The sequence below is a fragment of the Lepidochelys kempii genome, chromosome 1 (assembly GCF_965140285.1).
Source record: "Lepidochelys kempii isolate rLepKem1 chromosome 1, rLepKem1.hap1, whole genome shotgun sequence".
Taxonomy (NCBI): domain Eukaryota; kingdom Metazoa; phylum Chordata; order Testudines; family Cheloniidae; genus Lepidochelys; species Lepidochelys kempii.
In genome coordinates this window covers 105,785,965-105,858,053 of record NC_136380.1, presented here as the reverse complement: position 1 = coordinate 105,858,053, position 72,089 = coordinate 105,785,965, and positions in this window count along the sequence as shown.

Genomic DNA, 72,089 nt, shown 5'->3' with positions numbered 1-72,089 from the left:
TCTTATCCTATTTTTACTATGTGTTCCCCTGTGGCCTTAGCAACATAGTTGCTATGGATTACACAGTGGGAGTTGTAAGGGTCAGCAAAGATCAGAGCCCTGTCATTCTTCATTCAAAGGCAATTGTCCCTGAAAAATGTGACTTACTTCAATATTTAAGACCTGGGCACTGATATTAAGCCAGAATGATACTTCTGTTAAAAACCCATAATTAACCTTGTCTTCAACTCTAGGTCACACACTAATGGCAATTTCATAAAGTGGACATTCTTCTGTCTTTCATTCTTGAAGGCCTAGATAGGTTTTAAATAATACATCTCCTGGAAAAGTACATGGGTAATGGTTACAATTTATTTTGTGTCATTATCTAAGCCCTTGAGAGCTCACATTCCCATCTCCTCTCCCGGAGGTAATTGCATACATCTTGGGAATGTGTGAAATGATGTTAATATTCAGTGCACCATGTCTTTTCAAAGGATCCGCAGCCTACAATGGTGCACTGTCTTGATGGCTTTCTGCAGAACGTATTTGCAGGCAAGTGCAGGATAATTCTTTGGAAGCAACTTTTCACTAGACTAGATTATAGGATGTTTAATGTTTTCCTCCCTGTGATTGGGCAAAGTGTAAAATAGCTGCAGTTTAAGAATGTACATTTTGTAATTTGCTGATGCAAATAAAGCCAACTGATAAATTGTATTAGATTTCTTTCTACCTTCTCTAAACAGTTTTAGCAAAGCAATTTCTATCTTAAAACATTTCTTTTGTCTAATAACTCTTTAAAAATACTGGATCCCAGTCTGGAAAATGGGAGTTTTGTCTGTGGAAGGACTGAGTGAACATTTCAGGATCAAGACCATTAGGATATAATGGGTCTAATTCTTCACTGCCTTGTACTGTGTACAGTCAGTCATTTTTAATTCTGCAAATTGGATGTAAGAAAACCTACCCAAACATCAGGGGAAACAATGAACAATCAGGTGTGATGTGATGTGATGTGTTTAAAAGTTAGTAAAAAGAAAAGGAGGACTTGTGGCACCTTAGAGACTAACAAATTTATTTGAGCATAAGCTTTCGTGAGCTACAGCTCACTTCATCGGATGCATTCAGTGGAAAAACTAATGCATCCGATGAAGTGAGCTGTAGCTCATGAAAGCTTATGCTCAGATAAATTTGTTAGTCTCAAAGGTGCCACAAGTACTCCTTTTCTTTTTGCGGATACAGACTAACACGGCTGCTACTCTGAAACTTAAAAACTAGTGTAATTCATTTCCGGTAAGTACAAGTTAACCTAATAAATAATCACTAATTTCTTGTTTATTCTGCAATGTTACAAAACATTTTTACCAAAAATTGAAAATGTAAAACAAATACTATTTTCTGTAAAGTAACTGTTATTGTAGCTCCTTCATTAGGATCCCTCATTACCAATACATTTCCTCCTTTTTAAACTATAATAGTTACTCAGAACAACTAGCCCTCCATCCAGTATACTCAAAGTGCTGTGCAAATATTGATGCATGTAGCCTCACAACAATCCTGTGAGGTAGGCAAGTATTAGGTAGTTCCATTTTATAGACAGGAAAACTGAGACACTGGGTTTGGCTTGACTAGGATAAAAAGATGCTTTTTAAAAACCATGTTGCCTAGCACATTCTGACTCTGTACCATAGGTAAGGAAAATTGTATTTTAGAACAAGCTAGCTGTTCAAGTTGAAGCCTGTAGAGTTTTAGAAAAACACCTTTTTTATCCTTGTCAAGACAAGTCCACATAGGTAAAGTGAATCTTCCAGTCTTTGCCTAAACCCAGAACAGAACCTCAACTTCTCAGCCTGGGGTTCCACCACTGGACCACACTTCCTCTAAGAATCAACAGAAGGCACTTCACTAATGGTAAAATTCATCCTGGGCCATACCAGGCTCTGACCACCACTTAATTCCCACATACTCCTTACCAAAAGCCTTGCGAGTTTTATCCAGTCTGCATTTAGGGCCTTATCCACAAAGCCCATAGACTGAAGTCAGTTGGAGTCTTTCCATTGCTTTCAGTGAGTTTTGGAGCAAACTCATCAAGCCTGCTCCTGCTTCCATTGAAAGTCAATGCAAAACTCACTTTGACTTACTGTTTTAGCTATCTGAAATTTAAAAATAATACACATTATTATTACATCAATTTTATATTTATTTCTGAAATGGACAACACTGGCTTTACTAAAGAGAGTGTAAACCTTAAAAGCATAAGATGACCATCTTCTATAAATCTTACATGAGTCTGCACTGACTTTAATGGCATTACTCATAAGAGAAAGGCTAGAAAAATTCAGCCTGCAGTAACTTCAAGGAAACACATTTGTTTTTGTTAGATGATATTAACTATGTAGATGACAACATGAAAAATAATTACTTCCCCTAGCTACCATTTTTACCCTAACTCAATTTAAAAGGAATAAGATGTTAGTAATATGACATATTTAATTCAGAAATCATATGAAGAATATAACTGATGATGGAAAATATAATGATGCAACACTTATTCACTTATTAGAAACATTGATTCCTAAACAGTCAATTACTTTCTTGGAAAAAGAAAAGGAGTACTTGTGGCACCTTCGAGACTAACCAATTTATTTGAGCATGAGCTTTCGTGAGCTACAGCTCACTTCATATTCCATACTCAGAAATTAATATGCAATTTTGAAAAACTTTGATTATTTAAACAATACATAGAGAAAGTTGATGTAGCTGAGGAACTTGTTAATATCATAGCATCACATGGGCTAATGCACATGGAAAAACAAATTATTACAAATTTTCTTTAATTCTGAACTTGGATTCAAACTTCAGCAGTACTTCAACTCAGCTTTTCCAATTAACAACCATGTATGGAATGACTTGCCTTTTTCATGTAATCACTTTAATGAACCTTCTGATCGAATACCCTGATTGTCCTTTATGGAAAACTCAGAACAGTTAAAACTGCTTTCAATTCGTTTTGGCTTTATAGGAATGAAAGAATTTGTGATCCTAAAGGAAATATGAATATTTACTTCATAAAATTCTTAAGAGCCTTCATAAACACATTCAAGTAGGATTATTGCTTGGCTGATAGAGACCTGAATATAAATAATACTCTTTATCTTTAGTTTTTAATTGTTGGAGGTCATTTTTTTTAAAACTATGCATATAGATATAACAGCTGTGTTCTAACTGTTCAAACCACTCACATCCAATAATGCATCTCATTTAGAAAGGTATAGCATAAGAAATCAGAGGTCAAAAGGTCCCCCTTTTCTAAAATTTGGCACCATATTTCTTTTTCTCTCAATTCTCTTGCTCTTCCCCCCTCCTCCCTTTGCTTTTTAACTTTGTTTTACAGGTACCACTTGAAGTAAATATTTATTTTTCCATTTGGTAAGGATTACTGACAACATCACATAGAATACACTGGAGTAGTGAAATTAAAAAAAAAAAATCCATCTGAAGATAGGGTGACCAGATGTCTCGATTTTATAGGGACAGTCCCGATTTTTGGGTCTTTTTCTTATATCGCTCCTATTATCTCCCACCCCATGTCCTGACTTTTCACACTTGTTGTCTGGTCACCCTATCTGACGAAGGCTTTTACCAATTTATATCAATAAAATAACAGATTGCTGTTACAGTCAAGTTAGCTCTTCTGACACCCTTGCATATTCTGAAGATCAGAATATGGCCCTTACTATGAACTGTGTGTGGTAAAGCACTAATGTGAATCTAATTTTCCCTCCCCGCCTTTTGTAATTATTGCTGTTTAATTTTTAAAAGATCAATCCATATCTTTTCTTTTGCTATCCAGATAACTTACTACCACTTTCTCCCTTACTATTTCTAGGGCAGTGAAGTGGTATTTCTTGAATAACTTGTCTATAGAACCCTAAAAGTACAGTTTAACAAAGAGATCCAGGGATACCATAAGGACAAGATAAATTTTTTTCTGAAGCTTCACTAATTGCACAGACACACTCTTTCCACCACCTCATTACCAATTTAAAGCCAGTTAGGCCACAAAGCAGGTGCACTGTTTATTGCCTTAACAAAGCCTGGGTCCTTGTCCTCTGCCAGCTCACTGCTGAGTGAGATAAGCAGAACTCCTACTGCTGAATTATGATCTTGCTTTCAGGCATATGCCCCCAGGATCTATGGCAATCCTTCCAACAGCTTGAAAAATTGAAGTGTTTTCAAAGAAGAGCTTGCCGGGGCTGTGACTGACTGAAACCTTGTTGTTGTTCAGATTTAGAGCAAGGGCCATCCGTTCAGTTTCACCTAGCCTTTTCATTGAATTATTGCACAAGCAGTTATTTAAGTGACAATAATAATTTTAAAATTGCAGACTTATATACAGGGAAAAGTTAATTATCTCATAGGTATAGCATTTTACATTAGAAGGGAGCCACGTCAAAAGTACTAAATTATGGAACTTTCAAATATTTAAGTTATTTTAATTCATAGATGTGATTTTGTTTACAGGGTGAGAGCTTAGCATGGTAGACTTCAAATGGTGGACTTGAAATTAAAATGTTCATTAATCATAGACTTTAGAGGTTAGAAGGGACCTCAGGAGGTCATCTAGTCCAACCCCCTGCTCAAAGCAGGACCAATCTCCAATTTTGCCCCAGATCCCCAAATGGACCCCTCAAGGATTGAACTCACAACGCTGGGTTTCTGATGAACTCAGATACCAAACTAAATTAAATTTACTTATCTCTACCAATAAGAGCTATTAGATCAGATTCTTAGCTAGTGTAAGTCAGCATCGCTTCATTGCCTTCACTGGAGCTACGCTGATTTACACCAGCTAAGGTTCTGACACATATATGTTATATTTATATGTTTATAACACATTTATGTTATATTCTGCTACATATATGTTATATTTATTAATTATTAATTATTATTAGTATTATTTATTTATTACAAATTTAGGTGACAATCCTGCAATCTGTATGCAGACAATACTCCCATTGACTTCTTATACACTCCTAAACCTACAATCCTTCAGTGGGAGTTTTGCCTGTGTAAGGATTGTAGCACTGATCCCCAATTTTGTGCAGAGATAGACAACCATGAACATATTCAGCTGCAGCTTCTGACTAAGGCCTCATGGGGAAAACATCCCAATAATTTTTCATACAGTTTTCTAGATCACTACTACAATAGCTATCTGTTTTTCAATACAGTAAATATTTATAAGGAAAACTGCCTAACTAAAATGATTTAACAGCTGTCTGCTCTAGCAAACCCCTTGCGATTCCCTTATTACTGTACTGCTGTTCCAGTCAATCACTCCCATTCTTCGAATCAGCAAAAGTCTTCAAAGGGCCTCATTCATACAGCAGGAAATGTAAGGACCTGTTGAGTGTTCTGTTCCTGGTGATCTTAAAAATAAACAAAAACCAAAACAAAAAACCAAAACAACTGAACTCTAAAGATGTTTAAAAATGCTAGCAAAACTGGAAACTCAAACTGATACAAGCGCTATACATTCAAATTCATGGACACACAAATGGGAGAAGTGCAAAAAGGAGCCTTCCTGTCTCTTGTGCTCCCATGTAGGGTTCAGGTGCCATTGGAGGCCTTGAGCTCTCCTGATTGCCGGGACTGATCCCAGATAGTGTCTCCTGGCAGGGAGAGAAAGAAGTACAGCTATTGTTCTGACCTGCCTCTGCTCTGGCCAGCTGCAAAGGGGAAAAGCATGTTGCCTCCTCCTAAGGGAGGGTGCAGTGGGCATGGCCTCCATGCATGGCAGAGAACTCTGGGAGATGTTGTGCCTTCCAGTGCTCCCCTTGGCGCAGTGCACCGCTGCACCATCCCCCACTCAGGCCCATGGCATTTATTAATAATTATTATTATTATCGGCTTCTATGTATTTGTATTACAATAGCATCTAGGAGTCCCAGACATAGACCAGGAGGACCCCATTGTGCTAGATGCTGTACAAACACAGCACAAAAGGAGAGTATCTGCCCCAAAGACCTTACAGTTTAAGTGGCGACATAACTTGGCCTCACATAAGAATGAATAGTGCGGAGCAAGACTGAACATTACAACTTTTGTTTTATTAGAGAGAGATAGTCTTTTGATATAGAGAAGTCCTGTTTATGAAAGTTTTCCTTCTTTTCTAAATGAATGTGGTGTGTAACATCAACTGCAATGAAATCAAATAAAGATGCTCAAAAAGCCTGGAAATCTAGTATATCTGCCACAATGGTGTTTAAAGTGACCAGGACGGCTGCAGAGTTATTACTGAAGCTACACAACTTTGTATTCCGGTCTATTTGGGTTCTTATGGCACCCTCATCACCCAGGTGTCAGTTCCAGTGGTGCATTAAACAATGTGACTAGTGTCTGTCACACGTGGTTTGTTCTTTTTCTCCTTTGGGTGCTGGGGGAAAAATGATGTGTGTAGTGGAGTGTTTTGTTTTATGTCTAAATGATATGAACTCTGTGCTATGGGTTTATGTTAGTGAAGGCCACGCAGGTGGGAGCTCCTGAAGGTTAATGAACAAAGGGGAGACAATGGTAGTCTCTTTACCATCACTGGCTTCCTCCCCTTACTCCTGCACATACCATCAGCACTGATTGGCCATGCTCATGCTTGGGGAAAGGAATAAGTATCACCAGTAAGCCATCTTTTTGCTGCGTGAATCCTGGGGCTGCTTGGCAGCAGAAAAGCCCTTAATATAACTTAAAGCAGCCAAAGTGATGTGCACTCTGGCCTTGGCCCCTTGTGCCTCTGGCTTGACCACACTTTCGTTCTCCCACACCTCCTACAGCGTGTGTGTGGTGGGAGAGGGGAGGATCAGAGATCCTAGCAACAGCCCCCTCCCAGCCACCCACTAGGACTGCTGAAAGGAAACCAATCTCCTCTGTGCTGTGGATTCCCTGGGGTGTGTTAAGCCTCAGGCTGCAGCATTGGTTCCTCTCTGGTGTATTTCCTGGGCACTGACTCTCAGTTTGCTACCCCTTCTTGGAAACTCGGCTCCTCAGTCCAGCTGCTCAAGGCCCCTGGGGACCAGTGCTGACCTCTGAGGTACTTAGTTACTTAAACACCCCCCCCCCCGCCCCCCCCCCCCCCGACCTCCTTTCCCTAAACTCCACCCTGAAGATGTAAAGCTTCTGGTTTACAGTTTAACCCTACCAGGGACATGGAGCAGCTGTGTAGGAGATAACATCCACTCACACACTGTGCACAGAGTCTCACACATTTTGCTCTTTTACTTAATCACATGAAGCACAGGAGAATACAGCTCATACAAATCACTAAACATCTCTACTGCAATTACATCCCTCACCAGCACACCCTTCCCTTGGGAGTCCTTAGGGATCATCGGTGCCCAGGAAGGCAAGCAGGCAGGGTATCCTTTGCTTCATGCAGAGTGTCACATGGTGAGTGGTCTCTCCCTCATGGACTAGAGAAAATGTCCCATTCCCTCCCCCTGACACAACAGCTTCTGCCCTTTTAAAAATACCCTTGCCAGCTTCCCCACATGAGCACCGTCAAGAGCATTGCCTCTGTGGGTTACAACTGAGAATATAAAATTCAGAACAAACTGCTGAGAAATAGGGCAGACACACCCCAAAACTGGTGGTTATTCTCCCATATGATATACCAGACCAGCAACGAAAGTAAACTTCTGTCTCACCGCACTGGCTAACAAGAAGTCAGAAATGCAGCCTCTTTAGGTATTCCAATCCTAGATTCAACACCCAGACATGAGACTTAATGATGAGTGGTTGTTTAAAACTAACTTCATCAACCAAAGGATTCTTCTGATCCCAGAGGACCAGCCATATGCCCAGATCAATATACAACTCAAATCTTGCCCAATGATCATGCAGTTGCCAATCCTTTAGGGTCTAATATCTAAAGGTGTATTTATAAAAAGAAAGAAAGGTGAGAGTTAAAATTGGTTAAAAGAATCAGATACATACAGTAATTGCAAAGTCCTTGGATCAGGCTTGTAGATGTGATGGAATAAACTATTGACTTGTTAAGGCTCTGGTTGCTTCCAAATCATAGGAAGGTCCTCAGTCCCTTGGCTAGAATGCTCCCATTAGTAAAAGTTCATAGTCCAGAAGTTTGATCAGGAAAGAAGTGAAATGGAGATGCTTCCAGGAACTTTTATAGCTTCTGCCCTGTGGAGGGAACCCATTGTTTCAAAGAAAGCCATTCAGCTTGAATAGTCCCCTCATGATCTGCAGGCTAAATACCTTGTGGGTGTTATCATATGAGCAAACACATTTGAAATACACAGGTACATAGTTAATATTCATAACTTCAGATATCAAAATGATATGTGCATACAAATAGGATAATCATATTAAGCAAATCATAACTTTTCCATTGAAACCCTAGTTGACACACTTTGTACAAGATTTGTTGCGATTATGTAAGTGTCGTAGCAACAATGATCTACGTGGTCGTATTTTAATCAGATACTGTAATGTCACAAGCATATAGCCCTGCCAGGTGACTTTGTCGCCAAAGTCCGATGAAGTGAGCTGTAGCTCACGAAAGCTTATGCGCAAATAAATTGGTTAGTCTCTAAGGTGCCACAAGTCCTCCTTTTCTCTTTGTTGCCAAGGTGACTTCTTCCCTGTGTTGCGGGAAGGGATTCTGGGACGGGACCAATCTTTTGTCTACAATGAATCGATTCAACTGCCCTCCCACAGAATTCATAAAGTATACAGCCATATTCAGAGATCATGACTGGAGTTAAGAAGGAATAGAATGAATTTTGCGGTGATGATTTTCATGTGCTAAGGATTCCCTGGATGCAGCAGAAATCGCATCTGACTTTCTGAGCTGTTTTAAGGACTCTTTGTGTTGTGCTGGTAGCACAGTGGTACCTCAGCAGGCCTGAGAATCTGCTCCTTTATCTACAGTATGTACCTATAGCCAGTGCAACATTTTACTGGATTATAACCTACATATATGCAATCGCTATGATCAGTTCCTGCATATCTGTATATAGTGACATCTGACCACTCATCTCTTGGCCAGATCTAATGGCAAAATGCAGGGAGTACAGTTTGAAAGTGATGTCACTTGTAACAATTATATGTATTCTCTTGGGATGGTTATATATATAATACTGCAGTAGGGCTATATTTGCATGGGACAATTCCAAGAAAATGTCTCAATCAATATTCTAATAAATTTTTGCACTACTTAGAGGTATATACCCAATGTTGTCTTTGCTTGGAATTAAGAAGTCAAGCATAAAGAGTTTTACAAGTCTTTCAATAGCTTCCCCTGATCCATTAAACTTAAAACAGATTAATCTCCAGGGAGAGTCAGCTTCCCGGACACTGCAATTACAGTGAAAGATGGCAAGCCAAAGACATCCATTTAATGGAAACCTACAGACCAATACAGCTAACTGCATAACTCTAGTTTTCATCCTACCCACATCAAGGCCTCCATCATGTGCTGCCAAAGCATTCAATACCAACACCTCTACCCAGAAGACAGAAGAAAATGCATCTCAGAACACTAGAGTATGTGTAGACTGCAATGAGGAAAATCTAAGATCATTGTTCATTTAAAGCATCCTTTGGCTCACCTGGGAGATAGCTAATGCAACACTAAGAAATGGTATCATAGTGTTTGTATGGTGACACTCATCTGTATATTAATAAAACTGCTATTTATAATACCAAAGAGTTAATGGAACAACTTTAATAGGAAAACATGCAGAGCTAAAAATTTATATGCAGAGCGTGTATTCTCTGTACAGCCTTTTAAGCAGTGGGATTAATAGGATAAAGCACAAGAAAGCTCCAAATATAAGCAATTTCAGAAGAGAAACATAATGTTCAAAAATACTGAACCCAAACCGCACGATGACTATCGCTTGCAGCCATGTCATGTTGTATTATGCTCCTCTTTGTTCTCACAAACAAAGCAGGGACTGGCTAGGTTAATACACGGATGGGAGATTGTAAAGGAATGAATATTCAGTATAAATAGTGCAGCAATTAGCACTTGATTCTGCGGGGTATTCTGCCCTTCGGGTCAGTAGTGATGCTAGGGAGGGATGTGTTGCTGTAAGCTCTGCAATTTTGAGAAGATGTAGAACCAAGGTCCTGATGGCACAAATAAGCCATAAAGTTGGCATAACTAGCCACCTGACAATTCACCCAACATAGAAGGGAATCCTCAGGTAGGTAAGATCTGCTGTTCTTTGGCAATCACTGGCAGTTAAAATGGCCCATTGGGGCCATACGCACCTGAATGCAAGAATAGACCTGAGGTTGCTTTAAATTATGAGGGGGCCCAAACCATCCCCAGGATCAGAGAATAGCAAAAGTGTCATAAAGATACCTTTGTTATTCCCACTCTAGTCCTGTGCCTGTAGAGCTTGGCTAACCTGAAGTATCCATCCTATATTATCAAAAAGAAAAGAAAAAAGAAAAGGAGTACTTGTGGCACCTTAGAGACTAACCAATTTATTTGAGCATAAGCTTTCGTGAGCTACAGCTCACTTCATCTACTCCTTTTCTTTTTTCTTTTCTTTTTGCGAATACAGACTAACACGGCTGTTACTCTGAAACCATCCTATATTATGAAGGTGCTCAAGTAGTGACTCCACGGTTGGGTTCTAAAATGGCTTAAATGGGGGGCAGTATTGGTTTTGTTCTTTTCATAAAAGTGTGAAATTGAGTTCTGTATGGGAATTATTCCTGGGCAGATTATCCATTGCTGAAAATTGCTAAAATCTCTCAAAAAATCTTGTGCATCTACACAAAACTTGTTAGAGAGATGTATACTGTATAGATTTGTTACAAGTGGTAATTTAAAAAAATATTTGGATTTCATATAATTCTTGGTAATTCTTATTATTCAGAATAAGAAAAAAATAAAGGCACAAAATATTGCATATGGAGAAACTTTTTGCATGTTAACTTTACTATGTGAAGCTTCTGATTATGGGACAGTAGGGTTTTTTACGTACATTTTTTGGAACAGAAGTGTTAATGCACAGCAGCTGCAGGTGCATAAAGTCTTCTATGTAAGCAGCTGGGTTTATGCCTATTCCACAGATTAGCCCACACCTCTTCTATCTCTCACACTATCATGCAGTGCTAAACCCCTAACTAAGCAATTAAAAAAACTCCTAGGAAATTAATATACAAAAAACTTAATTGTGAAGCAGTTAGGGTTGCTCCACACATGTCATATCTGACTCAAACCTTCAAAAGCAAACAAACGGAAAGTTAAACCACCTAATAGTATCTCTCGTCTTTTCCTTCACTCATCTTACCTTTGCCACAACTACTGTACACCACAGATCATGCACCTCAGCCTTAATTCAGTTTCTCGCAACCTTCCCTTGTCCGCATAACCCATGACCAAATTATCCCCTCTCGGCACAAAACCCAGCTGCACCAAACGTTCACAAATAATAGTCTTAAAGGAGAAGGGAAGGTGTGTGTGTGTGTTTGTGGGGGAGGAGGGAAAGTTAAGGTTGCTGTGCCTGGCCTGCAGTGTCAATAGCTGTGATTGTGGTATGGTGTGAAGGAGAAGAGAGTATGTAATGTTAGGTGGATCAACTTCTCATTTCCTTGCTGTTGTAGTTTTGAGTCAGGTATGCTATAGGGGTAACACCTTGTAGTGAAGCAGAATATTCCTTTTTCCATGAAGTCAGGAGGGGAGCTGTATGCAGAGGGTCACCTCCACCTGCAGTCCCATTTGGGATTATTTGAATGACAGAAATATTTTCTTGCTGCTATATTTTTGTTTATTTGTTATAATGTTGAACTTAGGTATAAGCACACATATGTATATGTGTGTGCAGTGTATGAGTATGTATGTGATTTTACATACATGGGGCATATAGGATGTGTCTGTGTGTGATATATATACACACGGGGGCATATAGGATGTGTCTGTGTGTGTAAACACCTAGATAAAGCATTATATGAACGTATAAAGAGGAGAATATTTTAGTCATTCCAGTAACTGAGTTATTGTGTCAGGCAATGTTTAAATTCAACATTCAAGTGATTGATGTTTGAACCTCAACAATTTTTTTATTTGCTCTTAAAAGTAAATTTTAAATAAAAGGTTTAAAGCTTTCCATTACTACTGGGTCGCTGTACTCTACCAAGTATTCATTTAATGGGAAATTTGTAATAAAACATAGCACAGTCCATTGTGTATTTTATATTTAACATATTTTCTTTTTTTTCTCAGCACCACTTAATATCTTTTCTAAATCTTCCCAACCTATTTCCTTTCCCAGCCTATATCTTATCCATCTTTGATCCATAATAGTTTTCTCACACCTCTGTTGCTTAATCAGAATCTGTCTGGATGAGGCAGTAAGCGTTGCTTGAAAGCTCTTTAATCATTGTATTGAATTAATGCAATTACATGGCTGATGCATTAGAATTCTCACCTCTGGTCTGTATATTTAGAGCTCCTTTTGAGTCCTTTGTAACCTTTTTTCACCATCCTGAAGGCAGGATCTCCATCCTCTATGAGCGTATCTGTTAGTGTTATTAAACAGAGCAGCACACATGAAGATATTTGTAATAGAAAGAAGAATAAATAGCACACTAGCAAATAAAATAAGCGTTTTATTTTCTTAACTAAAACGAGTTACTTTCAGTTTTCTGAAATAGGTTATGTATTCAAGCAGGAACTTTTACCATTCCAATACTGTACCCTTGAGGCTTGAAATCCAAGTGTTTAGTTATACATGTAAATTGCATAAGGTTATTGTTTCTTGCATAATGAAACACTGAGAATTTTCTTTGTCCTGTGTATCTCAAGGGGTAAAACTCAAGGGGAGATGAAGGTAATTCACAGAGAAGCATTTAGAAGATCAGAGTATAATTTAATATAAAATTTCAAAGAAATAACTTCCCATTGTGAGCTAAATGGATTCTGACTAGGACAGGCATAGTAGACTCTCTGCCAGTAGTTCATGTTGCTACGTTTCAGAATATGAATCTTGGGCCAGCTCCTCAACTGTTGTGAATCCACATAACTCTAATGACTTCAATGGAGCTATGCCAATTTACACTGGTTGAGGATCTGATCACTTATGTTTAATGGACTGTCTGTTTGATTTAGTCTTGAGTTCACACTGGGTGGATTGGTTAATGAGTGGGAATTGTTCCCAAACAGAATTTCAGCACTCAGTTCTGATCCATGTTTGCTTATTAACCTGATATATCCAGTATGTTGCCAGCCGTGACAAATGTCCCTAAAAAAATAATGTTTTGTCTCTGCAACTCACTGAACAGTACTGAAGAAATGAGTGGGAGGCACGAATTAGAAATCCAAAACTAACCCAACCCAGATGCAGAATTATGTAGCCACTCCATAGTCAATGTTGAAGCTAGCTTCCCTTTATAAGCTTGATTGCTAACTCCTGCCCAAACTTCTTCCAAAAAGAAACTGATTTTCCTAGAATTTTCAGGCCACAGCTCATCCTACAGTACATTTTTTACTGGGAAGTCTGGTGAAAATCCAGTTAAGTTTATTAACACTCTGATATTCTGAAAATTTGGCTGTGGTTTAGTTTGATTTAAAGAGTTCTTATTTTTTCTTGCTCATTACATCTCTAAAATTATCAGAAATTTCACATTTGTTTTGTTTTATTGGCTTTGATCAGGAGACATGCCCTTTAGTATTTTCAGGATAGATTACTCAGGGAAAGATAAAAAGATCTAATGAGTAGTTTTTAAGTGCATCAAGGACAGCTTTTACAGTATAAAGGTTTTTAAATATACACTGACCTTCTGACTCCAGCTGACAGGCTGAGTCAGAGGTGTGGGGGAAAGGGATTGAGAAAATGTAGAGGAAATGTGAGGAGGGCAGAGTCTGAGATGGGGTATAGAGTAGGGAGAAGGAGAAGGGGCTAGGGGACCAAAAGGACATGGGCTATACGTATGGGGCTGGGGCACACAGAGAGGTGGGGAGAAGCTGTGCTTCCCAATATCAGACTGGACTGGGGCACCAAGAGACATTGGAAAAAGGGTACATGCAGTGGGACAGGACACTAGTGGTGCAGGGGTGCCTGGGATTATAGTGCTAGAGGTGACATGGGATGGGGAGAGAGGGTGTGGAAGCTGAATGCAGTGAATTGGGGAGGCATGTAGGATGTTTTTTGCGGGGGGGGGGGGGACTTGCAGTGACATAGGAGGGGACAGAGAAGGGGAAAGTTTTCTCTTCCATTCCCCGCCCCCATCTAGTACTTCTGTATCCCATACAGGCATAACTCCCCCCCATTACACATTCTCCTATGGACTTGCTAATGTCTGCAGCAGAGAGAGAATGGCTTTGGTCAGCTTCATAAAATCTGTTGGAGCATGGCTCCCCTCCTGCAGGCTTTAGGTCTAAACCAGTTTAAAGTGATGATTGTTTAAAAAAAAGAAAAAAAAGAGAGAGGGAAATTCCTGAACAGAAACCTCTGCTAGTAGGGAGTTAATGTTGAAAGTATATTTCAGTGGAGATTGGCCAACACACTTCCCACCAAAATTACCCCTTTCTTTACAAAAATCTGCACCTTTAAAAAATGCCAAATATTAGAAAGGCTGGCAATGAATGGTACCAGAGACACAGCCTGTTCCTTACTGTGATATAATCCTTCATCACTCCTGGCCACCTCACTCGGCATATGCCGCCCACCCCAAGTTAAACTGCTTCAAAATAAAACTTGCAAAAAAAAAGTATGAAAAGGTCAAAATAGCAAATTTCTATTAAACAAACTCCACTGTGGGAATCAAGTGTGGCAGGTGAACCGTGTTAACTAACAAAGACTGTACTGTACAGGCACTACTGCTTCTGCCCTCTCCCTGCCCCCCATGGCCTCGTAATGCCCTAACTCAGTAAGAGTTTTTAATAATGTTCTGTTTTATTAATAACCAAACTATTATTCTAGTTTTAATAGATTCTACTATAAAATAGGATTGGGCTTTTCTCATTGTTTACGTATATAGATCTTTAAATTGTTCCATATTTAAAAAAATCTGCAACAAACTCTCTCTCCCTCCCCCCCCCCCCCGCCCCTCATTTAGCCCACTATAATAGTGGGTGCTAGTCAGGATGACAACCCCCCCCCTTTTGTAGTATAGATGTGAATAAATAGCCCTTCTCCTTAGACTGCTCCTTCTTCTCAGTGGGATCTTCCAGATCTCCTAAGACTGAGTCTGTTTTCTGCTGCTCTTCTTTGGACAGCAATCAAAGAATCCAGAGAAGGATATTTTTTCAAGAGAGAAAAAAAAAGCATCTGGTCCTATAGCCAACACTAATTGAATTTGCAACCTCTGGGTCTGTCATCTAACTGTATGTTCTTTGTCTTAATGAATTTCAGAATTTCTTTGTTTTCATGTGTTTACAAATGTCCCATCCTATTCCTATCCCAAATAAATGCAAAAGACCAGCTTGAGGTTGGCCTGTGTCCATCTATACCAGTGCATTCATGGTGTATGCATCCAGACCAGCTTGTGGCTGACCTGGGTGGTCCATAGTGTGCAGTTGGCCTCTGTACCAGTATGTACCAGAATTAATTTTCATGGTGGGTCATTAAATGTAGAAATGCATCCTGGTTTCCAGACCCTCAAATACATGAATACTAGAAAATTATGGGGTGACACTCATTGGAGGCACCGGGAGCTAATCATAGCTTGCAGTGGGAGAGTAGGGCTTCTGGATTCTAACGTCAAAGTGGCCATGCATCATTTATTTGGTCAAGTCATTTGTTCTCTTTGTGCTTTACTTACCTTCTCTATCTGGATCACTAGAAATCACTGAAAACCACCCCATATTTGATCTCAGTGTTTACAAAAAGAAGGGTTCAAAAAGTATTACACCACTAAAAATGAAATAAAGCTTACACTGGAACTTACTCTTCACCTAGGTTCAAAGAGCTTAAGACCAGAAGAGACCACTGTGAACATCTAGTCTGGCATCCTGCAAGACACAGGCCATAGGACTGCCTTGAATAAATTTCTGTTTGAATGAATGCATATCATGTAGAAAAAAATAAATCTTGATTTAAAAATTGCCAATGATGGAGAATCAGCCATGACCCTTAGTAAAGTGTTCCAATGGTTAATTACCCCCATTGTTAAAAAATTGCACTTTTTTTCCAGGCTGAATTTGTCTAGCTTCAACTTTCAGTCATTGATCTTGTTATATTTTATATATGTATGTACATGATTCTATGTGCCCATCTCATCAGATTTATACTGAGGCAGCATAAAGCAAAAGAAACAAAAAGAGACTCACCTACTGCATACCAACAGAAAGTTATTTTTTAACAAGTGACATGTTATACCATGCATAGATAAAAGATCCTACAGGTTTGAAGCCTCTGAAAACTTTCCATCTTTTAAATAAACACATTCATTAAACAGAATCCTTGTATTGTCTGTCAGAAGCACATCATTATCTTTTATGTAGAGAGTGATTTACAGTAATTAAATATAGTAGTCAGGGGAAAGAAAATAGAAAAATGCTGGTATAAATTAAAGACATTTTCTCAAAAGTGGTAAAGAATAAAGTCACCTTTGATGATTAGGATTAGCAATCTTCAAGAAAACACAGGAACTGTTTTTCATTTTGTATAAAAATGATATTTAATGAGCTAGCAGGTTGGTTCTTGGAAGTCATGATAGAACATTTGTCAACTGCTTGATATAAATGACAGATGTTTACATGTAATAGAGCAGTGGAACAAATTTTGTTAAGAAGGGTATGAACCAGATGTTCACAACACTGGCGTTTTGAGAGGAAAACATCTTTTTACATTGTCTATGACTCATGAGCCAAAGGAAAATGTGTTTATCACAGGAACTAGCATTTGAGACATTACCCTTTCAGCAGCAACAAAAAAGTGATGAAGTAGCAAGCATAGGAAAGTACCTAAACAGTGCTTACATTTTTCAAATACTTGTGGGACGTGGTATGAAATCTTTTACACTGTCTTTATCCATATTTTTTCAGATTGAAATCTAAACACAAAGGGTACAGAGGAATTACTACCTGTAATATCTGCTCAATTAGCTTTAAACAATTATAAATGAAATCTGAAGGATTTTGAGCAGGGAAAATTAAATAGCACTCCGTTTTCTCTCCAATTTTGTTAATGTACTCAGGGCAACCAGAGCCTCTTCAACTGTATGGGTTCCTTTAAATGCTTAGTATCCTGAGGAAGAGTTAAAGTTTTGGTGCTTTGACAAAGCTTTTCATCTTCTCTGTTAAGAGAAACAACACTGGAAGCTTTAGGTAATCCAGAAGCTTCAGATTATACCCAAATAACTCTGCGTGTTTTAAAAAATCCTTTAATTTAGATGAGGGGAATGTCAAATTTAATCCTTAGTTTTAAGGTTTAAATTAAGGGGGAAATAAGGGATGGAATCCCTTGTTAAAGTAGATGATTTCACTGAAAGTGTACAAGTGGATGGAATGGAAAGAAAGTTCCTTTTGATCAATATTCAGAAATTCAGTCCCTCATTAGGCTGGTAGAGGTTTTGCATTTTGAGAGTCAAATGATTATTGGTTAGCTAGGAAGATATTTATTAACAGATATTCATGGCAACCTTGAGGTTAAGGATATTAGTCCAAGCTTGAGAGTGAGTCTGAAAATGGTCACATCACCAGCTGGATTATGAGAACTTTTCATATAAAATGCTTTCCACCATATTCAACTCTTCCACCTGTGATGTACAATTTCTAGTTTTGCTGATGGCGAGATTCCCACCAAAAATATACATTTTGTTGCTGTTGAAAATGTTTACGGCCAAATGTGTGGGCTGAAAACTAAATTCCTCTCCCACCACTTTTGAAAATAAGGGCAAATATTTGCATTTGCTTTTATGATAAACTTCATATCTGCTGAGCAGCCTCATGCTAAAACACCTGCAAGACAAGTCAGTATTCTCTGTTTTCTGTTTCCTGGACTTGGTATATCAGAGATAAACAACAGGGCTATCCTGTTTCTTGTTGTATCATCCATTTTTATTTAGCTAAATAGATCCTACCAAGGATATATAAGAATTGTAATATAACAGTAACTTCGTGCTCCACTATAATGATTAAGGAATATCAGTTATGTGGGCTTCAAGGCACAGAGCAGACTCAGTGCTATTTTCTTTCCAGTCTGGAGGAAACAAAAATGAACTGTCAATGAATGCTATAGTCCAGCCTAAAAATCAATAGAAAAACAAATTATTGCCCAGCACTTTTCATTAAAATCTTAAAGCTCCTTATGAAATCATAAGAAAAAGGAAGAATACACTTCATTTTTTAGATCACTTTCATTATATTTAGCATCAATATTGAACCGCACTGGAGTGCAAAGATACCAGCAGAGCTATAAGTCAGGTATTTGTAGTTTATTTTATTAGTACTACACCGAACCATAAAATAGATAAAGCTGTTTTATGGCTTACATCTGTTGAATAATAAACCATACGGCTGTGCAGTAAAGACTGTGCAGCTGTAATTTACTGTAAATATCCAACCAACTCAAGATAGCTGTGGAGATGAAAAACTTGTGGCATGCACTCAGGTTTTATCCCACTACCCTTCACTAGATGAATATTTATGGTACACTAACACTTGTGGTTTATGTGTTAATTAAGCACTTCTTTGGAGGTTTTTTTCAGGGCATTTTCTTTTATGTATAACAGATATTATGGGTTCACTTTGAATGGAGGACATAGAATGCCCCCCCTTTTTTTTCTTTTCTGTTTTTCTTTTTGATTCTGATCTATTTAGTAAGTTGTTCACTACAGAGTCAAAGTAGTGGCTCCATTGTTCAGGTTGTTGTAACTTTCCAATATTTGTTGACACTTTCCAATATTTCATCTTCTCAACGACTTTTGAAAAAAACACTTCTTTCTGCATCAGATTCCCTACGTGCAGCCTCTGCACAGGGGACAGGATTTTTTTGATAGTGTGAAGTTAATTTGGAGGACATTTTGGAGTTATAAGACTCTGCAAAGTGACGATCTTGAAAACTGTTAAACATTTATTTTGCACACACAAATCAGAAATGTTGATGTAAGGCCTTCTGAACCATTTTAAACATTAATCCTTGGGTAGAACTAGTGCAGAGGATTTGCTTTTAACTGTATTTGAGTGCAAAAGGTTTTAGTGATTAGTATAGATGGGTACTGACAGGAAACTTTGATCTTTTGCACATTCTCAAATTTCAGGTAAAGCGTTGGGTCGGGGGTTGATTTTAAATTTGAAACCTCACTTATGAAATCCGTTGTGACAGAACGTATGCCTGTGTTCACACACTACACACGATTGAAATAATTTCTGTACAATGTATGCCTTGTGAGGTATCATTTGGAAACATAATTTGCTGGTCAGTATTGCCCTGGTTGAAATATATGTGGCAACATTGTATGTGAAGTTATAAGGTATCCCTGTATAGTGTTGTTAACACATGTTCCAAACCACACTGTTCTGCCCGAACAGAAGTTGGCAGACAGGTCTGTCCTAATCAAAGCAATGTGTGCTCTGCTTCATTTACATTTAAGCAGTAAACAGAATCATCAGGCAGGAAGGGAAACAAAGGAACCTGAAATAGGTGAGGAAAATGCAGCAGGGAACATCCTTCCACATAGACCTTTTGTCTCCTGGTGTGCAATTGGAAATATTTTTCAAGAAGGGAACTGAAACTATAAAAAGGGAGGGATAAACATGCAGTCACCCCTCTCTCTCCCTGTCCATTGCATTCACTGCATCACAAGTGACAAAGGAGGCAAGTGTTGGACTCTGGAGAAGGGGTCCTGACATGCAGTGTTTGGTCAGTAAGACTGCTGAAAGCATATGGTGAGAAATTTTGCTTGAATCTGCTATTTGTTAAGTTAGGTGTTAGTAAACATCTTATTTTTATTTTTCTTGTAACCATTTCTGACTTTTATGTCTTATTACTTGTACTCACTGAAAATCTCTTTCTTTGTAAATTACAGTTTCTTCCCTAGCAGTGCTTTTGTCAACTCCCCATCCCAATGTCATCGTTCAGAGCTCCTCTCCCAGACCATAAATGCTGGCCTGGCTCTCTATTTTCCCCCTTAGATCCCTGCTTTTCCCATAAACATTTTATGATGGGTTCCCCTCAGGTGCCACCTGGAACTGGGATACCTCTGAGCCCTCTGACCCACCAGCCTGGCCTGCCTCTCGCACTGTGCTGCTGTGACAAATTGCAAAGCCCTCCAAGCTTGTACTTTCACCAGCATTCACACATGTAGGGACACACCCAGCTGCAGTTACATGTAGACTCTCTAACCACCAGCCTCCCAGCTCAGGATCCCAGAGCAGTACTGTCCTACCCTGCTCAAATCTGCTCAGTATGTGGGTTTAATATCCAGGTCGCCGCTCCCTCAATGTGAAGAGGACCAGGCACACTTGTAACCAAGCTGAGATTTTCCCCAGACACCTTAGTCAAATGCACACTGGTTTGGATTAAAACATAAAATTAGTTTATTAACTGCAAAAAATAGATTTTAAGTGATTATAAATGATAGCAAACTGATCAAAGCAGATTACCTAGTAAATAGTCAAAAACGCAAACTGGGCTTAACATACTAGATAGGTACGATATGAATTAGCAAATTCTCACCCTGAGTGATAAACAGGCTGGAAGGTTCTTAAGGCACAAGCTGCCTTTGCTTTGCCACTTGGGTTTCCCAGTTTTCACACACAGGCTAGAAATCCCTTTAGCTTGGATTTCCCCCAGTTCAGTCTTTGTTCCTCAGGTATTTCCAGGTGTGTTGTTGTAGGGATAGTGAGGTACCATCATGATGTCATTTCCCCCTTTTATATCTTCTTCTCACTGGCTGGAAAGCTCTTTTGGTGTGACCCGGGTCAAACAGTTCCCATTGTGTAGTGCTATCTCTGAGAGGTTTCTATTGTACACAGTTCCTGGGGTAATCCTTGTGCTTGTGCGCATTTCCTCAATAAGCGATTAACATTGTTTGGCCTTTTTACTATTGTACCTGAAAGGCTGCTTGTGGGTGTTTTCAACCTCATGAGTTTCAGTAATACATACATAGCCAAATTTCATAACTTCACGTACAATGATAGCACATACAATCCAATGAGATATTAATGTCTAGCAGATCAAGACTTTTACAATGATACCTCATATGGCATACTTTGTGCAAAACATATCCTAATTACATGACAGTGGTAAATAAGGGGGTGCCAGGTGTCAGACATTTCTCCCAAAAGAAGCACTAGGAGAAACTGACACTATCCTTCCTACTCATTGAGCCACTACCACTTCCCATAACTCCTATATGGGATTTCTGCATGTGATGCTGTGGAGCATGTCTCCTGCAGGTACTCTAGGGGGCAGCGAATAAAGGAACACCATAGAGACATGAATCCCCTCCACCATACTTCCCACATAAAGAAATCTCTTTTCCCCTCCTCCATGCTCTTGGTGTGAGACACAAAGACTTTGAGCCTTCTCCTCCCAGTAAGAACTTAAGTTGGATAGCCTCCTCCTCAAGATGCAGAAGATGGTGAAGAGATCTTCTCTAGCTTTATTCAGTACTAAAGTTTTTTGGCTGGGAATACAGTTGTAACTGTGGTGACTGAGATCAATGATACATTAGGTGAATGTGAATGTCAGCAAGTGACACGATGGGTGAGGTAATATCTTTTTATGGATCAACTTCTGATGGTGAAAGGGTCAAACTTTCAAGTGACACAGAGGTCTTCTTCAGGTTTGGCAGTGAGTGAGGTAGTGATTGCAAGAACAGGATGAAACAGCTGAAAGAGGAAACCCTGTATTTATCCAGTGAAGATTCGTGCAGTCACAATGAATCAGCGGTATAAATGACATATTTTGATCTGTTTGTAAAGGGTGATGGGAATGTGATTGTTCCTGTGGATAAAGAACAGAGGAATACATGAAAACTGAAGATAACATATTTTCTGATTGGGACTCATCTTCCCCTATTTCCTCTCTCTTCTGTGTTTGGCCTAGGTGCCTTTTGGTTGCAGACTTTGACACAATAGTAAGCTGTGCCTCTTTGATCCATATCTTCAGGATAGCTTACTGCAGTGCACTCTGTTTGGGGCTGCCTATGAAAGTATCTGGAAAGTACAGCTAGTGGAAAATGCAAGGTTAATTCTTTAAGTAGGTCAATCTGCTGTAATAGTAAAGAATATTAATTAATAATAATATTTACCTCTTACATAGTACTTGTTATCAGAAGACAACATACAACACTACTGCTTCATGCTCAGGACTGGCTGCCTGTTTATTTCCAAGCACATATCCAGGTGTTGGTTATGATCTCTAATATGCTGAATGGTTTGTGGATCCCTTCTTCTCTTATGTCCCATGGGATTCACAGTGTGCTGGGTCTTTCTAGTTGTTGGTTTCTGGGGTCAAACTCTTCAAAGCTCATAGCAAGGTGGCCTTAGTAGGTGTGTTGTGCTCAGTCAAGGGATTTACTGGCATCCAAGTCTGGGAACTGCAGGATACTGTGTAAGATGTGTTTGTTTGGTCTCGCTCTTGATTATCCTATAGATCAATGTATTAGGGGATCGGGGGTTCTAGATACTATCAATGTGCACAACGTTCTGTTACTGAGTCACTAAAGCCTTTAGAAAATATTTTGCTATTTTACAAGTGATTGTTTTTAATTATGTGAGGTGTCCAGCCACTTTAATGATGGACACCGGGACACATTTCAAAAAAAAAATGGCATCACTGTATTGTTGTTTGTCTTCAGCAGCTGAGGGAGCAAGAGAGCCACAGGCTCTGCACTCCCCCATATTGCAGTTTTGTGGGTCATCATCAACCAGTCTCTGGAAAAGAAAATCAATCAGATCAAATTGAATCATAGAAGAAAAACCTTAAAAATTAATCAAAAGAAAAGAAAAGAAGATCAAAATCAAAGCAAATTGCAGCAATCTACAAACCCAGCAAGGTAACAATTACACAACAAGGGACTCTACAAAAGATTTTGCCCTGTCATTAACTCTTCTTGCTCAGCAACATACTCAGTCACTCATTATGAAAGAGACATGGACAGAAACCTGATTGATCAATGCTGAATACCCTGGAAGAAAACAACAAAAATGCCTTATCAATAAACTTTCTACAAAGCTGTGGGAAACAAATGAAATTTAAATTTAACAAGTTAACCATGTGATTAACACACAGTGGGATCACTATGGCATTTAACTTTGCTTCTTGCCAAGATGTAATCCTACTGAGAGTTAGCTGCTTCAGCATTTCCACAGTGGACTCAAAAGGGATTCAGTGAATTACAGAATCCACAGCCCCCTGCTTTCAAAGCTACAGTCTAAAACAAATCTGTGTTTTAAACATTAAGACATAGTTTACTACTACCTGTTAGAGAACTAAAGTGATGAAAAGGGATACTCTTTTCTGGGACAGATCATGGGTTTGAATTTAACACCACTTTTATCACATTCCTTTTGAAAGCTCCCTCAATGCAGCCAACCTCTCTAGAATGATAAAAGCCTCTCCTCCCTATTGATGTAGCAATGTGTTTAGGTGCATTATGTATATTTATCCACTTGATTAAATGATGTAAATGAAGGGCAGAGGACCTAAATGTATAGACAATTCAGAGTTACAGCAGAAATTCCCTCCTTGATACAACCAGTTGTGCCTAAATATTACGGCATATACCATATAATATGGTATATGCCATAATTAGGGCCCTACCAAATTCATGGTCCATTTTGATCAATTTCACAGTCGTAGGATTTTAAAAATAGTAAATTTAATGATTTCAGCTACTTAAATCTGAAATTTCATGGTGTTGTAATTGTAGGGGTCCTGACCCAAAAAAGAGTTGTGACGGGGTTGCAAGGTTATTGTAGGAAGGGTTATGGTACTGCTACCCTTACTTCTGTGCTGTTCCTGGCAGGGTGCTGCCTTCAGAGCTGGGCACCTGGCCAACAGCCGCTGCTCTCCTGCCACCCAGCTCTGAAGGCAGGTGTTATGAGTTGGCAATAGTATGACCCCCCTAAAATAACCTTGCAACTCCCTTTTGGGTCAGGACCCCCAATTTGAGAAACTCTGGTCTCCCCCATGAAATCTGTATAGTATAGGGTAAAAACACACAAAAGACCAGAATTCACGGTACGTGATGCATTTTTCATGGCTGTGAATTTGGGAGGGCCCTACATATACTGCATAGGTCAGTTGTTGAACCCATACAGTTGTGTGCAGGAGAATGGGCCCTGGTGTGAGCTTGGGACTTCAGGAGCTCCAGGGTCCTCAGGTGTCCCACCTCTGTCACAGACCTCCTTCTGTGACCTTAAGTAAGTAAAGGTGGTACAATTCGGCCTGCTCTGAAAAATATGCCACAAAATGTTATTTGCCCTTGTACTGGATGAATAAGAAACATTATTTTTGAATAATTTTTTATTTAAAAAATGACAAACTGGGCAATGAGTTTTATTGAAACAAATTATTCAACTGGCTTTAGTTTATGCAAATATTTTTTTTCTGTCTCAATCTAGTGTTGATTTCCATCCTAGAAGTTTTTGCAAGGTTGAATACAGTATCTGCTCAAGCCCTCATGCCCCAGGGGCACACGGTGCTCCAAAGCAGGCCATGGCTCTGCTCCATATATATTGGTAACAGAATACGGGGGAGTCTGTGGTGGGTGTACACATGCTCCATACACTGGGAGCTCTGCACAATGCCTGCCAGTGCTCTCCCTTCAGCAGCACCACACTACCCTTTACTGCTGGCTGTGACTTAAAGGATGATCTAGGCCCCAGTATTTTGTGATCCCTGTGTCACATGATATCAGTGGTGTGGGTTTTGAATGCTGGTTCACAGGCCTAGGCAGTCCCAACCTGTCAACTTAACTGCTAAAATAGCAACTGAACTCTAACAGAGGACTCCAGTCCTGGTTGGTGGAACCCTGGGGGTCCCAATTGGTCCCCAACCTCTATTTAACCCAAGCACAGGAACAGGAAGTTGTCCAGGCAATTGGGTTTTCCCTGCTCAGGACTGCTTTTCTTGCAATACCTGCTCCTAATCTCCTGCTAACCTGACCCTGTCTGCCACCTGACTCCTGGTTTACCTTCTGGCCTGTCTCAGACTCTGATGTCCTGGTGATCAGACTCCGCCTGATTCCTGACTCTCAGTTTGCCCTCTGGCCTGTCTCAGTCTCTGATCTCCCAGTAATCAGATCCCGCCTGACTCTCGACTCCTGCTGTGACCAAAAAGTCAGACTGCCCACGTCCTTATTGTGACACATGCCCACAAAATGGTGTGTGCAAAACAGCATTTCGGCTGCGGAGTATTATAAATAGCTGATTTCTTCTGAGGCTTCTTCAAACATGAAAAAACAATACCTGTTTATGTTATGGAATTTAAAGTGCCTATAAACCTATTGCTGTATTAATTGATCCTTTAAATTTAGCCACGTATTTTTATTTCTATTCAGTGGACATACATATGTAACACCAACCCACACAGGGATGTCAGCAGCAGGGATCAAACCTGGGACTTCTTGAGCTAAATGCATGAGCCTCCACTGTCAAAGCTAAAAGATACATGTCTCTTGTAGCCAAGGCAGTAGTTGGCTTATCAATCTCAACCTGGTCTAGCCACCACTAGAGGGGGACAGAGTGCCACTCTGAGCAGGAGGTTACATATACAAACTTGGATTTCAGGCAGTGTAGGGCACTGGACTAGGACTCAGGAAACCTTAGTCCTATTTCCAGACTCTATTATTGACCTGCTGTATGACTTTAGGCAAGCTACTTCATCTCTTTGGGCCTCTGCTTCCTCTTCCACACGTTGTCTGTCTGGTCTGTTTAGCCTGTAAACTCTTTGGGGGCAGGGATCATCTCTCTGTATGTGTGTGTCCAGTTGTTACCCAGGGTTTTCAGAACGTGCAACAGGGAAAAATTAACTAGTTTACTCCAGGCGGTGTCAGGACTAAATTCATAGGAACACAGCAATTCCATCTGATAAGATTCATGCAAGTCCACGTGTTCTATCTAAAAACTGCGGTTTATTAGATTTAAGCACACACAATCATAAGCAATAGGTTTACAATATCCCAGATATTTACCTAACATCTGCAATGGTATTGAGTAATTAACAGCGACTTTGCAGTGGCCAGTTGTTCACTGGGAGAGAAAGGGTGTCAGGAAAAACATCTCTCAAGATAGCTTCAGAGGTCTGCTCCAAAGTACACTTTATTAGCTAATATTTTATAACTAAATTCTACAAAACACATAGGTTATAATAACCCCTACTGGATCATCACTTTTCCAAACTTTCAAGAACTTTCTAATAGACTCAAGGTTTTCCAGCCACCAAGGTTTTCTGTCTCAATTGTTTGTTTGTTTGTCCCTTCCTCCCATTCTGATTAGCAGAATCTGCCAGCTAGATATGACCTTGCTGTTAAAAGCCTGTCTCCAAATTAACCCTTAACTATGTGGTGTTCTATTTCATTAATTCATTGTAGCTAAATGCACATAATATGGTTGCAATTGGCTTGATCAGATTCTGGGGTACACACCCCTCAAATCCAGGGTATCACAGTGTCTAACACAATGGGGCTCTGATCTTGGTTGGGGCCTTTAGACACTACTACTGCTAAAGTAGCATTGTATCATACACCATTATTAATTACTATTAATACAGGGTCTGACCCTCAGTCTTGTACTCAGGCTAACTCCCACTGAGGTAAGGACTCACAATCTAATGGGGAACATAGTAGCTTCCTCTTCTTCAGAACCATTTCAGTGTATCCTAAGAACACCTATCCTATTGCACTTCTTTGTGATTTTTATCTCAGGATCTCAAAGAACGATACCAACTGTAATTAAACAACAACCCATGGTAAATTATTGCAGCCTTTTTGCAGATAGGTAAACTGAATCACAGAAAGACAAATTAACTTGGCCAAGATCAGCAAAAGAGCTAGGAATGTAAATAAGAAGTCTCAGACAACCCATGCCTGCTGACAGTGTGTGTGTGTGTGAGAGTGTGTGTGTGTGTGTGTGTGTGTGTGTGTGTGTGTGTGTGTGTGTGTGTGACAGAGTGCGGGCAGCCGGCTTCAGCAGTGTTACTGAACATATTTAGTCCTTGAGAGCATGCTCAGTACAAGTCAAGCAGCAAACCTAGGGGGAGCATGTGGCCCCACATACTCCCGGCTACTCATTGCCTCTGTGAGAAGTCATGATTGTCAAGCTTTTTGTAATCACTAGACAACACTTCTTTGCACGTTCTTTTGTTCTAGGGGCCAGTGTAACCGTGCCTCAGTGGGTCACAACTGAGGATACCAAATTCAGGACGAACTGCTGAGAAATAGGGCAGATACATCCCAAGACTGGTGGCTAATCCCCCATAGGATATACTGAACCAGCAACAAAAGTAAACTTCTGTTTCACCATACTGGCTAACAAGAAGTCATAAAAGCTGTTTCCTTGGGCATTCCAGTTCATATGTCACCACCAAAAACACTGGATTTAGAGATGAGTGGTTCTTTACAACCAGTCTCATCAAATAATAGGTTCTTCTGATCCCAAAGGACCAGCCACACACCCAGATCTTACCCAAAAATCACGCTGATGCCAATCCTTTAGTATCTAAAATCTAAAGTTTTATTTATAGAAAGAAAGAAAAAAAGAAAAAGTTGAGAGTTAAAATTGGTTAAAGGAATCAAATACGTACAGTAATTGCAAAGTTCTTGGTTTAGGCTTGTAGCAGTGATGGAATAATCTGCTAGCTTGGTAAGTCTCTGGCTGCTTCCAAATCATTGGAAGGTCCTCAATTCCTTGGTTAGAATGCTCCCATTAGTATAAGTTCATAGTCCAGATGCTTGCGCAAGAAAGAGGCTGGAGCAGGTTAGAGGCAAAATGGAGGGGTTTCCAGGGTCTTTTGTAATTTCTGTCATGTGGAGGGAATCCCATTGTTCTTACTGTGGAAAATTACAACAACAAGATGGAGTTTGGAGTCAAATGGGTAAGTCACATGCCCATGCATTTCGCCTAGTTACAGCATCTGGTCCATTTGGACAGCATCTGTTTCTGAAGTAACCTAGGGACTGTCCTTTCAAAAGCAGGCCATCAGCCCTGGGAAGGTCATTTCAGTCCTGCCAATATGATATTAGGTCTGTTGGAAGTTGATTCCTTTGATCTCACCTTTTTTGGTAGAGTTAAACTAATTTCTGGAAAGTCCCATCCTTTAGTTGTTCATCTTTAATTTGCTGCAATTGGCTGACAGATGCTGGAATTGCTGCCAGAACCAGGTCAATGTAGACTCTCTGACATCTTTCTACAAAGCCTTTTCTTTTTCTGTTGGTGGCTGCTCAACTGGGCAGAGTGTCTGGTGTTAGGAGTGCTTTCCCTGGTGTATGTTCTGTGTTGACAGAAAATCACATCAGCTGTAGTCAAAATCTTTGAATCCTAGGTGGAAGGTCATCCAGTGGTTCTTCACCCAATAATGCCACTAAGGGTTTACTCTCTGTTTCTATGTTAAAATGCAACCCAAACAGGTATGCACTGAGCTGTTCACAAACCCAAGTGACTGCTAGAGCTTTTATTTTCCATGTGAGCCTTCTTGATATGGAAGTTCCTGGTCTCCTTCTGGCTGCTTTTGTGTGAGCACTACTCCTAAACCACATGAAGATGCATCTGCTGGTATTGTTGGATAGTTTACCAAATATTTTGCCAAAACAGGTGGAGATGTCAGTAGTTCTTTTATTAAATGCATTTTGTTGTGTGCTCCCCCAGATCTACATACTGTGACCATTAAAGACATCTCTTAAGACTTTTGTTAAATAAGCTAAATCTGGTAAGAATTTCCCTAAATGATTTATCATGCCCAGGAACCTTCTTACAGCCAAAATATCTTTGGGTTTGGGTAAAGTGAATAAGGCTTGTCTGAATCTGGCTGAATTCACTGTTTGCTAATTACGTGTATTACACATTTTATTTTCTCCTTTCCAAATTCACATTTCTAATTCAGAATGAGACTGGATTGTTGGAAGTGTCTCAAAACTGCATTTATGGGTTCTATCATACATCTAAATCAAGTCAGGTTTGTCAGAGGCCATCATGACACTGATAACCTTTGACAATTCACTGATACCATAGCAGTGAAATATGATTACCCCATCTTATTTGGTCTTTGCAGATCTCCATCCTGGGATCAACCATAATCTGTTTTTGGAATTTCAGTGACTGCTGCCCCAGTATCAGTTTTAAACGTAAGTTTTCAACCATTTAGTTTCATACTTGGGTATCAAGGTGTTGTTTGTTCTTTTGAGGATATAGTTGCTAGAAGTATGGACTCATTGTCATCTGATGATAACTTTCCTTCTTGGATTGCTTCCACTACTGTTAGTGACCCGCATGTTACTGCAAAATGTCCCATATTGTAGCATCTCCTAAATTCTGCCTCTTTAACTGGACATTATTGTCAGATGTGGCTTGGTGTCTTGCCATATCTTCTGTAGCTTTTCAAAGCCTTCCTTGTATTAAATTTCATTGGGCTCTCACTCTCTAGTTGTGCACTGTTCTGATGATGTAAGTTTAGTCTGACTGCTCCTTTCACATTTGTGGCTTTTCTCTTTACTCTGTCAATATTGGCTGATGCACTCTCTTTTCTGCTGCTATCACGTAAGTTACATTACTGTTTCTTTATGGTTTCTTGCATTCTCACTCCCACTATAGCCTTTGATAGTGTGAAATCTTGGTCTAAATGAAGCGGTGCTCATAAATTGGTGTCTTTTATACCAACAACTATTTTGTCTCTTAGTTCCTCTTTTAACATTCCATATTTGCAATGTTCAGCAGGACTATGAGCTGCAGTAATAAAAGTCGCAGCTGTTTCCCCTGGTTCCTGGCACCTCCTATTAAATTTGGCCCTTTCATGTGTAATATTCTGTCTGCCTATGAAATAGGAATCAAAAGCCATTTTCACTTCGGAGTATTCTTTCTTTTCTTCATCAGTGAGGGATAGGGCACTGGGATCTTTCTTTTCTTCATCAGTGAGGGATATCATCAGCAGCATTACCCATGGCAAATATAAGAGCATTTACCTGGTATTCTTGTGATTTCTCTGTTAAACCAGAGGCCATCCAGAATGGCTCATATCTATGGATTCAGCAAGGCCAGCTACCTGAGTTGCCAAAATCAAACATTTGCACTATGGGCTCCACTGCTGTTCTGAGACAGGGCTCAGCCTCCTTCCTGTTGTAGCTTTCATGGTTCTCCTCCCTGATTTTCCTCTTCCTACTCACGACTCTGGCATGGCTCTGGGTTCTCTTTTTTTTCCTTTACTCCTTCTTTAGAGAAAGTGATTCACACACTTCTGACACAATGTAGTGTGAGGTCATAAACACAAGCAGCCATGCTTTAAGCAACAGCCAGAGAACTCCCTAACCAGGAAGTTCTTATGTTTATTAAGCTCCCTGTTGCAATACATCCTGGTCCTCTCTGGTAATTGTAGATGACCAGGAACTCCATAACCATTCCACAGGTACCTCAAGTGGTAGTTAGCGCTAAATCCCTTTAGTCTCTCTATGCCTCATCTATAAAATGGGGATAATATAGCCAGGGCAGAGTAGAGCTCTAACCATATTCCTTTTTGTCGGGTGCTCTATTCCAGGAGGTCTTGTAGGAACTTGGGAGAGTATGCTGTCTGGGAACTTCCCCATGCAAATTGGGAAGATCTGGCTGCTTTCCATCTCCTTTGATCCTCTCTGCCAGAATGACACTGCAATTCTGACCCAGTGTTGTTAGGCTAGAAGGACATAACCCCTGCTCCTCCCCACCCCTCAAACTGATTTTCATCGGTCCTGAATTTGTTTTAAAAATAGTCAAAAAGTAAAATTCTTCTTCTTTACTTATCATCAGGCTCAATTTCAGTCTGGAACATGCTGTCATGGCACAGCATACGATTATTGAGAGAGAGAGAGAGAGAGAGAGAGAGGAGATTTATAATGGAAATTCCGACCAACTTAACTATAACAGTGTCTGCAGGCACCTGCTTTTATCAAGATGGTGTGGACATTTAAAATGGTGTGTTTCCTGATTTTCAGTGCCACTGATGAGATCATAATTTCCAGTGAAATGAAATTCTTCTGATGGATGCAGAAGGAAATGGGTGAGAGAGAGAGAAAAAAACCACAACCTCCTTTAACCTGCTGGAATTAAGTCAGAATTTTCTGGGTCAACTTGTTTTCAGCAAGAAATGTCTGCAAATAGGTCTAATACGGTTACCTCAGGTTAGGTGTGGTTCTTGCTTGGTTATAGAAGCTTAGAAGTGTCCTTCCGTTACAGTAGCTTGGAGATGTGAAGGATTTATGGTTTTCAGGTGCTTAAAGTTCTGGGTTCTGATTCTTGCTTCTCTAGGTGAGGAGTGGTTTCTGCAAGGCTCCATTGACATGTCCATCAAGCAATGCTGATTTATGCCATCTGAGGATCTGCAGCAGGATTCCAAAGTGGTTGTAATATTCTCAAACTATTATAGAGAGTATAGATTATTTCAACTAGTGGAACTTGCAGGGTGCAAACATTATGAAACCCAGCTGTCATCAGCTGCAGTGAACACAGGGAAGAACAGATGACTGGGATGAAGAAAGCTTAAGTAAGAGCAGGAAACTAAAATAAATTCTCTAGAGTGGGCTAAAGTTATCAGCATGTGTAAATCCTATCAGTGAGATATTGTATACACAGTAACCATTTTTATTACAATATCAAAGGGTAGAAATTAGATGAATACATAGCAGTAGGAATCAAATTTTAGATCTTAGTGCAACTTTGCATATTAATTTATTGTAATAGGCTTTTTATAGGCTTTTCAGTGTCACACTCCTCTTTATCATTTTTTCTCTGACAAAATTGGAATAGAGACATAAATTTGGTATAACCACCACCATCTTTCCCACCTAAAGTCTAACTTCAGAGTTTATCACAGCTTTAATATACATTGTGATGTTATAACATATAGCAAAGTGACTTTTAACTCAGTTTTTTCCAGTTCACTCCCAGTTGCAGTGCTGGCTAACATCTATTATTTAGATAATAATATAGAGTTTCAAGAAGTAACATGCAATCCGTACTGGACCAAGAAGTAATTACTTTCTGACTATGACCTAATTGTACTGTTCAATTCCATCCTGTTTTATTTGATCTAATTTGACCTTATTCTGGGGCTATAGAAACAGCTCAAGACACACACAAGGCATAGCCATTAAGGATATCTTTTCTCCAGTTCCCTCTGCCGCTGTCTCATTATTAGTTCACCTGATTTCATCCCTGCTCAGATCTTAAAGTTTCTTATCAGGGACTGATGTTGTCTTTCCTGCCATCACTTTCCTCTCACTCTTCCTTGCATGATGGAAACATTGTAACTTCTTTCATGTAAAGATGGTTATCTTGAATGCAAACAGCTGCTGACTCTCTGTCAATTTCCAAAATTTCCAAAATCTTTCCTTCCACTTTCTGATTCAAGCACTGTAGTAACGTGTTATTCAACTACGGGTAAATCCATACTTGATTTACTGAAGCTGAAGGTGTAATTTCCAGCTTGAGCAGATAAAGCCATGCTAACTCTGATCAAGCTAGTGCACTAAACATTGAAGTATAGCTACTAGCCGCTGCGGCGTGAGTGGCAAGTGGCAGGGACTAGTTGTCCTGAGTACAATCTTGTCTGAGAGATCAGGTATATACTCTGGTGGCTAGCCTCTCCTGCAGCTCCCACCACCCCAGTTACATTGACACTTGTAGTTCACTAGTACATCTGCTTGAGCTGAAAATTATATCTCCAGCTTAAAGTGTAGATGTCCTTCAAGTGATAATGACCAATGGGGATAGCATTTCCTGGGCATTTAATAATAATAATTAATAAATAATCTGGTCCTATGTATTCTTATTGTAAAGTAACTGTAGTGCCCTTGTGGCCAAAATGGACTCCACCTTACATGCAGCTCTGGCCAAGAAAAGGAACATTCAGGAATGCAGTACGGAAACTCCCTATACCCCAGGGCACCCGTTCCAAGCCATCTGTAGTAAACACACTCACTGAAATAAAATATAGGAAGGGAATAAAGTGAATGTAGGGAAGGGAACTATTCATTTACAGAGGGATGAATGCAGAAAAACAAGAGGGGAAGAGGTAAAACAGGGTTACATCCAAAATGAGGTCTTATAGGCCCAGTGGTACCACATTATAAAAGGATAGAGGCTGAGCACTGTGTGTAGGCTCAGGGTACAGGCTCAGAGTTCTAGTCTGGCCATGACTCTTGGATGTTCCTGGTCATCTTCAATACCAGTAACTTTCTCCAGTGAACCCCTCTGGTGCCCTCTTCTGCTGCCCTCTGCAAACCTAATCAGAGCACCAACCTCCCCACTTTACTGGCTATTGCCTGCCTCCTTCTTCTCAATGCAGTGTCACAAGCCCCAGTACTCATGGCCTCATACAGCTTTGGTCTACAGTGATATTGGGTTTGGCTCTAGTTTGTCCTTCTTGGGTGATTCCTTCCTGTCACGGTACTCCTCCTGGCTCCTGTCCTGGGAGATCCCTGGTCAGCTGCTTTGTTTCTATAGGCTGTCATCTAGAGCAGTGGTTCTCAAAGCTGGTCTGCCACTTGTTCAGGGAGAGCCCCTGGCAGGCCGGACTGGTTTGTTTACCTGTCGCATTCGTAGGTTTGGCCGATTGCGGCTCCCACTGGTGGCGGTTCGCCGCTCCAGGCCAATGGGGGCTGCGGGAAGCGGCGCGGGCCAAGGGACATGCTGGCCGAACCTGCGGATGCGACAGGTAAACAAACTGGTCTGGCCAGCCAGGGGCTTTCCCTGAATAAGCGGCAGACCGGCTTTGAGAACCACTGATCTGGAGCTCTAACCCCCCCACGCCCACATCATTCTCTTTTTCTCCGGACCCCTCTACATGGAAAAACCAGGGTTTCCTCTGCCTCAGGATAAGGTTTTAAAGGGGCCACCTTTACAAAATCCCAAGTAGATTACAATTTAAATTCCAAATTGTTTTAAATTTCTCATTGATTAGCACTCCTCTCTCTAACCAGAAAGACCCAATTCAGTTTTAGGAAAAAATTGCCTGCTTGTAGCGTAATTACTTATTGCTCTGCCATGTAGGAAATATACCTTGGATCTGAGTCTCCACTGCTGCATAGAGCCAATACAAAAATTTCAAAATGTGCAACTTCGACAGTTATTAGGAGTTAAATACTATGTTTAAGAGTAGCAATTTTTTTCTGTTAGATAGAAACCTGCGGGCCCCAGGAATTTGAGTAAAACAGAGTGGTAACATTTGCACAAGTTCTGTAGGGTAATAGTTCCAGCAGCAACTCCCCACAATTGATTATATGCTGCTATTAATTTCTTGGAGGGAACATCTGACTGTTCAAATTGCATTTGTACAGGTCCTGAAAATAATGGCTTTATCTAATTGATGCTGTCATAGGCCTGTCCATCTGGACTTAAGTACAGTGACCCTTCATTTTGTTAATATTACTGCTCAGAATCCCAAGGGGAATCAAACTGACTTTCTGATGAAATTACATCTTTATTTTTCTTCTAGGTCTTTGAGAACTAGAACAAAGCGCATCTTTGTTTAGACAAGTTTTTCAACATGGAATCAAATATCTCTTATAGATGGTATTTTTAAATTGGGAATTAAAATTCTAAATCTACAGAGATTTGTTAGATTGGAAAAAGTGTCATATTGTTACATTTTAGCAGGTACCAAATTATGATTTATGGGACTGAAAAAAGTCATTTTATTCAGTGAAGTTTCATTACACTGTAAAAACATTGATCATGAAACAGCCATTAGACTAATCACACTAGTACAGGTGAAATGGTTTGTACTCTTCGGAAAAGCTTGATAATTGTGACTGAAGAAGAACATTGAAAAAACCCTGTGGTTTTTTTTTAACCATGAAATGTATATTGATTTATTTTTTTAATGAAACTTTGGCATGTTCTACTAAACATAAGTTTCTCAAAGACAAGATGTTAATCTATATTTAATACATGTATTATAAGGTTAAATCTGGCATGAAAGGCAATAGAGATTACTACAGTTCTCTGGTTCACTGCTTTAAGGGAGAGAAAGCTAGCACAAATCTAATTTTACAAGGAAATTGCTGAAAGAATGTATTTAATAGAATGGATATAATAGAACAAGGTATTTAAAAATTGCAAACTCAGTTGGATAATAAGCACTTGAAAATTATATCTGGCCACTGAAAAGGGTACACTTATTCAAAAGTAACTACTTTTCTGTAATAGTCACTAGCCAGAGTGTTTAATGTGTGACAAGTTGATTTTTAGTATCAAGGTGACTTTGGTTTGAGCACATCTGATACTGAATGATCTAACAGAAAGTTTAAAATATCATGCTGGGTATTCTTGTGTTGAAAGGAGGCAAATAATGATCTTACACCCATCTATACTAGAATAATCGGTTTTCAGGATGGATAAGGAAATGCCCTACTAGCCAAATGATGTGGCTGAAAAGCTAATATTGATATTCTCTCTAAACGGGAATGTTATAATATATCACACAGCAATAACTTTATTGCACATTGCACCTTATTGTGCCAAGAGATCTCAAAGATCTTTATAAAGGGTACAAAATAGTAAATAGTTACAATTTGATGTATCAAACAGATAATTAAGAAGAGGGCGAGTTGTCTGCTTTGAAGACAAGATCAGTATTTTTGACAATTTCTGGAGAGACGGTGCTAAATGGTTAAAGCAATGGCCACCTACTGTGACATTTGGTACTGGATAACAAGCAGGCTAGCATCTGATGACCTCAGTTGGTGCTTGGGGGCATAAAGGGTGACTAGATCAAAGACCTAGCACTAACCAAGATTTCAAAGGTACACAAAGGGTAAATGGCAGTAGGATTGAGCCTATTAAGTCAATGGCAAACTCCAAATGACATCAATAGGAGCAAGATGAGGCCCAAAATGTGAAATTTAGTGAATGGCAACTGGATTTCTCTTTTGGAATTTTAGGACAAATACTTGAAAAGAAAGAGAAGTTTGATTTGCTAGTTACTGTGGATGAGGTTTTTGAGTTCACCAGCTGAAAAGTGATACATGTATGAGAGTGTTTTGCATGCAGTGACAGAGTAAGGGAAAATTTTCAAAAATGCCAGAGTGCCATATTAAGAAAAAGTTATTTGGGTGTTTAAATAAGCTTTGAATCAGGCCCTAAATCACTGGGGCCTGATTCTCCCTGTCACTCTTACTCAGAGTTGTAGTATATGCTTTGAGTTGTCTCATTGATTTCAGTGGAACTGCTTTTGGAGTAAGGTACTAACCAATCAATGTGAATAAGTGAGGCAGAGTTGGGCTTTAAACTTTTAGGTATATGTTGTGGCATTTATGCCACAGCCCTATGCAGAGGCATGCTGCCCAAGACAAGCACTGGGGAGTTCATGCCTTTATAATCTCACCAGGGGCTTCTCTGTGCACACAATAGTGCATGATCTTTATTTACTAAAACGGAGCAAGTTACTCCCTTGGTGTGTCTATCCCATTCCATGAGCCAGTGAAGAAGGTGATAAGTGACAGGGTCATGGCCTCATCTCCTTCCTACCTCTCCCCACCTTCTCTTTGCTGTCCTGTTTTTGGAGGGGTGGAGATTAGAAGGCACCCAAGCAGTCCCTGTGCTTCCAGAGCATAGGGAATTCAGGAACTGCTGTTGTGACAAGCTCTTGCATAGTTGCACAAGGGAATAGATAGGCTACTTGTGCACCAGAGCATCTCAAAGTCTGACACTTAACTTTTTATCATCTGTACCTAATTCCTGAGATCCTGCTTGCTAATTTACTGTTACCCCTTTTGACCCAAGTGTTTGCTAGTGTTTGGTTTGTTTCTGTTAGGACATGTAGATGGAGTCAGGTATTTCTTTGATGCAGTCCTGTTTATTTATAAAGAATGCACAAAGTTATGTTTCCCTGAATCAAACTAGGAGGAATCAAACAGAAGGGGACAGTTTCTTTGCTCAGTATTCCAAGCCTCCTTTTTTCCACCCAGCACTCAACCTGAAAAGCTTTATTTCAGGATCACAGTACAAGTACTTTTCTGACAGTCCTTGGCTTTCTGCTGGCTTCTCTGTCTGCTCCTGCTGTTTTTCTGGATGTGCCTGCTCACACGCACAGCTCCACCAAAACAATACCAAAAGATATACCTAATCCTGCCTCAGTGTGTGGGAATGGATAAGATGACCTCTTGAGAACCCTTTTGCCCCTACATTTCTATGATTTCTGTTATTTCTGTGAATACCCAGTGAAACTCCTCCACCCACGTAGCTCAGTTTCCATAACCTAGATTTTGGGTAGTGGCTCCTATTGTTTCAGCTATCTTACTCCAAAAAGGGGCTTAACTGCTTCTTACATTGATCCTGAATGAAAGGCAGCTATTACTCCCACCAGCTTCAATGACATTTCAAGCAACCCCCATGATAATATTCTGATGGATCGATTGTTTGATTGATAGAGTTTGTCCTAATTAAATGAATCTATCTATCTATCTATCTATCTATCTATCTATCTATCTATCTATCTATCTATCTATCTATCTATCTATCTATCTATCTTTTTTTTTAAAAAAGCCCCTTTCCTGCAGTTAACTAATTGTTATAGTTTTGGATTCACAACATAGGGCCTCACTCTACAACCCTTACTCTGAGTAGGACCTATGTAAGTAGGCTTTCTGACCTCCATGACAATGACTCATGTGAGCTAAGTGTTACTCCACATGGGTAAGAGCTGGAGAATCAGGCCCATAAAAAGCATGCACACACTCATTTTCCCACAAGAACAACACACTTTTGTTCCCTACATAGAATGCTCATCAATAAATCTTTGTACTAGACAGGTTATCTAAGGCTAATTTTGCACTGTATACTATGCTCCAGAAGCCTTTCCATTCAAGGACAGTGGAAAAGAAGAGTGCAGATGTGCAAGTGAATTTGTTATATATATCATGAGCATTGGCAGAAACTGAACTAAAATAGGATGCCATTGATGCTTCCCATGCCAGACAATCAGATAGGGAGCCAGCATCCATCTCCAACTTGTAGGTGCCTCAGGAATGACATCAGTGCAAATTCTCTAGTTCAGCAGGGGATAATAAGAAAATGTGTCAAAGGTGAAGCAAGAATCAACTTTTCCAGACCATAGATCTGATTTGGGCAGAGTTGAAGGAGAAAGAGTTCAAAAGGTTAAAACTGCTATGCTTATTTAAGTGAGCATTAACATTGTTGTGAGAAAACAGCTGAGGAGAGGCTGAAGAAATGAATTAGTTTTTTAGGCCTATAGAACAGTGTAAGGAATGACAGACATTTCATAAAAGAGCTCTGCAAGGGTGAAAAGGGAATGCTGAGACCTTCTTTTTGCTTACAAGTGGTTTGAATTAATGGCATCCCAATCACTGCAGTTATTTGCTCCTACTTAAAATATCAGCAGGGAAACATCTGGGTTGTGTGTAGCATTCGCTAGCACATCTTTCATCAGATAAATTAGCAGCATTGTTACATGGTGCCCATAAAGAGAGACAAAAAATATCTCAGCACAATGATGCATATGCCATTTTCCTGTCAAGATGGAGCCACAATTAGGGGTGTGCCTATCAGAGATGATCAATGAGAGGCAGATATGTTTACTGGAAGTCTGTGAGAGCACAATACAAGGGAACAAATGCAGGTGAGGTGGGGTCATTTTGTGGATAGATTACAACCTATCGTTCATGACCAACCTTTACTGCATTCCTGCTGTCTCCAATTACTGACAAGAGAAACCCAAATAACAGTGGGTTCTGCTGCTCTGATGACAGCTTGAGAAAAAGTAATAAGGAATTCCTACAGCTATAAAAATAGAGTGAGGAAAAGGAGCCAAGTCACCCTTGGAGCTCTCAGTCTTCCACATTTTGCACAGATCTTTCTTTTTCACTCCCTTATGTATAATACTTTATGGCCAGGCAGCTATTTTTATACCCACATGAGAACATAGCTCATTCTTTGCCTCTCCCACCCCATCCCCATCTCTGCGATGTGTTGTTAAAAGTCTGCCCAAGATGAGTGGGCACTCAGTGGAGATGGTTTAGATCAGGGATCGGCAACCTTTGGCACATGGCCCATCAGGGAAATCCGCTGGCGGGCCAGGACAGTTTGTTTATCTGCAACATCCACAGATCCCACTGGCCGCGGTTCACCGTTCCAAGTCAATGGGGGCTGCGGGAAGCACCTCCCTCGGCCTGCGCCGCTTCCCGCAGCCCCCATTGTCCTGCAACGGTGAACCATGGGTGGTGGGAGCTGCGATCGGCTGAACTTGTGGACGCTGAAGGTAAACAAACTGTCCTGGCCCACCAGCGGCTTTCCCTGATGGGCTGCGTGCCAAAGGTTGCCGATCCCTGGTTTAGATCTTCAAATTATGAAATTTCTTCTCCATCTTCAAAACATGCTTTGAGCTGTGAAATTGTGAATAATTTTGGCAACTAAAATATCAGCACTGGCATCTCAGTTAGCATCCAGTACAATGGACAGGGCAGTTCACATGTCAAGCCTACTGTTTCAGGCTCTCTGCAAATTCATGCAGACATCATTGTCTGGTACACTTGGGTCATTTTTCAAGGTTTTCTTTATAATCACAATAGCTAGAGACTTTCTTTAAAAACAAACAAATAAATGGATAAAAATGAATGTAAGCCGTGACTCTGGATATATAACTTCATGCTCCCCTCAACAGGTCACACCCCACTCTTTAAGAAATGCCTTCATAGGGTGCAATTTGTTTGTTTCAGTCATTCATCAAGAAATTACAAATAGTGAATAAATTCATCAGAGGGCTCAAAGCTGCAATGTACAGGGCCCCTCTCCATTCTTGTGGAAGTTGAAGGGTGCTCTGCATTTTGAAGGATCAGTCTCAAAGTTGGTTCAGAAATTATTCTCAAATAGGAATAAAGGGTTGCATTTGCAATGAATATTATCGATAATGAATAACTGAGCAAGCTGTGCAAGCATTTCTTGTTCCATTTTAATATGTTTAAAGAGGTTTAACTATTGTGTGGGTAAGATTTGAATAAGTATCTAAACTTCTCAGTCCATACCCAAACCTCTGCATCTCTTCAGGTTCACGACACAGCAAAGATGTATAGATCCTGGAACAAAATGTGTAAGCAGGACCTCCCTTCCCATTCACTTTCAACCGTCCCCTCCATCTGCTATTTTCCCCCTGCATCTTCCCCCTCACCTCTTGGGTGTTTATCCCCCAGCTTGTCAAATTAGTTTTTAAAAATTATTCTGTGTTTATATCAATGTTCTTTGATCAGTATGATTTCTTTGTTCTTTCATAGTCCACTTTATCTTGCCTTATGGCTCCCTGTATCTTTTTGCATGAAGTATATACTCCACAGACTAATTTTTTAAGGCTCTTCACAGCTCCTGCCTACATCTCATCTTTTATCTCTGTCACTCCCCTCCTCACCCCTCATGCTCTTCCTACCCTTCTCACCATGTTATTTCCTTTATCTCTTTCTCTCATTCTGGTCTCTAGGTCATTTTCATGTTTCTCCTTCAGCCTGGAACAATTCAGTTCTGTTCCATGATGCTTTATGGGCGTGCCAAGCTATTCAAGTGTTGCCAAAGTGTAAACTAAAGTCACAACCTTCGAGGATCTAGAAGAGGACAGATACATTTAGGGTTGAGTTCTGTGTTTGGGGTTTGGTCCTGCTGACATTGCTGTCAATTCTTGAGCTAGTGACAGGTTGCCATTTAGCATGATGTCATCCATCTCTTTCATAGTGGCGGGTGAACCCCGAACTCGGGGAGGCTAGTCTCTAGCCCAGCCCGCCCCTTCTGCCTGAGGTCCTGCCTCTCCCACTGGAGCCCAGAGCCCCCCACCCTAGGCTGCCCAAGCGCCCCCAGCCCTGGAGCACCGGGCGGAGTCCCACAGGCCAGCCCCCGTTAGGCCCAGCCTGGGGACCCAGCCATGGGGAAAGAACCACCCTCAGCAGAGTGCTGGGAAGCAGGAGGGAGCCTGGGGGTGGAGCGGGGGTGGGGGCACACATGGCTTTTTGCGGAGGCTCAGTCTCCCCCTGCCTTTGATACCTACCACCCATGAACTCAGAAGCAGAATTCTTTCTCCTTGCTCTTTTAATGATTCTTGGTAGTTGGAGGGACACCTTTCTTGCACTGTCTTTTATTTTACCCCCTGCTAGGGTTATCAGGCATCCCGATATTATCGGGACCATCCTGATATTAGGGGGTTTGTCTCATACAGAACCCTATTACCCTACCCCCAGCCCCAACTTTTCACACTTGCTATCTGGTCACTCTTCCCCCTGCACACTCTGGAACTCTGCTCCTTATGAGTCCCCTGAATGACAGTCTACAGCAGGTGGGCTGGGGGTTCTGTCACCCTGGATCTTCCTGCGCCTACCCTTCACAGGGTCTCATGTAAGTGCCCTAGAGGGCTTGTCTACTCTTAAAAGACTGCAGCTGTGCTGCTGTAGTGCTTCACTACAGACACTAACTACGCCGGCAGGAGGGCTTCTACCACCAGTGCAGTTAATCCTCCTCCCTGAAAGGTGGGAGCCATGTTGATAGGAGAAGCCCTGCTGTGGACACAGTACTGTCCAGGAGTTAGGTCAGAAATTATACATTACTCAGAGATGTGGAAAAACCTTGAGTGACGCAGTTATGCCAACGTAAATTGCTAGTGTAGACGGAGCCTGAGTAAGCCCTCTCAGCTTGGATGAAGCAGTCACTGCAGACCAGCTGCAGAGCTGCTTCACAGCCCGAGGGAAGGATTCCTTTCCCCCTGCACCTTCCATACTATCTTGGGCAGAGGTCTAGATGTCTGCCTTCCTCCACTCCCTGAATCACTGAAATCAGTTGGCATTTTAGATAAGACATGTATCTCTCCCTACAGTGACTCCTTTAAAACAAAAGCCAGGCTTTTGGCTGGGGGTGGTTTGGATTCATCTTCAAAAGAAAGCAGAGACCCATTGAGGAGAGAGAGGTGTAATTAATGAGCAAGTTGTGGTATTCCCTCATTTAAAAAAATATAAAGATAACAAAAAAGCCAATCCCTAAGCACTAGTATAATTAATGTTTCCTAGACAGCTTTAAATCAAGTAACCCCCACTTGTGCAGGACATTACTAAAGGAATTCAGCAACTCCAAGCAATTCCTCCTACATTTATAGACAAACCTGAACAAACCAGGACAAATCCCTCACTAGAAACACACATTGAAACAAATAATTTTTATCTTGATCCTGCATTCAGATTTAAAATGTGATTTATGGTCCTTGTGTGTGGATATGATAGTAGAACTGGGGACTTAGATTGTAAATTATTTTAGAACTCTCTCTCTCCATGTAATTTTTATAGACTCCAGCAGATTTAGGACCTGATCCTATCTGGAACCTCTGGTCATTACTGAAATACTAATAAAAGTTAATAATAATAATGAACATTCACCAAACATTTAAAAGAAATATTTTTTTAAAAGCTCAGAATTAGTTTCAATAATTGAAATTTTGTACTTTATATTAACTATACTGGGTAGAATCCTGGCCCCACTGAAGCCAATAGCTAAATTTCCCTTTACTTCAGTGGATCCATGGTTTTACCCATTGTCCGTATTTTGTAAGTAAAGCATTTTTGTAATATTGATTTAGATTTTGAAAAAATAATCCAGATGTTAAGCTGTCTTTAACACTTAAGAGCCCCTTCCTCCCACCTATGGAATCCTTACTGACATCGGTAGGAGTTACAAGTATGGATGGACTGCAGGATTTGGCACATAATGTAACAAGACAAAATACTTTGGGCTAAATCCTCATCCCTGTGTAAGTACCCTTGGTACCACTGCAGCAAAGGGGCCACAAAGCAGTCTTCGGGCAGCAGCTGAGGATTCCCTAAGGGGATAGCCAGGCATAGCCACATTTGAGCCGCTTGTGGCATAAAGGGTGTGACAGAATTTCTTGGGGGTGAGGCAGTACTGGCCAGGTGAGCTGTTCCTTGGGACTCTTCTCTGCCAGCAGCATGTCGAGCAGCTGAGGCTGCTCTAACTTGAGCCAGGGCTGGTTTAAACCTGGAAGCTGTCGGTATCAGGGAGAAGATGTTGGTGGAAAGTTAGGCTGTGCCCTTCTCCAAGGTGCACTGAATGATTCTCTGTTGCATGGAGGATCTAGCCTTCAATTTAGCATTGAAAATTAAAAGAATTTTGTTTCCATTTTTGAAAAAAAAAAAGGTGACTACAGAGTTATTTCAGACTCCACTCCACATTCCCAGGAGGTGTCACTTCTTGTCTTCACACACTCCTCCTAGGGGCCCGTGTTTGGGGTTGGAGCTGATCTTCCACTGCCTGTATCAATCATTTTGGCTTCCCCTGCAAACACAGACATTTTTGTCATTATCCTAAAAATAGCCCCTTTTGAGAAACTTGGGTAACTAGTATGTCTTGGTTTTTTCATGCACTGTTTTTACTTGTAGTAGCAATAACAGGATGTAAACTCACCATTTTTTGGTGCTATAGTCTGGTCTCCTAGTCCATATAAACAACTCACCTTTGACCTTGTAGTTACTATTTGCTTGGGAATGTGATTTTTAACTGCTTAATTAAGAAAACATTAATAAATAACTTAGAATAAAGGGACATTCTTTTACACAAAATGGAGATAGGTGCAACGAAGCCCCAAATCAGGATCCCATAGCAACAAGTCCTATAGCATCAACAAAAAGGGATGGTAACAGGAATACTCTTAACATTTTCTGAAAGCCAGGAAGGGGTATTGGCTAGTTTAATGGAACTGTTCCTGCAATTACTGTTGTCTCTCCAATGATACTTTCACATCAAAGTCAGAAAATGGTTTTAACTTCTTATGCATGTGTTCAGCAAGCAAATCAGGGCTAATTAAATCATTTGAAAACTGGACTTGTTCATAATTGTCTGTAGATGTGGTGGGTGCAAAGGGGTTGAAGGGCAGTTGATGGTCCTTTGGTGTCTTCCCCTCCCTTATTTCCCATTTATTCACCAAGCTCTCATAAAGACCTGGCAGTGCCCTCTGTCTCTGTTAACTCAAGGAAGTGTTTTGGAATGGAACTCTGAGTTAATTTTAAGGTTTAGATCTGAAAGATCCATGTTTCTGTTTCCAGTCCTGATCGGGAAATCTAAAGCTACTTTTTTTATTCATAGCCAGATTGCTGAGAACCATTTTACCAGCACGTATTTTAAATCCTGTTCTTCTGGGAGGAAAAAACCTCTTCTGGTTTGGAATGAAGCCAACTCAGTTTCCTCTTCCCGAGGAATTTTTTCAGTTTTCAGAAAAAAATAACTTAAATCCAAGATGTAGGAAAATGTATTGTTCCTATAGACAATCTTCTAGAAATAGAACCCAATGCTTCCCCTCTGCCCCCCCAAAATGTAATCAGATTGCAGGTAACATTTTCAAAAGCATCTAAATCACTTAGGAGCCTAATTCCCATTTGAAAATTTTATGCTACCTGTTAAAAAAGTCAGCCATTACTATAACTGATTACTTTAACAAGTAGTCTGATTACAAATAACTTGTCCCCAGTCAGTCTCTCTCCAACAATCATGCATGCATTTGTTGCCCATGCAATTACTGTATCCTTCTACGTTATAGTCTGGGAGTTGTACATGGACATTTAAAGCAGAAATTGGCATTTATGGGTAAAATGGATTTGAAACAAAATTTTATGTTGCAAATGCCAAAACTTTGTAGGGGATTCTTACTCACATGCTACCAAACAGTGCAGTCATGTGTAGGTAAAAGGGAAGATGTGTATCATTCTGTATGACACAAACTTTAAAGTTAGTCTGTGTGAATATATCTGGAGGGCTGGATTGTGGCATTTATCTATGGCCCGTGTAGTCTGGAAATAGAACCCCATGCTATTGGGTCAGCAAAAAGGGTTGGCAATAGGAATACTCTAAACATATTTTCTGACAGTTGGGAAGGAATGTTGTCGGGTAATATAATGGAGCTGTGCCTCAGAAGTCATAATCCCTCAGGGGCTCTGGGAAGCATAGGATTAGCATTCATGCTGCATCATCCGCAAGCTCCCTTAACCACAGCTAGCTAACCTCTTGTAGCAGCTGCGCTCTGGGCCCATGTAACCTTGATCTTCTGATAGTTCTGATCTGAAGAATGTGTCACCATGAAGGGAAGCCTGGATGGAGCTTCAGCTACGGGTGATGAAGAAAGTAATCTTAAAATCCTGTCAGGATGATAGGCCTGATTCTCTACTGTGCCACACCAGTTTTACATCCGTGTAACAACTCCATGACTTTCAGCAGTTTCACTGGTTTTATGCTAGTGGAAAAAATCAGACACAGTAGAGCTGGAGTGGGTGACTAGTCTTACTTAGATTAGCAAAACAAGGTGGGTGGGTAATATTTTTTATTGGACCATCTTCTGTTGGTGAGAGAGACAAGCTTTCAGCTACAACACTGCTTACTTAGATTACATCTTTTCAAGGGAACTATTTACAGAATACAGGATATGGGAGATTTATTTGACACCGCTATGGAAACATTTATGTACTATTTTGGTTTGTCTCTGATTAATTAATATATATATATATATATAATAAGAAAATATGTGATCCTACTACATTTTAGAGCGTATTGCTGCTATATAGTGAAGTTTCTGTCTTTGTATGGATTCCCTATTCAAATAGTTTTCTTTTTGTTTCTCTGGTTGTCTTTGAGCTGTAAGCTTGTTTGCAGGGGTGGCAATGCCTATTTATAAGTCAATAGCATAGCCTTATATACGACAAATAAAATAAAATTAAGACTTTGGCTTGGTATACACAAAAAGTTTGTACCCATATAATCAGTTAGGGGTATGATTTTTTACCAAAATAGGGTTGTACAGCTACAAGCTGGAATGGATGCTGGCATACTGGTTCCTGTATACCTTACTCCCTTCCTGAATGGGAAGCACCTAGTCTACACTAAGGCCTGGTCTACACTTAACCTTTTGCCAGCATAGCTGTGTGAGTGAGGAGAGTGAGAAAAACCCCCACGCCCCTAACCAACACAGCTACACTGGCAAAAGCCCTTATATAGATGTAGTAATATAAGCAAAAGTTCCTTTTGCTGGTATAGCTTATTTTGTTCCAGGAACTGGTATAAGTTATACTAACAAAAGAACACCTCTGCTGGTGTAAGCTGTGTCTCCTCCAGGAGGGTTTGCCTGTATAACTCTGCTGGTATGGCTATACTGGCAAACCCTTTCTTGTGGAGACAAGGCTGGGGGGGATTGTACCATTTTATCTAAACCAGTGCAGTTAAAGCAGTGCAACTTTTCTGTTTAGACAAGCCCTTAGGATTAGAGCTGAGCTTTAGTTACCAGCCTGAAGTGAGTTGTGATAATCAAAGAGGAGCCATGCTGCTGCAGAAGCCCCTGGAGGAATCCTGGTTTATTCAGCCTCTGTGTCCTGGGGAAAGTTCATACTGAAGAGTCAGCTCCATCTTCTTTTGCAGCATACACTGCTCTCCAGCACTGGACCAGCTTGGCATTGGCCCTGCCCTCACCAGCATCCTCTCACTCCATTGGTGGAGGCTTGCATCACCATTGACTCTAGCCCAGAGCAGTGTTGGCATTCGTCACTGAGACTGTGCCTGAGCCCCGTGCTGGGGCCCAATGCAGAGTAAGTTCTTTGAGGCCTTTCTCCACTCTCTGAGTAGCCAGCCACACAGTATGAGTCACGACCTGCCCTTCAATATTTGTTAATTGTTATAAAATGTACACGGAAAAACCTTATCTCCTGCCATATAATTGCACACTATAGAAAGAACAGACTGGAAGGCAACCTGTGCACCCAGGGAGATGCGTATGGCATGCTCAGACCACTCTATGGATGCATGGTTGTCCAGTAAAGAGCCCAGAAGTCTTTCTCCATCTTTGTTATTGCAGAAACCTATGGTCAGACTATTCTCAGATGTAGGTAGGAAGCATAAGATGTGCAGCAAGGCCTGTTCAGACAAATTTGCCAAACCTGCAGTCACAGGGAGTTCCCCGGTCATTGTCCTGGAAGATGAGGAACTTCTAGTGCCATATTTGCTGTGAGTGGTGTACTGGTTGATTCATGCTGACTGAGCCTTGTGGTGATAACTTGCACCTGCCAGGGAATCAGGCCATTTTCTGCTTTATCATGTCCCTGGCTGGTTTTCCACTTCTCCTGTTTATCAATAAGCCTCCATCCACTAGCTCTCCACAAACATTCTGGAGACCATTCCTTACTCTTCACCTGCTCCCTCTTTCACAGTGGGTTTGGCATAGGAGACCAGAACTGCTGGAGGGAGAAAGTCACTGGATGGACCCAGCTCTGCCCTGAGATACAGCATGCATTTCTCACCGTAAATAAGAATCTATCCCTTAATATGAAAGCTGTGTAGATACACATGCTCACCTCCTTTATGCATCATGAAGGGGAGCAATTGGGCATTGACTATGTCATTTTGGGCCATTTTATATATTAGGCTCTATATTTTTGGTTGGATCAAGAAATAAGTAACAAACACAAATCTGTGAATCCTAAAAGACTCTTTCTCTAAGCACTGGAAATGTATAAAGCTTATTTTATATACTGTAAGATGAGATATATTTCTGTGTGTGGGGACATTTTAATTCTAAGCAAAATGCTTAAAAGTTACTTAATTGAATCAATAAAATTTGTTTCCCCAATGAATCTGACTTTACAATCTTTCATTAAGTTGATTGATGCACTGACATCACATTGTTGTTCTTACATTATTGAAAAGTTAATCATGCATGCACCTCCTACCAAAACTATATTAAATGGGAAAGAAAAATAACTGATCCTTCATATCTCTCCTGTGTCTGAAGTAAGTGCCAAGTACAGTGTGGTTCAGTGAAGAATGGAATAGGGATGCTGTTAAGTTCTGGAAGAAACCTTCAAATACTGGGATAATGTCAAAATGATAATATCCTTCAGAGATGAGCTCTGGAAAGGCTCTTTCCTTCAGTGACAGCAGATTTTCCTGAGATGCAGGTGAGGTATAACTAACACCCAGGTACCATACCCTGAGAGACACTGAATGAGCACCTGCAGATTCCACTTATTTCAAGTGTTTTTGTGCACAGTGTCTGACGTGCCCTGGAAGCAGGAGGAAATTTAGCCACAAGAACATGGAAAATTATCCTAGAGAAGTAATTTTCTATTAACGGACTAAGTCTCTACAGACTGGCTATGTGACTTCAGCAGTCTACCTATCCACTGCTCCTAGCAATACCACTCTACAGTGGATGGTAAGGGAACCAGGCCCCCCCTCTACTCTGGGTTCCACTCCAGGACCCAGTAGCAAGCAGTTAAGGTGTGCATCTACACCAGCTTTGCTACTCTCACCCCTGATGGATGCTGACAACAACGACACCAACACCACTTCTCCCTTATCACAGGGACCTCTGTGGTGCTCCCTATATTGTTGGCAGCCTCCTGGCTTTATAAAAACCCCACCTGTTCCCTCACAGATGAGCTTCCTCCTAGTTAGTGGCCTCCACACAGTCTAAATCTCCCACATTTTCAGCTTAATCAGTTGATAGGGCCAACCTGGCCTAATTCACCTCTATCAGGGCCAGTGTGGGGAGCTCACACCAGGGTCATACTGATTTCTCTTTCAACAACTGTCCTCACCTTTCCACTTACAGGTAAGTGAGAGCTGGTCTAACTTACGGTGCTAACCACTAGTAGACTTTATTAGCATATATAGGAACAATAACCACCTTATAGGAAATTCTTTTAAGTGGCTCAACTCTCTGTAGGATCCTATTAATTACAGTCCAGGAGAAAAAAGGGAAAAAGAGCTGAGCTGATATTAGTGGACACCAGAACACTCAGGCTAGGTTGGTCTTCGCAAGCCTAGCAAATAGAGGAGCAGATGTGAGAATGCCAAGCTTTTTCTCATTCTTTGCTTGTAGAAAGTTACTTAAGTACTAAGGTAGCATATGTAAAGCACTATGTCAACACGGAGCTCTAACTTTCTATGATCAGAGTGGTAGCCGTGTTAGTCTGTATCCACAAAAACAATGAGGAGTCTGGTGGCACCTTAAAGATTAACAGATTTATTTGGGTATGAGCTTTCATGGGTAAAAAACCCCACTTCTTCAGATGCATCTAGAAGTGGGGGTTTTTACTCATGAAAGCTTATGCCCCCAAAAAATCTGTTAGTCTTTAAGGTGCCACCGGATTCCTCATTAACTTTCTATTGTCACCCTGTATGTATGTATTGGAGATAGTAGATATGTCAGGGCTCTGAATCAGTGGTAGGAAATGGAGTGAAGTCTCTGTTCTAAGCATCAAAACAGCCATTGTACGATAATTGAAAATAGATATCTCTTTTGCCTATGCTTAAAAATGGCACTGGCACTGATGGAAAAACTGTTAACTAATAGAAGCAACTGGAAAAATACAATGCTATCTGGAGTCCTATGCAAAACCTTAGTCATTTAATTATATGCACTCACTTCTTCACTCACATTCTTATCTTGCTTTATTAAACTTTATCTTCTTTTCATGAAACTTTCTGAATTTAGGTCTAAAATGTTTATATTAGGTTTGTTTAATGACAGAAAATTTTCTGAATGTATTTGTACTGTACAATCTGTCTTCCTAGTGTGATTATATTTGTAAATGGAAAATAATAAATGGAAGGTTTTTTTCTATAAAAGGGAAACATGCAAGTTACAATAAAAATAACTAAGATATGGGCTTTGTAGCCTCCCACTACACACATGTGTGTGCCCTTTCTCTCTTTCTGCACACTAGATGGGCAGACCTTGGAATCTCTGTAACATACAGACAGTAATAAGTGGGACACAATGAACATATGTATATAAACCTGTAAGAATTAATTACATATGTTTACAATTCTTTACACATCTAGGTCAAATTTTCAGAAGCCTGCGCTAATGCAGTTGGCCTGATGCACACTCCAGTGTGAGTTCAATACAGTTTTAGGCACTCCAGGGAATTTTCAAAACAGGTGTTTGGTTGTGCCCAACAAGGTGGGTCCAGGTGGAATGGAGGGGCTGGGCTGTCAATCCACATTGTCAAAATCTTAGAGGTTTCTTCCATGCTCAGCCACATACTCCTGACTTGGTCATATCAGAGGCCCAGCTGAACCCAGAGTCTCAAGTTAATCCATTCAGGTATGAGCACTCGGATGTCGTTTTGCACATAACAGATGTGGGAGTGTTACTCCAAACAGATAAAAACAAAACCATCAAAGGAGTCTATGGATGAGAGCGGGTAAATGCACGGAGAGTTTCAATCACCTAGGGAGAGTGTGAGAAAATAAGGAGGGACTAAGGGGTTTAGGCTCTAGGGCATGCCCAGGAGGTGGCAGAAGAATAAGAATGATAGAATCATAGAATATCAGGGTTGGAAGGGACCTCAGGAGGTCATCTAGTCCAACCCCCTGCTCAAAGCAGGACCAATCCCCAATTAAATCATCCCATGCAGGGCTTTGTCAAGCCTGACCTTAAAAACTTCTAAGGAAGGAGATTCTACCACCTCCCTAGGTAACACATTCCAGTGTTTCACCACCCTCCTAGTGAAAAAGTTTTTCATAATATCCAACCTAAACCTCCCCCACTGCAACTTGAGACCATTATTCCTTGTCCTGTCCTCTTCTACCACTGAGAATAGTCTAGAACCATCCTCTCTGGAACCACCTCTTAGGTAGTTGAAAGCAGCTATCAAATCCCCTCTCATTCTTCTCTTCTGCAGACTAAACAATCCCAGTTCCCTCAGCCTCTCCTCATAAGTCATGTGTTCCAGACCCCTAATCATTTTTGTTGCCCTCCGCTGGACTCTTTCCAATTTATCCACATCCTTCTTGTAGTGTGGGGCCCAAAACTGGACACAGTACTCCAGATGAGGTCTCACCAATGCCGAATAAAGGGGGACGATCACGTCCCTCGATCTGCTCGCTATGCCCCTACTTATACATCCCAAAATGCCATTGGCCTTTTTGGCAACAAGGGCACACTGCTGACTCATATCCAGCTTCTCGTCCACTGTCACCCCTAGGTCCTTTTCCACAGAACTGCTGCCTAGCTATTCAGTCCCTAGTCTGTAGCTGTGCATTGGGTTCCTCCGTCCTAAGTTCAGGACCCTGCACTTATCCTTATTGAACCTCATCAGATTTCTTTTGGCCCAATCCTCCAATTTGTCCAGGTCCCTCTGTATCCTATCCCTGCCCTCCAGTGTATCTACCACTCCTCCCAGTTTAGTATCATCCGCAAATTTGCTGAGAGTGCAATCCACACCATCCTCCAGATCATTTATGAAGATTTTGAACAAAACCGGCCCCAGGACCAACCCCTGGGGCACTCCACTTGACACCGGCTGCCAACTAGACATGGAGCCATTGATCACTACCCTTTGAGCCCGACAATCTAGCCAACTTTCTACCCACCTTATAGTGCATTCATCCAGCCCATACTTCTTTAACTTGCTGACAAGAATACTGTTGGAGACCGTGTCAAAAGCTTTGCTAAAGTCAAGAAACAATACATCCACTGCTTTCCCTTCATCCACAGAACCAGTAATCTCATCATAGAAGGCAATTAGATTAGTCAGGCATGACCTTCCCTTGGTGAATCCATGCTGACTGTTCCTGATCACTTTCCTTTCATGTAAGTGCTTCAGGATTGATTCTTTAAGGACCTGCTCCATGATTTTTCCGGGGACTGAGGTGAGGCTGACTGGCCTGTAGTTCCCATAATCCTCCTTCTTCCCTTTTTTAAAGATTGGCACTACATTAGCCTTTTTCCAGTCATCTGGGACTTCCCCCATTCACCACGAGTTTTCAAAGATAATGGCCAATGGCTCTGCAATCACAGTCGCCAATTCCTTTAGCACTCTCGGATGCAACTCGTCTGGCCCCTTGGACTTGTGCACGTCCAGCTTTTCTAAATAGTCCCTAACCACCTCTTTCTCCACAGAGGGCTGGCCATCTACTGCCCATGCTGTGATGCCCAGCGCAGCAGTCTGGGAGCTGACCTTGTTAGTGAAGACAGAGGCAAAAAAAGCATTGACTACATTAGCTTTTTCCACATCCTCTGTCACTAGGTTGCCTCCCTTGTTCAGTAAGGGGCCCACACTTTCCTTGACTTTCTTCTTGTTGCCAACATACCTGAAGAAACCCTTCTTGTTACTCTTGACATCTCTTGCTAGCTGCAGCTCCAGGTGCGATTTGGCCCTCCTGATTTCATTCCTACATGCCCGAGCAATATTTTTATACTCTTCCCTGGTCATATGTCCAACCTTCCACTTCTTGTAAGCTTCTTTTTTATGTTTAAGATCCACTAGGATTTCACCGTTAAGCCAAGCTGGTTGCCTGCCATATTTACTATTCTTTCGACACATCGGGATGGTTTGTCCCTCAACAGGGATTCCTTGAAATGCAGCCAGCTCTCCTGGACTCCTTTCCCCTTCATGTTAGTCGCCCAGGGGATACTACCCATCCATTCCCTGAGAGAGTCAAAGTCTGCTTTTCTGAAGTCCAGGGTCCATATCCTGCTGCTTACCTTTCTTCCCTGTGTCAGGATCCTGAACTCAACCAACTCATGGTCACTGCCTCCCAGATTCCCACCCACTTTTGCTTCCCCCACTAATTCTTCCCGGTTTGTGAGCAGCAGGTCAAGAAAAGCTCCCCCCCCCAATTGACTCCTCTAGCACTTGCACCAGGAAATTGTCCCCTACGTTTTCCAAAAACTTCCTGGATTGTCTATGCACCGCTGTATTGCTCTCTCAGCAGATATCAGGAAAATTAAAGTCACCCAGGAGAACCAGGGCTTGCAATCTAGTAGCTTCTGTGAGTTGCTGGAAGAAAGCCTCATTCACCTCATCCCCCTGGTCCGGTGGTCTATAGCAGACTCCCACCACTACATCACTCTTGTTGCACACACATATAAACTTAATTCAGAGACATGCAGTTTCGTACCGGAGCTCTGAGCAGTCATACTGCTCCCTTACATACAATGCTACTCCCCCACCTTTTCTACCCTGCCTGTCCTTCCTGAACAGTTTATAACCATCCATGACAGTACTCCAGTCATGTGAGTTATCCCATCAAGTCTCTGTTATTCCAATCACGTCATAATTCCTTGACATCACCAGGACCTCCAGTTCTCCCTGCTTGTTTCCAAGGCTTTGTGTATTTGTATATAAGCACTTGAGATAACCTGCTGATCACTCCTCATTCTCAGTATGAGGCAGGAGCCGTCCCCTCACAGACGTTCCTGCCTATGCTTCCTCCCGGTATCCCGCTTTCCCACTCACCTCAGGGCTTTGGTCTCCTTCCCCCAGTGAACCTAGTTTAAAGCCCTCCTCACTAGGTTAGCCAGCCTGCTCGCAAAGATGCTCTTCCCTCTCTTTGTAAGGTGGAGCCCGTCTCTGCCCAGCACTCCTCCTTCATGGAACACCATCCCATGGTCAAAGAATCCAAAGCCTTCTCTCCGACACCACCTGCGTAGCCATTTGTTGACTTCCATGATTCGACGGTCCCTACCCAGGCCTTTTCCTTCCACGGGGAGGATGGACGAGAAGACCACTTGCGCCTCAAACTCCTTTATCCTTCTTCCCAGAGCCACATAGTCCACAGTGATCCGCTCAAGGTCATTCTTAGCAGTATCATTTGTGCCCATGTGGAGAAGGAGAAAGGGGTAGCGATCCGAAGGCTTGATGAGTCTCGGCAATCTCTCCATCACATCGCGAATCTTAGCCCCTGGCAAGCAGCAGACTTCTCAGTTTTCCCGGTCAGGGTGGCAGATAGATGACTCAGTCCCCCGGAGGAGAGAGTCCCCGACCACCACCACCCACCTCCTTCTCTTGGGAATAGGAGCGGAGAAGACATTATGGAGGGGAAACAGGTGGATCAGTGGTCAGCTGCATATAGGGATTTGCAATTCAGAGGAGAAAGCTGTATCTGCAACTGACTGCATCACAGTACCAAACTGTGTTAGGGTGGGAAGATCATGAGGGAATGGAGGGCAAGGCTAACCTTGGCTCAGAGACAGAGGAAACACCTATGACCTTCAGACAGGGTCTATGAGCCAAGATGGACCTCCCTTGACCTTACTGAGCTGCAGGTTATGGATAGGTACAGATTCTCACCACACGACATCATGTATTCCTCTGATGACTTGAGAAGGTTTGACTAATAGGACTCATGATCACCTCTCAGGCACTTCCTGGGCTCCCAGTTGATGCAGGGGTGTGCCTAAGTGGCACAGTCTAGCTCATTGGGTGTAACTTCCACTGAAGTTGATGTGACTTGTGTGCTTGTATCCAAGGATGAAATTTGGCTCAGATATAAAATATGACATGCACAAGTGTACCCAGGGAGAAAAACAGTTTTACTAGATACAAGGCTTGGCTGACTGGAGGCACTTTACTCGCCACATTTTTCAAAGATAAACATCAGTTGTGACTAAATCAGGTGGGCCAGGTTTGGTCAGTTTTAAGTTGCTGTCTTTGTCACAGTTCTTTGACTGGAGCATAGTTCTTTCAACATGCACACAATTATTCCCAAGAGTCCAAATGCTCCAGTAGCAGCACAGTTGACGTGTATAGTTTGTATGGCATTCAAAACAGTCTGCCACCTTCTCGTGACATCACCATTAAACACACCAAGCGTTTTCCTTGTAAGTCGCAATCACTCGGAATTCACAAATATCAGGAACAATGATTCTTCTTTCTCAAATCACTTTCTCTTCTGATCTTTCCATTAAGCAAAGTCATCCTGAATATTATACAGATGCACTCCTCTCCTCCTTCTCTCTCCCTTTCGCTCCTGTACTGACCTTGATCATCAAATTCTCAAGCATCTGCATCTAAAGGCAATTCTCAGAGTATTACTTCCTTTATTGTAAATGATTATAATTTTACAACACTATAAATGTACAAGAATTCCGATATTCACAGCATCTTTTTATAGCCTTCAGGATTTCCTCTGTGAGAACCTTTAGTTCTCGCTGTAAAATTTTCCTTAAAAATACAGAGTTTTACCTGCTATTGTCCTAAACTAACAACTTTAGAAAGAACCACATTTTCACATGTTAACTGCTCACTCATAAACTGTTGCTTTTCTTCCTGTGAGACTTCTTCCTCTGCTTTCAGGGGAATCTTTATTGATCTTTCAATTAACTCTTCCCAGGCTTGGCCAATTACTCTAAACTAGAAGACAGGGTTAGGTTACTAGAACTTTTAAAGACAAATCTCCCTTAGAGACATCTCCTCTGCTTTTAAACACTCAGAAAGTGCCGGACTATGTTAATAAAGTAATCTGGTCCCTTTGACCCATGAAAGTTCAGGTCTTTTCCTGGTAGTTTTTTTAAAAAGCAGAGTGATGTAGGTAGCTCTGCCACCAAGTCATAGGAACTCTGCAAGTGAGTGAGTTTTGATTTTGGAAAAGAAATCTTATTTGGTTATTTGTTTTTTATAAATAGTATGAAAAATGTTTCAGTACTTCACTCAGGGACAGATATTTAAAAAAATATGTCAGTTGGTTGCACAATGTTGGTAGAGACCATTTCTACTCCAGCTGGTCTGCTCACTGTCAGCTGTTTCAAGAAAGGAAACATGAGAAGTTACACAGACATGTAGGAGTTTAATATAAAAAAATCAGGGAATTCAAATGCAGCTATTAGTCAACAAGTCATCAAAATCCAGACACCATTGCCTTTATAACACTATTCCAATGCTGATAGCAAGGATTCACTCATATACATAATGGTCACCTTTCCCTGCATTAGCTGAAGTAATAGTGAGAATAGTGCAGCCATAGAACATAAAACTCCAAACAAATAAAATACACTCCAGCTGTTCCTTTCATTCCCAGCCCCCACTCCCACACCCTTCCGAGGAGATAACCCTAGGAAGGCAATGTTGTGATTAATGCAGTGGAATGAGTTTCAGGGTTCTTGTTCTCCATTCCCTGCTATCTACCTCCGACTTTATTAGTATTATACATTATTATTTACACAGTCCATAGTTGTGCATGGGAAATAAAAGATATGGTGCATGGCTCAAAGTGTTTATGACCTAAGTTAGATATCAGTGGCCTGATTCTTCACTCCCTAGCACTTTTGTATAGTCATTTGTTGCTGAGTAAAACAAATGCAAAGTGGGTGTAAAAGATCAAAACATAAAGGCCTACACAAATACCTAGCAATGCACAATCAGGCCCAACTTGTCATATTCCACCCTAGATGTTCTGTGGCATAAATGTGATGCTAGATGAATTACAATGCATAGAGTGGAAAGTGAGCCATTAAAGCTCCTGGATCAGACTCCTGAAGTATTTTTATTTACCCAACACAATATTATCTGAAGCACTGACACTGAGTCACCTCTTGGATGGAACGCAAGAATAATTATGTCCCAGCGACATTAACAACAGTTTCTGAGGACAAGACCAACTTATTCAATTGAAACAAGAGAAAGACTTTCAGTAAAATAAGGGTGTTAAAATACCTACTTTTTTGAAAGGTGACATAGAGTATTTTAGTCCTTGATTCTGCCAGCACTTATGCATGTGCTTAGCTTTTAGCACATGAGAGACTGACTGATGTCAAGATAAGCACATGGATAAGTGTTGGCAAGATCTGACCCTTACGCTGCACACTGATTTTCATCCAGAAAGATCCTAAAGTGCTTTATATTGTGTGAAGCACTTTGGGATCTTTCAGCATGAAAGTCACTATATGATGTAAGGTAGGGATCGGCAACCTTTGGCACACGGCCCATCAGGGAAAGCCGCTGGTGGGCCGGGACGGTTTGTTTACCTGCAGCGTCCCCAGGTTCAGCCGATTGCAGCTCCCACTGGCTGCGGTTTGCCGCTCCAGGCCAATAGGGGCTGCGGGAAGCGGCGTGGGCCAAGGGATTTGCTGGCTGCCACTTCCCGCAGCCCCTATTGACCTGAAACGGTGAACAGTGGCCAGTGGGAGCTGTGATAGGCCGTACCTGTGGATGCTGCAGGTAAACAAACTGTCCTGGCCCGCCAGCGGCTTTCCGTGATGGGCCATGTGCCAAAGGTTGCCTATCCCTGATGTAAGGTTAGGGTTGCCAACCTGCCAGGGTTGGCCTGGAGTCTCCTGGAATTGGCATCAATCTCCTGGTGACTGTTGAAAGCAATCTGGGAGATTTTAATAGGATATTTTAAGAAAATGACATTACATCATGTTGGGAAAAAAGATCTCCTGGAATAGCTTCAGTCAGAGTTGGCAACCCTGTGTAAGGTTATCATTAGGATCTCCTATAGTTACTCTGACTTTCCCCACACTTGTACGATCACAGGCTATGTAATAGAGAGGAAACTACATATGCAGAATTGATAAGGATGTGAAAGAATTAAACACAGAATTTATTTCATTAAAAGGCACTACATTTTTGCAAACCAGGCATAATTTTTTAAGAATCAGGTCCAAAGCCTTAAGTAAAACATAATTAATTTTATAAGTAATTTCAAATATCCTTAATAGAACAAATCTCTTGTGTGAAATATTTAGGTAATGATCATCATTAAAGAGACATCTTTTGAGTGCAATTATGTGTTCTGAGCGAGTTCTTTTTATATGTGAGTTGGGAGAAGGATGTCATTACAGTTGACAATATATTTATCCCACGTAATACTCAAAATGTTGCTAAGAAGCTATGTATGGCACATTGTGTTAATACTTGTGGATTATCTGCCATTGTATTCACAGGCCTCAGATTCCCTGACTGCCCAGAATACTTGATATAGTTTGCCATTTCTTTCTTTTTTAAAAATTTATATCACGTATACACTGGAGACAACTTGAACCAACAGTGAAAGATTTAGAGTGGGATTTTTCAGAGCTAGTCCAATATGGAGTGCTTTTGAAAATCTCATCCTCAGACATCTACAAATGGAACAGGCTTTTCTGATTATCTGATGTTCCTTGAAACTTGTAAGCACCTTGAATGCTATTATACCCAGAAATGATCAGGGTTAGGAGATGTCCTCATAGCTTCGGTCAGTTAGCTTTTTAGAGGTAACACTGAACTTACAAAAGTGACATGAGAACATGGTGATGCTCTGTTGTTCATCACAAGTAGAGACGTACCACTATGGAGGTTTGATAAAATGATACCTTAATATATATTATTCATTGTTACTAATTATTATTAATGGTGAAAAGTGATATCATTGTTATTATTAATTATGTTTATTATGGTAGGGTCCAAGGACCAACCAAGATCAAGGGTACATTGGGCAAGGTACTGTACAAACACTGTAGCAGATGGACCCTGCCCTGAAGAATTTACACTCTAAATCAGTGGTGGGCAAGCTGTGGCCCGTGGACTGCATGTGGCCCATCAGACATTTTGCTGATGTTGACTGTCCACAGGCATGGTACCCATTGGCTGGGAACAGCGAACTGAGGCCACTGGGAGCTGCCGGGAGCCATGCCTGCGGATGGTCAACATCAGCAAAATGTCTCACGGTCTGCAATCAGATTACCCTGATGGGCCGCATGCGGCCTGTGGGCCGCAGGTTGCCCACCACTGCTCTAAATAGACAAGATAGACATAGGGCGGGGGAAGGGGTATAACACATAAGCAGAGGGAACAATATGATGGTGGCAACATCATTTTAGTTCCACATTTAAAAAAAATGGGTTTTAGTTAGGTGGAGATTAGCTAAACAGAAAGACAAGACAAGAGAAGGGAGAGGGAACCTTGAAAGGAGACAGGACAGGGGAGAGGAAAAAGGAGGAGGAGAGAAAGACAAGGGAGTGTGAAGTGAGGTGAAGAGACTGTGAGACAGGTGGCAAGGTGGTAAGAAAGGGTTGGCATAAACAGCCAAACAGCACAGGGGAGAGAATGTCTAGTCAAAACTGTAGAAAATACTTTGGTGCCATCACCAGTGTCTGTTGGTCTCTGCTTAAGCTGTCTGTGTATCTGCTCTGCCAGAGTCAGTCTCTGGCTGGTTCCTCCTTGTAGTTTTTTCCTCGCTCTAATCTACTCCAGGCTTTGTTTCACATAGTTATGGTACATAAGCCATGGAACCAGACTGACAACATAAAATGATCTAGTGTATTTAATGGACAGATTGAAAAAAATTGAATAACAATCATGCACTATATAATGTCTGACATCTAGGGACTGATCTTTTGTTGTTGACCTCAATAGGAGCAGTTGTGAAAGCCTTAAATCTTGAGCATGAAATTAGCGATTTTCAGTTGATATTTAGAACCTGATCCTGCACCACATTTAAATCAATGAAGGATTTTTAGAGCTGGGCAGGAAATGGTTTTCCTATCCCATGAAAATTCTCAATTTTAAAAACAAAAATCTTGTCCCAAATTGGAATAAAGAGTCAAAATCTTGAAATTTTTTTGAATGAAAATTCCAATTTTTTTTTAGATCAGGTCAGTCAAAACATTTTATTTAAATTTAGAATTTTTTTATTTCAAGACATTTTAAAGTATAAATTAATGTACGTTTCAAAACAAAAAAAATCATTTTGAATTAAAATATGGAACTTTCTGACAATTTTGAAACTTTTTTCTCAAGGGGATATTCATTGAAACTGAGCCTGTCCTAGAAGTTTTGGTTTCAATGAAACAACACTTTCTGATGAAAAAAAAATTCATTGAAAAATTCCCCACCAGCTCTAGGTTTTTTTGTCATTGACATCACTGGGAGCAGAATGAGGCCCTACATAATCAGGCCTTCACTCTGTTTCTCTGTGCTTTTCCTCATCCTGTTCTTTATTTTTCTTAAAAAGGACTTTAAAATACAACTGGTTGGAATGGGGAGGTTCTGTTTATCCTTAGTTCTTGTCTACATGACCCCACAGGACAAACCACTGGGTGTGATTTGCAGAGTGCAACAGCTTGTCACACTCCAACTTGTCCATATGGACCCTGTTGGATGCACTACATGTTGCTTAATGCACATCAATGTAGTCCTGTTTGAAACAGAACTGTATCAATGCACATTAGCAGGGGTTACACAGGGGAGTTAGAGAGAACTGCTGGTGCAATGTACATAGTCTGGACTGGGCATGGTGTACAGAAGCCCTTAGTTTCCCCCATGAAGCCCCAAGAGTAAAGCAGCACAGTGCATGCAGACAGTACCCAAAATGTCTGAATGATGGCAACAAGGCTGACTTACATAGGTTATGTGACTGAGCATTTGAGTTCAACCACTGATTGTTTGAATTACACACATGAGACATGGAAATCTTCCAATTCTTAACCTGGTTTTCCAGTAGAAATTCAGAAAAAAATCAGTGCTCTAAATACAGCCAGTATCTGTACATTTCAGTAAATCTAACGTTTAGCCCCTCCACTCTGAATCTCAACATTTGCATTGTCAGCATTTGTGCTTTTTGGCAGAATTAGAAAAAACAAAACATCAAAGCAAAATCAAGCTGATTCCAATATTGGTAAACAAAGCAGGATTCATCAGATCTGGTAGGAAATTTTTTATTCCCTTTTCTTTAATCAGCAGGGAAGAGGCACATTAATATTAAGATGTTTTACTTGCTTTAAAATTATACAGAAGGCTGCAGTTTGTTATGCATCATTTATAAATGTTTGAATGTCATAATTGTTTCTACGCAAGACTGAGACAGACAGATCCCGCTGGAATCACTGGTGTAGCGAAGACTTTTACTTCTGGAACCTCATTTCCAATATGTAGAGGCAAATTCATGTCTTTGATCACACCTCAAGTTTGCATGTTAAATCTGTCACATTAGAATAACCTTTTTATTTACTCTTCAAAGAGCTTTTGCCCGGAAAGTGCAGCTGATGGCACACTAGTTGCTGTCTCAGTGCTGTAGCACTGTGTTCAAACTAATATCTCGACCTGGAGCTCATTAAATCAGCACTTACATGCATTTTACACAAAGATAAGAGGTTCAGGATGAGTACTGGGATGTCTGATCTCCCCTTATACATACATTATATTTTGCCACTGCTCTAGGAACGACTGAACTTATTCCTGACATACTGTACAAAGAAATGGCTTCTTCCTCTCTCTTATTAAACTGTCACAGAACATCTGAGAACCAGGTAATCCACAGCAGAGTATTATGAAATTTAGAAGGCCATGTAGAAACTCTCAAAATGGCAAAATTTAAATGTTCATTTTCTACCCACCTACAAATTACAATTCTTTATAAAAATTACTGTATTCAGCTTTATATGACGATTTCACCCCTCCCCATGTTTAAGGTGCCTCCTTCAGTTCAGTATAGTACTTACGTATTTAAACAGTTTTTAATATATTTAACTATCCAAATCTAATGAAGACTTTAGACTTTAGTATGTGTGAGATTTTGCCATCAGGGGTATCTGGATGAATGTGGGGAGACCGCATTGTGATAAAGTCCGACAATCCTTTTTAATGCAGCCATAGCCATGTCTCAAAAGTACAAGTTCTCCAACAAAGGCTGCAGTCATTCTTCCTGCTCCCTGAGTTTTACTTTCCATTTCCCTTCCAGAACCCTCTCAGACCACATCTGCTGCAGCTCTGCTATGGGAAGGGGGAAACCCACTACTTGTGTCCTTGTGTGTGAGTCAGATACAGCAGCAGTTCCTCCTGCACTCCCCACACAGGGTCTGCTTTCTTACCTCCTGAGGTACACAATTCCACAAAGGGAGCAGGGAAGCAGCAGTCAAGTCTCCATCCTCAGAAACCAGACAGGTTACTACACAGCAGGCCTAACTCTCTGCCATGTTGAACTCTTTATGTTGCATTGGCAGAAAGGGATTGTAAAAACAGTGGATTTAGCCACTGGGGCATACCCTAAATGAAGAGGGATTTCCCAGTTGCCACAGAGCTGTCATAATAGCTCATAGGCCCCAAGGTAGGATGATTTCATGGGGAGGGGCTTTGCTGGGGCACTGTTTTACTCTGGCTGTTGGACAAGCCCCTTGGGGCCATGGACAGCAAGTGTAAGTCAGTGCAGGCGTGAGGCTCTAAGTTACACAAGGGACTGTACAGGCACACAATTAGCCTCAATACACAGGGAGATACACAGATGGCTTGCTCTTCCTCTTCTCCTGCATCACGGTACCAAACAGCACCCAGCCAGAATAGAGAACCAGGTCCAGTAAATCTGTGGCAGAGTCGAGAATCTCCAAATTCCTAGTCCAGTGCTCTTTCTTAACCCCTGACAATTATGAGTCACGAATCAGAGAGAGAAATCAAGCTGAACACCCACCAGAGAAAGCACCACTCAAATGGACAGTGGAAAATATTGACATTCATAATTCATCATCTCTGATGTAAGCAGAGTCAGAACAGGCTTTACCCAGACATCTGGTGGTGAGCTGTGGAAAAGGACTTCAGGGGCTGATCTCGTTTGCATGGGCACACACACCCTGCCTAGCATGATGGGGCTACTGGTCCAAATGGTCACTTTGGCTGCTGTGGGATCCCCAGTCTCTTTGTTATTGGGGCAGGAGTAGTAAAGTGTTGTTATCCTGGTTATGTGAATCAAGGACAGTAGAACTGTACTTGGCATTGTGTGACGGAGGGACTTGCCCTCAACTAAATAGCTCTCGCTAGGCAAGGAACATAGATTCCAAAGCCCAGTGAATTGAGAGAGGCTGGGGACAGGTGTTTGTACCTGGTAGGGTGGGCCCCCTTCTGAAAGCCCTAAACACCACTTTGACCCCTCCTCTCTCCATTGTGTAATAACAGAGCTAATTTTGACTCCATTAGGAATCTTGTTACATGCTGCAGAGCTGCAATCATGATACCCAGGTCTAAGCATTACACCTACTTTGGGCTCGTGTTGTGCCAGCACTCAGGCTCCCCTACCACCAGATGAAATCACTAAAGAGCTGAAGTTACTAAGAGCTGAAATCACTGAGAGCTGAGTTAAGGGTGGGGGGAATGAAGACATATTGGTGAGTTGCTAGCAGGATGGCTAGCGGGGTGGTGAGCAGCTAGCAGGACAGCTAGCAGAGAGGAGCGGCTAGCAGGACGGCTGACGGAGAGGAGTGGCTCACAGTGAAGACTACAGCAGGACACCATGGAGAGACATGGCAATCGGCCATTGACAAGAGCAGCGGTGCCCCCACACCTCCCCCCCCATCTACCCATGCTGGGAGGTAAACTTTGCAGAGGAACTTCTGAACTCGGGTGAGGGGGGGGTTTGCATCGACTAAGGGCAGAAACTGTGGGAGGGGCGACTTTGGGTTACTGGACTCAAAAACCAAAGGGAAGGGACACGCCCCAATCTGCTTGGGGGTGGGTCTTCTGGTTCCTGGTTTGTATTTATGAATCCTAGTTTTGGTGTTTTCCCAATTTTCAGCCCTTGCTGCTGTCAAATCGGCCTGGCAGAAGGGTTACACTGATATATATTATTATTTGTGGAGCCTCTATGAAGAGCTGGACTCCATGGTGCTAGGTTCTGTACATACATGTAGCAAGACACAGTTCCTGCTCTGAACAGCTTATTTTCTAAAGGGATGAGCAACATACAGGCAGAAGATTGGGAGCTGAGACAAAGAGATATGTAAGTGACTTTTGCAGTGTCTCAAGGGGAATCTGTGGTAAAGCTGGGAAATACAGATCCTGAGTTCCAATCCAGTGCCTTAACCAAAAAAATCTTTCCTCACTCTCTATATATTAGAGATGTAGGCCCAGATCTTCAAAAGCATTTAAGCACCACCCAATGGGAGTTAGGTGCCTAAATACCTTTGAAGATCAGGGATTTAGGGTCTAATCTTGAAAAATGTAGTCTGCCTTTATCTTTCCTTGATTTAGAGCTTGATCTCGCTTCCATTGAGGTCAACAGCAAAATACCCATTGACTTCAATGGTGCTAGATGGAAGCTAAGCCGAGGGCACTTAGCTTATTGCACCGACTACCAAACAAGGTCAACCCCTCAAAGCATAAAGAGGAAGCTCTTATCAGACAATCTTTTGCTTTGAATGGATTGTGAAAATCTAACTCAGTCAGTCTGACTGCTTTTTACCTCACTGAGCAACTAACAGCAGACAAAGGCAGGATCAGCTCTGCTTTAGGGTTGTTCAGAGTTCATTTCTCGATCACGTGGCTCAGAAAATGAGCTCAGTCTCCCTCACACAGGGTGAGGCTGATCTGCAGTTCCTCTGAGTTCATTGTGTCTAGATGGTTTCACAACTCAGATGCCGACTGAAGTGGAAGTGTTGCAGGAGGAAGTTTTGGTAGGGCTAACACGGAGCATTTTAGGCACTGTGAACTGTGGTCCTCTTGAGGGTGATTGAATTCCCTTCACTTGTCAAATCATCATCCCAGTCCCGCCCTAATTAAAAAATAATGTTTTTAGTCATTAGAGGACCCAGCACCAAAACTGGCAGGTTGGACTGGGAGTTTGCTGGAAAAAAAGGCTAGTGAAGTTTATTAGTGTTTTTACAAAGTGCCCTCCCTCTCCCTCTGAATATCTGGCATCACAGGTGAATAATTATGAGGCTCGTATCTTGGCTTGCCACACACTCTCAGGCTCTGCAGGGAGTGTCAGGCCATCAACACTGATGTTTAGTGCAAAGCTGTGAAAACAAACGATCCTAGATTAGTTGGGCTGCTGACCAGGTTATTTAGTGCTAGCCACTTTGTGTGCCCTTACATCTCAACCAAACAATTCCCCTTTTCCATTCTTTTATTTGTGCATGCACTTATCAATGAAAACAGCATTTGCAGGGGAACATTTTATTAAATAGGATGATTCATTTAAGGAGTGTTTCTTAGACTGTGGAATGCCAATGTATTCCCCTTCCTTTAATTAAGAAAGCAAATAACACACAAGACAAATATCAAATTGTTGGTTATCTTAAATTACTTGACTATTTGAAAAAGAAAGACAGTCCTAGAAATACAGGAGCCTGGCTCTACCACCCTTAGAGTAGTACCCTACTACACCTGTACCACTGATTTCAATGGGACTACTCATGGAGTAAGGTACTAGTCATTGTGAGTAAGAGCTGCAGGATAGGGCCCACAGTAGGGTTTAAAGAGATAGGGAAAGTATTTCAAAGCTGCAACTTTTCCCCTCCAGAAATGTTCTAAAATGAATTGTCAGCCTGGTTTGTCAGTGTTTTGTGTTGATGTACTTGTGAGCGGTAACAGCAGATGAGTGAAGTTGAACAGTTGTTTCTGGGGTAAAGTCAGAGGGAATTAAAGAGGAATTGTTACCCAGCCTTTATCAAAGGCACCAGGGATCATGTTCCCTTTAGAAGAAACACCAAATTATGTGCTTTAAAAATCACTTTCATATTTTCTTTGACATTTTAGAGCTAAGCATCTTCCGAGGGGTTGTCATTTGTTCCTAATTGCTGGGACTTAGCATCAACTTTTTATTTAGTGCAGCAGAAAATACTTAGCTTCCCCTTGCTTTGTTGTGAGTGAGCAGAAGCTGTCAAGTGACTAATGCTCCTAGAATTTCACTGAGGTATTTATTCTGTTTTTGTTGCTCTAAGGCTTATGCTCTATTTTTTCTGGGGTGTGTGTTGTATTGTAGGAAGGCAAGATTTATTCAGAATTACCTGTGAAAAAGAGGTCTACTAATATCATCATTTGCTTGGTCATACAGTCCCGGTAGGACTGGGATTTGTGATGAATACCACACTGTGTACAATGGTAGCATTTCTGACAAACCCGACCCAAGATTAATAATTTGCATCTCATCCAAGTGACTGAGTTTAAGATGACTCAGAGAAGAGGAGAGGAAGTAAAATCTTCTCAAAATAAATTTCTCAAACTCTGCACAAGATGGTAGATTTGTCTCTGTACGGAAAAAAAAGAACCCCAGCATGACAAATTGCCAAAAGATCCTCCTGAGATATGCACTAGCACTAGGAGATCTCATTTCATCCTTTCCCCATTTTGCAGCATTAATTTTAATCTCTTGAACAGAATATGCAAACAGGAAAGAGAGATTACTGCAGGAAGAAAGGAGTTAAAGAAGAGTCTTGAAATCCATTGCAAGGCTCAGTGTTTAGATGGACCAAAACACTCAAGATGTTTTTACTTGTTGAGATCACAGTTTATATATCAATTTAAAAAAATGTTGAATAAAAGACTCCTGCTTGAGCTATAGACTTCAGTTTAAAAACCTGGACCTTTAACATCACATCTGAAGCCAACATGAAGCACTGACTCAGCTCAGCTCAAAACAAGTGCTCAGAGTATGTGTTTGTTGATTATGCCATAACATCACTTCAAACTACTGCTCATGGGTATGGGGGGAACTGGAACTGGGTAGGACATATATCTCCTTTCCAAAGTTAGTACTGTCTCAAAGACGGATTTCAGGTTGTGGCCAGCTATGCAAAGGGAAAAGAGGATGCAAAGAGCTTCTCCCATTCTCCCTTCCTGTTTTGCCCCAAATCAGGCACAATCGCAGCTGGCACTGAGGGGAGCGTGAAAACTTGCATCAGTTTAATTAAACGCTTAATTTGGTTTAAGAGTGTCTTATTTTGTTTTAGCTTAAACTGGTTCCTAACTGGCTTCAGATAAATTGAAATAAGCCTCATATAAACTGAAATGAGGGTATCCAACCCTTTTGCGCCATTTTAACAACATAGGTTTAAAATCACAGCCAAGTTAAATTGGTGCCATTCTGCAAGTAGACAAGGCGTGAGATGCTAGAACCCAGGCTCTCCCAAGCCACTAAGTTATGCCCCTTTGTGTTCTATGCTTTCAAAAGGTGAATATGCAGTTGAGTGCCCCAAGGCATATTGCTCTGGGGCAGGGGTCGGCAACCTGTGGCACGCAAACTGATTTTTAGTGGCACTCTGCTGCCAGCTGGGGTCCCAGCTGCCGGCCCTGCTCAGCCCGCTGCCGGGACCCTGGCTGGCAGGGGCCAGCAGACAGAACCCCGGGCCAGCAGACAGAACCCCAGACCAGCAGCGCGGGCCGCCAGCCCCGCTCAGCCCACTGCCAGTCTGGGCCCCTGTAATTGTAAAATTTATTACTGGCATGCAAAACTTTAAATTAATGAAGACTTGGCATGCCACTTCTCAAAGGTTGCTGACCCCTGCTCTGGGGGTTCCTCTAGGGGCAGTAAACTCCCTCATGGCCCCAAATCCCAGGCTATGCCTTAAAGACACAATATAGCCTTGTTTTTAAATTGTAAACATTCTGTAAATTAGATAATACTATAAATCTTAACCTGCCTTGAGGATAAGCATGTGCATTCCAAAGTGTTTCTTTGGCTGCAGAATTAAAAGTTTAGATTACCAGAGTGCATTAAACAATGAATATTTTATTCTAGCCCCCCTGAGGAATTTATATGAAATGCGGACATAATTACTCTATTGCAGCCTAATGTAGCTATATGTTAGATTACTTGTACATTGCTTCTCAGGCACAAATTGTCTGTCCACTGGAGTAATGGCTATACCACATACTGCTCTGGGTCCTTACTAGAGCTGGGTGACATTTCTCAGCCCAAACCTTTTCTTTGGTGACAAATGCAGACTCAGCTACATCAAAACATTTTGCAAATTAGTGTGAATTTTGCTAAATATTTCATTTTTGGGAAAAAAATCTGAAAATATTGAAACATTTTTTTTGACATTTTTGAAATGAAACATCTTGATTTTTTGGTTTGAAATGACTTTTTGGTTCAAAATTCTCTAATTTTATTACAAAAATTCAGAATAATTTGAAAACGGTCAACACTGAAACCAAACATTTAGATTTTGTCAAAACCAAAAATTTTGTTGGAAAAAATCATTTAGGATCAAATTTTTCAATTCACTGAAAATTTTTGAAAAATTCCAGGTTTGATCTGACCCCAAAAGACTTTTTCAAAACTTTTTGAACTTGCCAATGAACTGAAAAATACATTATTCACCTAGCTCTAGCCCTGAGAGTAGAAAAGAGAGTCGTACAGAGTAGAAAAAGGAGGGGCATATTGGGGGTGAAGTCAGGGCTTAAGTTTTCATTGAGTATCTCCTGAAGCCCCCAACCCTCCCACCCCCATGCTATAAGAACTCCAGGGCCCAGCACGCGAGGGGAGCTCAGGACTCCAGGCTTCAGCCATTGGGCTGGTTGGGGGACTTCTGCCCTGTGGCGGGGTGGTGGGGCTAAGGCCTTCTGCCCTGTGGAATGCTGGTGGGAGGGGGGACTTAGGGCTTTAGTCCCATGCGGGGGGGAGGGGCACCAGGGTTTGGGGCTTTAGCCCCTTAGGGGGTTTGTGTGCTGGGGCTCGGGACTTTAGCCCTGCGAGAGGTGCCAAGGTCCCATGGGTTTGAAAAAATTTACTGGAGCTCCACTCCGGACAGATCCAGCTGAATTTAAGCCCTGGAAGAGGTCATCTCAGGGCTCTACTGGCTCCCTATGCATGTCATGCCGTACAGCTATGTCAAAACCATTTTGTTTGTCTGGAGATTCTCCGCCTCAAGACAAAGACTAGCGCTCCATATTCGCCTTCTCCTACCCCACAGACAGGGACATGTCAGTAGCAAATTGCTACTCCATCCCCACCACAATGGCTTAAATGTGCTAGCTAGCAGAATGGGAGGATGGGGAGTGGAGGTGAGGCTCCTCCCACATCCCACCCTCCTGCTCAGAGAAATTAAGGAGTGCAGAGCATGTGCTTAATCCTTCATGTCCAGACTCAAGGTCTCAGGGAAGCCACACAGAAGTGCATAGAGGGTTCCCCTTACTCCCTTCGCACATGTACAGCCCAACCCGCAATCTACTGATTACTTGTATTAGTTCTCAGTTTGTTACCTGACATTGATGCAATCAGAAATGTCAGCTGAAGAGAGTTTACGAATATGCCAGTAACTGGCTCATCTCACGTTAGTACTACTGGTGATTTCTCAAAGCCCCTGAAATCTCAGAGGAGCAGTGCCCACTTCAAGGAAAGCTTGTGAAAGGAATTTCCCTATCCCTCCTCCCCATTCCTGCCTCCAAAAGTTCCTGAGACCAAAACCAGAATTGTACCAAAATGCATTTTTCATGGCAGTGAGCAAAATTATGCTTCTCAGAGGCAGAATTGTGTGTGCAGAGGGAAAAGGTGTGTTTGGCCAAGCAGGGTGGCTAGAGGTGTTATGGCTGTGTAAGGAATATCTACAAAATGCCTTCTCTGCTTTGCATCAAACACTGCTAAAAATTCTCTTCTGCATGCATGAAACATTTTCAGGGAGATTGACTCAGGTTTGGTGACGTATGTGTGTATGTAAATCATGCTTAAAACAGAGAGCAAGCCACCTTAACAAAGGAGAGTCTGCTGTCTTCCCATAATGAAGTAGTTCTGGACAATAAGGAATGCAGTCTCACAAAGTCAGTGTACTCTGATACAAGTTTGTTTAGAATTACCTTTAAATTATGGTGCACTTCACAAAAACATAGCTGTGAACATTTCAGAATGCGGTCATCAAACAACTTCTTATGTTTGCCAAGAAAAATAGGCAATTATGAACATTATGTCCAACTATGCATCATATGTGCTCCAATCAAAACCATTTAAATGCAGTCAAGCATTGCTTTCACACATAAAACCCGAGCCCATGCTTGATTATAACTCGGCATACCAGGTATGTAGCCTAGGATGTTGGCCAATAACAATATTCCATTGTCTAAGAATTTTAATCCAAGCACTCATACTTATAAATGCCACAATTTTGATTGAAAAAGATTACAATTATCAAAATCCTTGCTGCTTTCACGAGTCTTCCCGAAACTATAAAAGCTTTTTGAAATGAAAAACAAACAAATAAAAGTGGATTAAAGGGGTTACTGTTAAAAGTTGTAGGTTCACAATTGGGCCTACAATGGAGCACTTTAAAATTATTATATGGGAAATGTTATTGCTAGGCTTACAAAAATTGCTTCATCACAGATACATTTATAAAAGCATATAGCCATTTTTGGGGGGTCCACGAAAACCTTGTGTTATAGTCCTACTGCTGGCTCTGCAATGGTACTGGTAATTTTCTAGCAAAGATGCTTGTTGCTTACCCTTTCTCTAGTACTTTTGCTAACAATTCAGCTCCACCAGCATCAGTAGCACTGGAAGCCCCAATGCAGAAGTATTTTTAAACTAGTATTTTTAAACCATGCTGATTAGCATTGCTCACAGCACAGCTGTATGACATGGTGTTTACAACACTGGTGGTCCATCTGCACTGGGACACTCAACGTTGCAACAGCTGGTGGAGCTGAACCAATGTTAGCAAGAGCAGGAGATTTTAGAAATAAGGCTATCATCTCAGAATACTCCTGATTAACAATCAATGATGCTATTTTATTGCTGCAATAGTCCATCATTCAGGAGAATATCCACTAATTTAGCTTTCTAGTAGTATGTAATTCAAGGGGTATATTCACCAAATTAAAACAAAAAACAAACAAAAACTTGGCTTATTATATGCACAACATGGTTGGAAATTTATATCCAAAATACATTGATATCCGTATTTTCAATAACTGGAATACAAAAGGAAAATCCTGCCCACGCTGTATAAAGGAGGGGAGGAAAGTGGAGCTGAGAAGGCCAAGTAGGTCAAGATGGCTCAGGATGGAATGGTATGCTGTGTAGTGTTCCTTAATACTACTCCAAAAAGCAGAAGTGACGTGGGGTCATGTGCCTCCACCCCAGATTTGCTGCGTGGCTTATACTGAGCATGCTCACACAGACTGAGCATGCTCAGTAGCTCTGTAGAAGCTCTTGTGGCACCTTAGAGACTAACCAATTTATTTGAGCATAAGCTTTTGTGAGCTACAACTAAATTGGTTAGTCTCTAAGGTGCCACAAGTACTCCTTTTCTTTTTGTGAATACAGACTAACACGGCTGTTACTCTGAAATCTGTAGAAGCTGGCTGCCCTCACTCTCCACCCCCAGTACTGGCAGGCAAGGCTCGTCTCTGCCAAAAGGTACAGTATGTGTCATCTAGCAGCCACGCAGCAAATGGAAACCCACCTTTCTGAACCCTGCCTCTTCCCTCCCCCAAAGCTTACAAAACCATGCCCTCCTGGAGTATTTGTGTGAAGTGTGTTAGGCTGATCCCTTTTTAGTACTAAAGGCTGAATCCTGTAAAGTGCCAAGCATTCTGGCTCTGATTCTGTAAAATACTTATGCATGTGCTAAATTAACTGTAAGCAAGTGAGGTCTGCTGCTGACTTCAGCAGATGCACTCTCATGACTATAGTTAAGTGAATGCTTAAGGGCTTTGCAAGATTGGAGCCAGAATGCTCAGCACCTTATAGGATTAAGACTTAGGAGTGTCTCCTTCCTGAATATTCACCCTCACCTTAGTCTACCTGAATCTACTGCTAGTACATATGCCTAATACCGTGTAGGATTTCTTTTTTTTTTACCAACAGCAGTACATTTGTGCCAGAATTAGAGGTGTGTGACATTTTTTGGACAAATGGTTTATTCAGAGAAAAATGCAGCTTTAGTTGCTCCCAAAGAATGTTTTATTGATTTCAATTTGCCAAAAAATTCAGAATTGTTGGATTCCATTTCATCTGAATCAATTTTTCTTGGCAATTTTTTGAAACTGCCAGTGAACCAAAAAATCAGTTATTCACTCAGCTGTAGTCAAATTAATCTTTTCCACGTGCAGTATTACTACCAGACATGCCAGGTGGACTATATAGATATACACATAATTTTTTTTAGCACAAAGCCCACTGCTTCTTTGAAAAATAAGATGTTATCCCCTGTGATGGGGTGGACTAGGTTTGGAGGCCCCCTGTTGGAGGCCGTGTGACACCTGCCTCACCCTGCCCCAGAAAAGAGCGGAGGAGAAGTCCTCCAGGTAGCCTAGAGTAACTTTAGGGGAGAAGCCAATCAGAGGGGCTGCTGGAGTGACCAATCAGGGGCCACAAGGGCCATATAAAAGGTAGCAGCAGAGGTGGAGTGGTCAGTTGTTGCCTGGAGCTTGAAGAGGGAGGCTTGGACAGGACTATGGACAGGCCAGTGCAGACAGGCTGCGCCCAGAACCTAGCCAGATCAGGTGAGGGTCTTGTGATGGGCACTTGCTGGTCTGGTTGAAGACTGAGCACAGGGAGG